The sequence below is a fragment of the Trachypithecus francoisi genome, unplaced genomic scaffold (assembly GCF_009764315.1).
Source record: "Trachypithecus francoisi isolate TF-2019V2 unplaced genomic scaffold, Tfra_2.0 Lachesis_group3, whole genome shotgun sequence".
Lineage (NCBI taxonomy): Eukaryota > Metazoa > Chordata > Mammalia > Primates > Cercopithecidae > Trachypithecus > Trachypithecus francoisi.
In genome coordinates this window covers 25,902,429-25,974,517 of record NW_022681468.1, presented here as the reverse complement: position 1 = coordinate 25,974,517, position 72,089 = coordinate 25,902,429, and the positions used below count along the sequence as shown (strand labels likewise).

The following is a 72,089-nucleotide window of genomic DNA, read 5'->3' as shown; positions in this document are numbered from 1 at the left end:
AATAATAATTAAATAAATAAATAAATAAATAAATAAAAGAAATGATTCTTGCAGCCTATTAACTTACATGTCTCATCAGACTTCCCAGGACAGTCTCTCCCTCAATTTCTCATAAGAATTCCTTAGATGAAGCCAGAACCAATGATTTAGCCTCCCTTTCACACCACCCTTCTTGTCCCCCATCTGTATACTGACCTCCTTTGCCCAACCGTTGTTAAATCCAAAGCAACATTATTCCAGGAGGTGCTGTCACCACCTGTGAGAGCAGGCTGACGTGAAGAGTTGCTCTACATCTGCTTTGCTAGATAGTCTTCTTCATTTATGAAAGCTCAAAGTCAGAGTTCAAAGTTCATAGGTAGAAGAACTTAGTACTGCCAACATCAAAGTGCACTCCCCAGGCCACATGGAGGAGCATAAAGTGTTTGTAAATGGTTCTGTCTCTATTAAAGAATGTTATCTGTTTAAATACAGAGTGGAAGATGATACAAACTTATGGGTGAATTAAATTTAAAAGACAAAATGTTGACAAACTTCTGCAACTAAAATAATGCAACATTTATTCTCTTCTCATCACATAAATAAGAAGCAAGCTACACATTAAAAATACATATATATGAGGCCAGACACAGTGGCTCACAGAGGCCTGTCATCCCAGTGCTTTGGGAGGCCAAGGTGGAAGGGTCACTTGAGGCCAGGAGTTCGAGACCAGCCTGGACAATGTAGGGAGACCCCCATCTCTACAAAACATTAAAAAAAATGAATTGTTCAAGTATATAAATAAATGAGATAATGTTTAGGCCATAGGGCTCATGCTGGTAGCTATCAAGAATTCACAGAAGTAATTAACTTGGAAAAACCATCAATGATCAATTATAAATATGACCATGGCTTATTTTAGCATTCATGTTATCTTTTCATACTTTTCATACTTACAAAACAAAGTCATGATTAGCTCTCTCTCTCTTTTTTTTTTTTTTTTTGAGATGGAGTCTCGCTTTGTCGCCCAGGCTGGAGTTCAGTGGTGCAATCTCAGCTCACTGCAAGCTCCTCCTCCTAGGTTCATGCCATTCTCCTGTCTCAGCCTCCCAAGTAGCTGGGACTACAGGTAGCCACCACCATGTCCAGCTAATTTTTTTGTATTTTTAGTAGAGACAGGGTTTCACCATGTTAGCCAGGATGGTCTCGATCTCCTGACCTCGTAATCCACCCACCTCAGCCTCCTAAAGTGCTGGGATTACAGGCGTGAGCCACCACGCCCAGCCGATTAGCTCTCTGATAGCAAACACCAGCATGTATACTCACCAAACCCATTTTCCCTACATCCTGGGCACATACCTACATATTCATTCCCCAGCTTCCCTTTCAAGGAGTGTCACATCCAGGCCCTTAAGACTTCTCACACAATCCTCTTGTGTTTTCCGTCTTCCATATCTGCCAGACAGATGCAAAGGATCCCAGAGAGAGGGAAAAAGAGTATCTGAAGACCCAGAGAAAAATAAATCACTAGATGGAAGAAACCTGTGTCTCTGAATTACTGCATGGAGAAGAGCCATCCATACCAACCAGCATTGTCCTGTGACATGCAGAAGAAGCAGACATTTGTCGAGTTAAGCCACTGAAATCTTGAAGTTAAATAAATATTACCTAAGTTTACCTTCCTGAACTCATTCACAGTCTTACGTTGTATTCTCTCTCCTTTTACTTCAGAAATTGAGCAACTATGGACAATTTATATTTATTTTTTCCATAGTTAGAGCATACTTTAGCTCTTTGTCAATGTTACTTGACTTTATTCTGTGTCAAAACAACTTGACCACAGATAAATAAGACAACTGTGCAACCATCTTTTACACAGTCCTTTAGGCAATCATGCTATCTCACAGTGCTAAGATGGAATAAAATACATAAAACCCAAATATTAAATCACTGAGAGAAATCTTTAAAATAGTCCTAGATTCCTTCTTTTTAATAATTCCACGATGGCCGGGTGTGGTGGCACACACCTGTAATCCCAGCACTTTGGGAGGCTAAGGCAGGTGGATTACTTGAGACCAGGAGTTAGAGATCAGCGTGGCCAACTTGCCAAAACCCCATCCCTACTAAAGATGCAAAAATTAACCATGTGTGGTCATGCGAGGCTGTAATCCCAGCTATTCGGGAGGCTGAGGTGGGAGAATTGCTTAAACCCAGGAGGCGGAGGTTGCAGTGAGCCAGGATTGTGCCACTGCACTCTAGGCTGGATGACAGAGCAAGTCTTTGTCTCAAAACAACAACAAAAAAATAATAATTATTATAATTCTATGATAGCCATTTCACGAAAAAATGGAATTTATCTTCCTGTAATACACATTAACATTGCCCAATGTCAATAAACATGCCCAAATTACACAAGAAATCACTGTTAATGCCTAATGTACAAGAAAAGACAATAAAGAACCTTCAAAACACTTTTTTCTTAAAAGAAATAATTCTGACATTTTTGACACCTGTATTAATGCTATCTCACTAATAAAATTATGAGAATTACCTGGACTAGGTCGGGCACAGTGGTCCTCACCTATAATCCCAGCACTTTGGAATGCCAAAGCAGGTGGATCACCTGAGGTCAGGTGACCAGCCTGGCCAACAGGGCGAAACCCCATCTCTGCTAAAAATACAAAAATACAAAATTAGCAGGGTGTGGTGGCACATGCCTGTGGTCCCAGCTACTCAGGAGGCTGAGACAGGAGAATCACTTGAACCTGGGAGACAGAGGTTGCAGTGAGCTGAGGTTGCACCACTGCATTCCAGCCTGGGCAAGAGAGAGCGAGACTCCATCTAAAAAAAAAAAAAAAAGGAATTACCTGGACTAAATCAAGCTCAATTACTGGGACTAAATCAACGAATACAAGTCAAAATGCATAAAGAGAAAGGAACACAGTATTTGTCAGCTATAGATTTCTACCAGTGCAAGGTAAAAAAACATAAATGAAATAAGCAAAGTGTGCATTTTCCAAGCAGAATCAACTTGGGTTAGGAGAGTAATAATAGTGGCATCAACAAAGAACATTTTTGGCATTGTTCTTTGAGTTTTTGTTCCATCCGTATATGTAAGGAAGTTTTATTGGGTCATTCCTCTGAAGAGAGACAACTAAACTGAAATAAAAGCTTAACGATATCTTTGTTTATTTAAAGGATACTGTGATGCTGTTATTATTGTGTGTTTGTGGTTTTACATAGGTTTCCATCCATGTTCCTGGCTCATAACTCCAATATCTCTTGGTATAATGTTGGAGCACTTTAGGGCTCAGAAGCAGGCCTGAGAAAACAGAATCTCTCTCTGCTCCCCTCCTGCCCTCCTTGCACCTGCTCCTTTTTCTCCCCAAGTGAGGAATCTTCCTTGTCTTTCTATCTTGGCGCTGACCATAAAGGAATTCTCTGACCTACCTTGTCTGACTTGGGATGTAAGATCTTCATTTCAGAAGACCCTCATTTCAGACCCAATTTCTTGCCCCATATCCTAAAGAAGGAGTCCTACACAGAGGGGCCAAAAGGAATCTGAACAGACAGGCCTTACTGGGTTTCCCTCTCAGTCTATGAGTATCAGACCATACTCTTTTCATCCAGTTACATTTCTACACAGTTGTCAGTCATGCCTGTTCAATGATGTTTCCACGAAAGGCTCAAGCAAGAGGCCAAGGTTCAGAGAGTTTCTGGATAGCTGAACACATGGAGGTTCCTAAAGGGTGGCATATCCAGGGAGGTCACGGAAGCTCCATGCCCCTCTCCCCTACCTTGCTTTTGCCTCTCTTCATCTGTATCATTTCTAACATCTTTTATAACAAATCAGTAATCATAAGTGTTTCCCTGGGTTATTTGATCCACTCCAGGAAATTAATTGAACCCAAAGAGGGAGTTATGAAAACACCAACTTGAAGCTGATTGGTCAGAAATTCTGGAGGCCTGGAGTTGCAACTGACAAGCGAAGTAGAGGCAGTCTTGTGGGAATGAATCCTCAACCTGTGGGATCTGATGCTATCTCCAGGTAAACCCCAACAGAATTGTAGAATTTGTTGCTTGCTTAGTGGCAGGAAGAACACCTCCAGCTCAATTTGGTCACAGACATCTTCTGTGTTTATTGTTGTTGAGAGAGAATAGAAAAAACACTTTGAGTGTGTTTTTTTTCCCACAGAGGTCCTTTTTGTCTACAATTCATGAAGCAATTTAATGTTGTTATATGTTATATTTGTTTCACTTTCTTTTAAAACTTACCACTCTAATTTTTCTCTTACAGTCAATATTTTGACCTGTTCATGCTTACCAATTTCTTTGTTTTCCATTTCTTCTTTCGTCCCCTTTTGAATTTCCATAATCTTTTTTCTAAAGTTTATTGTTTACTAGGTTTTTCTGCCTGGCTAGGACTTGTAAATAATAAACACTTTTAGTTTGTATTTTAAAATATCTTTATTTCATCCTGACTGAAATAATATTTTTAGCTGAGTCTAGGTTCCTAGATTGAATTATTTCCCCTTAGCACTCTGAATTCACTAACAAGGCCTTTATCCTCATTTTTAATGAGGAACCTGCTCTTAGTGGGTAAGTAGTCATCTCTCTCAGGGCCTTTCAGGGAAGGGTGTGGCCTGTCTGCAAGCCTTAGCCTCTGCAGGAGAGAGCCCCACAGTTCCGAACACCCAACAAAGGAAACGTAAGTGCAGCTCCAGTAATTGGAGGGGGCTCCTCTAAGGGCCAGGAGAGGACTTGGCAAAAGCATCATCTCTCTCCCCTGAATATGGAGCATGGCTGCGAATACAAAATACCAAAGCGCCAGCGCTGAATGAGAGCCTGCTGGCCATTACGCTTAAGCGCCCTCTACTGGTACGCAGCCGAAATTACAATGCCAAAAATATTACCCAGAGCAAGAATTTAGCCACAAGTAAAGATCCCATACAGAGCCTTGGCCCTCTGAAAGTATCCAGAAATGAAGCCAATTGACTCTACTCAGTATATACCACAGTTAAACCCTCAAGGTAAATGAATAATATAACAACGAGAAGACAGAGGTACACCAGCCCTCTCAGAAGAGTCAGCACAAGAACTCTGGCAATTCAAAACATCAGAATATCCCCTTACCTCCAAATAAGCACACTAGACCCCCAGCAAGAAACGAAATGTCTGGAATGACAGACATAGAATTCAGAATCTGGATGCCAAAGAAGCTTATCAAGATTCAAGAGAAAGTAGAAACCCAATCCAAGGAATCCAGTAAAAATGACCCAAGAATTGAAAGACAAAATAGCCATTTTAAAAAAGGACCAAAATTGAACTGGAGTTTAAAAATTCACTACAAAATTTTCATAATAGTGTTGGAAGCATTAACAGAGGAATAGATCAAGCTGTGGAATCTCAGAGCTCAAAAACTGATTCTTTAAATCAACTCAATCAGACAAAAATCAACATTTTTTAAAAATATACAAATCTTCAGAGAAGTATGGCATCATGTATGACTCATTGGCATTCTTGAGAGAGAAGGAGAGAGAGTAAGCAGCTTGGAAAACATATTTGAGGACATAGTCCATGGAGTTTCCCAATCTCCCTAGAGAGGTTGAGATGCAAATTCAAGAAATACAGAGAACCCCTGTGAGATACAAGATGAGCGTCCCTAAGGTGTGCTATCATATTCACCAAGGTCAGTATTAAAGAAAAAACCTTAAGGGCAGCTAGAGAAAAGAGTCAGGTCACTTACAAAGGGAATCCCATCAGGCTAGCAGTGGGCCTCTCAGCAGAAACATCGCAAGCCAGATAAAACTGGGGACCTATTTTTATCATCCACAAACAAAAGAAATTCTAACCAGGAATTTCATATCCTGCCAAACTAAGCTTCAGGAGCAAAAGAGAAATAAAATTATTTCCATACAAGCAAATGCTAAAGGAATGCATTAGCACTAGACCAACCTTACAAGAAGTCCTAGGGAGTGGTAAACATGGAAATGAAAGAACAACACCTGCTATCACAAAAACACACTTAAGCATATAACCCAAAGACACTATAAAGCCACTACACAATCAACTGTACAAAACATCCAGCTAACAACACGATGACAGGTGTTGTTAACATATCAGTGCTAACCTTGAATGTAAATGGTCTAAATGCCCCATCCAAAAGGCATAGACTGGCAAGTTGGAAAAAAGACAAGACTCAAATGCCTGTTGTCTTCAAGAGACTCATCTTCCATGTGATGACATCGAGAAGCTCAAAGTAAAGAGATGGAAAAAGATATATCATGCAAATGGGAAACAAAAAAGGGCAGAAGTTGCTATTCTTATATCAGATAAAACAGACTTTAAAACAACAATCAAGAAGAAGAACAACAAAGAGCATTACATAATGATTAAGGGTTCAATTCAACAAGAAGATTTAACTATCCTAAACATATATGCACCCAGCGTTGGAGCACACAGATTCATAAAACAAGATCTTCTTGACCTACAAAAAGACTTAGATAGCCACACAATGATAGTGGGAGGCTTCAATACCTCTCTGACAGCATTAGACAGATTATTAAGGCAGAAAACTAACAAAGAAATTCTGGACTTAAACTCAACACTTCAACAATTTGACCTAAGAGACATCTACAGAATGCTCTACTATACAACTATAGAATATAAATTATTCTCATCTCCACATATAATATATTCTAAGATCAACCATGTGCTCAGCAATTAAGCAAGTCTCAATAAATTTTTTAAAAACTTGAAATCATACCAACCATACTCTCTAACCACAGGGCAAGAAAAATAGAAATCAATACCAAGAAGATCTTTCAAAACTAGATAAATTACATGAACAACTTGTTTCTGAATGACTCTTGGATGAATAATGAAATTAAGGCAGAAATCAAAAAATATATATTTGAAACTAATTAAAACTTACCAAAATCTTTAGGCTATGACTAAAGCAGTGTTAAGAGAAAAGTTTATAGCCCCAAATGCCTACATTAATAAGTTAGAAAGATCTCAAATTAACAATCTAACATTGTACCTGAAGAACCTAGAGCAAAAAAGAGTAAACCAACCCCAAAGCTAGCAGAAGAAAAAAAATAACTAAATCAGAAAACAACTGAACAAAATTGAGGCACAAAAATGCATACGAAAGATCAATACAAGTAAAAGTTGGCTTTTCAAAAGAATTAATAAGACCGATAGACTGCTAACTAGACTAACAACCAAAAAAGAATTCAAAGAAACACAATACAAAATGATTAAAATGGCATTACAGGCCGGGCGCGGTGGCTCAAGCCTGTAATCCCAGCACTTTGGGAGGCCGAGACGGGTGGATCACGAGGTCAGGAGATCGAGACCATCCTGGCTAACACGGTGAAACCCCGTCTCTACTAAAAAAATACAAAAAACTAGCCGGGCGAGGTGGCGGGCGCCTGTAGTCCCAGCTGCTCTGGAGGCTGAGGCAGGAGAACGGCATGAACCCGGGAGGCGGAGCTTGCAGTGAGCTGAGATCCGGCCACTGCACTCCAGCCTGGGCGAGAGAGCGAGACTCCGTCTCAAAAAAAAAAATGGCATTACAACAAATCCCACAGAAATATAAAAGATCCTCAGACTATTATGAACACCTCTATGCACACAAATTAGAAAATCCAGAATTCTAATCCAAATATGGAAATTCCTGGAAACACACAACATCCTAAGATTGAACCAGGAAGAAAGCAAAAAACATGGACAGGTCAATAACAAGTTCCAAAATTGAATCAGCAGTTAAAAAAAGTACCTACTAACAAAAACAAACAAACAAACAAAAAGCCCTGGATTAGATGGATTCACAACTGAATTCTACCAGACGTACAAAGAACTAATACCAATCTTTTGGAAACTATTCCAAAAAATCGAGAAAGGCCTTCTCCTTAACTTATTCTACAAAGCCAGCATCATCCTGATACCAAAATCTACACTGACCCAACAACAACAAAAAATAACCTCAAGCCAATATTTCTGATGAACACAGAAACAAAAATTCTCAACAAAATACTAGTAAACCATATCCACCAGCACATCAAAAGTTAATTCACCACCACAAAGTAGGCTTTATTTCTGAGATGCAAGGCTGTTTCAACATATGCAAATCAATAAATGTGATTCACCACATAAAACCATATGATCACCTAAATAGATGGAAACAAAGCTTCTGATAAAATTCAATATCCCTTCATGATTAAAAAAAAAAAAAACACCTCCTCAACAAACTTAGCATCAAATGAACACAATCTGCAGCCAACATTATACTGAACAGGCAAAAGCTGAAGCCATTCCCCTTGAGAACCAGCATAAGACAAGGATGCCCACTCTTAAACACCTATTCAACATAGTTTTGGAAGTCCTAAGCAGAGCAATCAGGCAAGAGAAAAAAAAATACAAGGCATCCAAACAGGAGAAGAAAAAGCTAAACTATTTCTCTTCACTAATGATATGATTCTATACCTACAAAATCCTAAAGACTCTGCCAAAATGCCCCTGGAACTGATAAACAATTTCAGTAAAGTTTCAGAACACAAAATCAATGCACAAAAATTAGTAGCATTTATATACCAATAACATTCTAGCTGAGAACCAAATCAAGAACACAATCTCATTTACAATAGCCACACACAGAAAAGAAATGCCTAGGAATAAATCTACCCAAGGAGCTGAAAGATCTCCACAAGGAAAACTATAAAATACTGCTGAAAGAAATCAGAGATGACACAAATAAATGGAAAAACATTCCATGTTCATGGGTTGGAACAATCAATATTATTAAAATGGCCATACTGCCCAAAGCAATTTACAGATTCAGTGTTATCTCTATCAAACTACCATATCATTTTTCACAAAATTAAAAAAAACTATCCTAAAATTTATGTGGAACCAAAAAAGAGGCTGAATAGCCAAAGCAATCCTAAGCAAAAAGAATAAAACCAGAGACATCACATTACTTGACTTCAAACTATACTACAAGGATACAGTAACCAAAACAGCATGGCATTAGTACAAAAACAGACACATAGACCAGTGGAACAGAATAGAGAACCCAGAAATAAAGTGACACACAACCACTAGATCTTCAACAAACTGAAAAAATTAAGCAATGAGGAAAAGACTCTCTTTCAATAAATAGTGCTGGGATACTGGCTATCCATATGCAGAAGAATGAAACTGGACTCCTACCTATCACTATACACAAAAATTAAAAAGATTTAAATGTCAGACCTCAAAATCTATTTGGGGAACCTGCCCCCAATAGTTAACATGGGTTCTTTTCTATTTCCCTAAGCGTCAGCTGGTCTGAAAAATAAAGGGAAAGAGTACAAAAGAGATAAATTTCAAAGCTGGGTGTCCGGGGAAGACATCACATGTCGGCAGTTTCTGTGATGCTCCCTGAGCCATAAAACCAGCAAGATTTTATTAGCAATTTTCAAAAGGGGAGGGAGTACACGAATAGGGTGTGGGTCACAGAGATCACATGCTTCACAAGGTAATAAAATATCACAAAGCAAATGGAGGCAGGGCGAGATCGCAGAACCACAGGACGGGGTGAAATTAATATTGCTAATGAAGTTTCGGGCATGCATTGTCATTGATAACATCTTATCAGGAGATAGGGTTTGAGAGCAGACAACCTGTCTGACCAAAGTTTATTAGGTGGGAATTTCCTCGTCCTAATAAGCCTGGGAACGCAACAAGAGACCGGGGCTTATTTCATTCCTTCGGCTTTGAGCATAAAAGACAGCCACCCTTAAACTGGCCATTTCAGAGGCCTACCCTCAGAGGCCATTCTCTTTCTCAGGGATGTTCCTTGCTGAGAAAAAGAATTCAGCAATATTTAGTTCTCCTGTTTGCTTTTGAAAGAAGAGAAATATGGCTCTGTTTCCATCCAGCTCACCAGCAGTCAGAGTTTAAGGTTATCTCTCTTGTTCCCTGAACATTGCTGTTATCCCGTTCCTTTTTCAAGGGGCCCAGATTTCATATTGTTCAAACACACGTGCTCTACAAACAATTTGTGCAGTTAATGCAATCATCACAGGATCCTGAATCAACATACATCCTTCTCAGCTTACGAAGATGAAGGTATAAGAGATTAAAGTAAAGACAAGCATAAGAAATTACAAAGGTATTGATTGGGGAAGTGATAAGTGTCCATGAAATCTTCACAATTTATGTTCAGAGATTGCAGTAAAGACAGTCATAAGAAATTATAAAAGTATCCATGAAATCTTCACAATTTATGTTCTTCTGCCATGGCTTCAGCTGGTCCCTCCATTCAGGGTCCCTGACTTCCCACAACAAAAATCTTATGAAAACATCCTACAAGAAAACCTAGGAAATACCCTTGTTGACATTGGCCTTGGCAAAGAATGTGTGACTTAGTCCCCAAAAGCAATTGCAACAAAAACAAATGTTGGTGAGACTTCATTAAACTAAAGAACTTCTGCACAACAAGAGGAACTACCAAAAATGTAAACAGATAACCTACAAAATGGGAGAAAATATTTGTAAACTATGCATCTGACCAAGGTCAAATATCCAGAATCTATAAGGAATTTAAACAATTGAACAAACAAAAAACAAATAACCTCATTAGAATGTGGGCAAGGATATGAACAGAAACTTCTCAAAAGGAGACTCACAAGCAGCCAAGAAACATATGAAAAAATGGTCATCATTAATCATCAGAGAAATGCAAATCAAAACCACAATGAGATACTATCTCACAACAGTCAGAATGGCTTTATTAAAAAGTCAAAAAATAACAGATGTGGACCAAGCTGTTGGGGCATGGGGGAAGGGATATTTATACACCATTGGAGAGAAAGTAACTTGGCCCAGCTAATGCGGAGAGCAGTTTGGAGATTTCTCAAAGAACTAAAAGTTGAGCTACTAATCAACTTAGCAATCCCATTACTTGGTGTATACTCAAAGAAAAACAAATTGTTCTACCAAAAGGACACCTGTGTGTTCATTGCAACACAACACACAATAGAAAAAACATGGAATCAACCCAGGTGCCCACCAACAGTGGACTGGATAAAGAAAATGTGGTACATACACACCATAGAATACAATGCAGTGATAAAAAAGAATGAAATCCAGCCGGGCGCGGTGGCTCATGCCTGTAATCCCAGCACTTTGAGAGGCCAAGGCAGGTGGATCACAAGGTCAGGAGATTGAGACCATCCTGGCTAACACAGTGAAACCCTGTATCTATTAAAAATACAAAAAAAATTCGCCAAGCATGGTGGCAGGCGCCTGTAATCCAGCTACTCGGGAGGCTGAGGCAGGAGGATGCCGTGAACGCGAGAGGCGGAGCTTGCAGTGAGCCAAGATGGTGCCACTGCACTCCAGCCTGGGTGACAGAGCGAGACTCCGTCTCAAAAAAAAAAAAAAAAAAAAAAAAAAAAGAATGAAATCCTGTGAATTAACGCAGAAGCAGAAAACCAAATACCACGTTTTCTCACTTGTAAGTGGGAGCCAAACATTGGGTACACATGAACATAAAATGGGAACAACGGACACTGAGGATTACTAGAATGGGGAGAGAAGGACAGGGGCATGGGTTGAAAACCTACCTGTTGGATACTCTGCTCATTACCAGGGTGATGGCTTCAGTCATACCACAAACCTCAGCCTCACACAATATAATACCTCTGTAACAACCCTGTACATGAACCTGATGATCCTAAAATAAAAGTTGAAAAAGTAAAAAGAAAAATCATGATTAATATCTCTTCAAATATTGCCTTTCTTTTATCTTTTTCTATGGGAACTCTTAATTAATGTGTGATTGCCTTCCTTACTGTAATCACCATGCAGCAACCTCTCCTCATTTTTATATCTTTACTTATTTGTGCTGTATTTTAGGTAATTTCCTTAGGACTAACTCAGTTCACTAATTCTTTTTTCAGTTATGAGTAATCTGTTGCTTAACACAGGACTTTTTTGTTGTTGCTGATTTTAAAGACGTAGATTTTCAGGTCTTTATTAGGGTTCTCAGAGAAACAAAACTGATAGAATATACATATATGGAACTTAATTGAACAAGCAAAAAAACAAATAACACCATTAAAAGCTGGGCAAAGGACATGGACATTTCTCAAAAGACTAACAAGAGACCAACGAACATATGAAAAGTGCTCATCATCACTAATCAGCAGAGAAATGCAAATCAAAACCACAATGAGATATCTCCTCACAACACTCAGAATGGTTTTTGTTAAGAAGTCAAAAAATAACAGATGTTGGTGAAGTTGCGGAGAAAAGGTACACTTATACACTGTTGGGAGAAATGTAAATTGGTCCAGCCACTGGGTCAATCACATATATAGACAGAAAGAGGGAGAGAAAGATAATCGGTTTATTATGAAAATTGGCTTATGCAATTATGGGGACTGAGAAGTCTCACAATATGTTGTCTGCAAACTGGAGAACCAGGAAAGATAATGGTGGAATTGAGTCTGAGTCCAGAAGCCTGAAAACTGGATAAACCAATGGTATAATTCCCAGAGTCTGAAGGCTCAAGAACTGGGAGCTTTGATGTTCAGGGGCAAACGATGGATATTTTATTTAGCTCAAGATGAGAGACAGAATTTGCCCCTCCTCTGTCTCCTTATTCTGTATGAGACCTCCTCTTCATCCTTTAAGTTTCAGCTTAAACGTTATCTCTTCGGAAAAGACTTTGTCAGCCACATTTTCTGGAGTAGTACTCACTCCCCTGTACACTGTATATTTCACTGTCCTTCTCTGGTCTCAATTGCACTTATCATTTACATATTTATCTACTTATTTAATTTTAAATTTTTACTTACCAATCATTTGTCTTTCCCAACTAGAATGTAAGCTCTGTGAGAGCAGGGGCACGTGGTCTATTATGCTCTCCACCATATCCCTAGCACCTAGAATAGTGTCTGTCACATTGTAGGCTCTTCGTAATTTGGATACACTGAATTAGCAAATGAATGAATGAATGAATGAATGAATAAAAGAAACTGCAACTACTTTTGCTTTACATGTTCTTTCCCTGATGTGGTCCTTGTCAAGTTGACAATAATGGCGTGTACCCTGCCTTCTTTGGGTAGAGGTAGGCATGTGACCCAACTTGGGACAATTCTTGGTATGGTTTGGCTCTGTGTCCCCACCCAAATCTCATATGTAATTGTAATCCCCACGTATCAGGAGAGGGGCCTGGTGGGAGATGATTGGATCATGGGGGCGGATTTCCCCCTTGTTGTTCTCATGATAGTGAGTGAGTTCTCACGAGATCTCATGGTTTAAAAGTATGGCACAATCAACCCAAATGCCCATCAATAATAGCCTGGATAAAAAAAAATGTGAGATATATATATATACACACACACACACACACACACACATATACACACACATATATATATACACACACACTCCAGAATACTATGCAGCCATAAAAAGGATGAGATCATGTCATTTGCAGGGACATGGATGAAGCTGGAAGCCATTATCCTCAGCAAACTAATGTGGGAACAGAAAACCAAACACTGCTTAGTCTCGCTTATAAGGGGGAGCTGAACAATGAGAACACATGGAAACATGGGAAGGGAACAACACATACTGGTGCCTGCCAGGGGAAGGCAGGAGGGTGAGCATTAGGGAAAAGAGCTAACGCATGTTAGGCTTAATACCTAGGCAATGGGTTGACAGGTGCAGCAAACCACCATGGCACACGTTTGCCTATGTAACAAACCTGCACATCCTGCACATGTACCTTGGAACTTAAAAATAAATAATAAAATAAAATAAGTGTGGCACTGCCCACTTCACTCTCTCCTTTTCCACTATAGTAAGATGCACCTTGCTCAATTGTAAGTTTCCTGAGGCCTCCCCAGCCATGCAGAACTGTGGGTCAATTAAATCTCTTTTCTTTATAAATTACTCAGTCTCAGCTAGTTCTTTATAACAGTGTGATAATGAACGAATACAATTATGAGCCTACACTCTTTCGAATACAGTGATTAGTCCAAGGATTGTCCACAGGTCCAAGCCAGGCCAATTGGTGCACTTCAACAAAAGTTTCAAAATAGAAAATTAAAATAAGAAATTCTCTTGGCTCACAAACTTTAAGGATATGTATGCAGGGTCATGGGTAGCCACCATCTTCTTTTGAAGCATTAAGGGTCTGTCAAGGGTAGAAAAATGTGAGATTAAAACTTAAAGTGAAACTGGGCTAAGAGATGTAGCTAGAAAGAGCGTCTTGATAACTTCAGTTAAACCTGTTTTCCAGTCTTGCTTGAAACTGGTATTGCAGTTCAGTGAGTCACTACATTTCTATTTTTGCTCAAGCCAGATTGAGTTGGGTTCCTGTACCATGCAACTAAGAGTCCTGACTATGAGTAGGTGCTTCACACAGGTAACTCCCAAACTTTCTGCTCCTCTCTGCCAAATGAAAGACTAAAGTATAGCAACACCAGTCAACAGCCATGGCATTTGGCTCTGCCATCCTGGAGTGCAGTTCAAAAACTGAGCTTGAGAGAGGACAGCTACAAGTCTACTCCCTGTTTCAGAGCAGCTGCATGCTGTCTGAGAGGTCCTGCCGCAGTTCCCTTTCTTTCACTCCTCATTAAGCAACAAGGAGCAAGGCTGATGGTCAATGGAGGGTAACTTTTCTTTCTTCCACCCCAGACCCACTCTGACAAAGATCCCTTGTTCCAGATCAGATCATTAATAGCACTGGCAATGGCTATGACCCTTCCTCCCTTTCCACCAACCCCACTCCTCCTTCCAATGTCCAGGTCCGGATGAGAGGCAAATTGAAATCTTATGCCAAATCACAGAGCTATGGCTGGCTTCCTTATTCTACTCCTTTATGAAAAGAAATAGCAATGATATCAGTAGCGTTGGTTGTGCCTGGCTGGTTGCAAAACAAAACCTTTTCTGCCAAGGCCAGAGTCAGAACAATTCATAATGAGTGCTTTAAAGCTCAAAAGAAAAACTTAGCAAAAGGCGGCAAAATGTTCAGCAAAATTCATACAAGAGAGGAGAAGTCCTTATCTCTCCACTTAGCACTTGACTGGGCCACCTGGCTTCTCACTCTAATTCATCATTTTCTTGAATATGCTTATAACCTGTCAGGGATCTATTCCTTTCCCTTAAACTTCCTCACTTAGGGACAGCATCTCCCTCCAGAGTTCTCACCTTCTCCCCATGTGTTCCCTTAAGTCCAGAGTTCATCAGAAAAAAAAGACCTCCTCATATGCAGTGAAGCCATTCCCGTTCATAAACTTCATTTCTGTTGCTAAGACCTAGGGGCAAGAAAATACAGAAATTGAGCAGCTTCTGAAGCCTAACCAGTTCTCAGAACCAAGTAGTGAAGAGAAGACAAAAAACCAAAATTTATTCTATTGTTTTAAGCCACCCAGTTTGTGGTCATTTGTTATGGCAACCATAGGAAACTAATGCACTAGCCCATGGCACACCTGCTCTGTGCTTAAACCTGTGCTATGTGCTCTGCACTCCTTATTCATGGCAAAAATATCCTTACAAGGGAGGTACTGTTATCCTTGTTTAACAGACAAAGCACTTAAATGCCTTGTCCAAGGTCTGCCAAGGAGAGAGTGGAGCCTGAATTCATATTCAAGTCTATCCAATTCTATAGCTCATGCTTTCTCCACCATGCCACTATTTCTGTAGTTAATAAAATGTTTGTTTTCAAATAATTAAAGAATAAGATCTGGCCAGGCATGGTGGCTCACACCTGAAATCCCAGCACTTTGGGAGGCCGAGGTCGGTGTATCACTTGAGGTCAGGAGTTCGAGACCAGCCTGGCCAACTTGGTGAAAACTTGTCTCTACTGAAAATACAAAAATTAGCCGGGCGTGGTGGTGGATGCCTATAATCCCAGCTACTCAGGAGGCTGAACCAGGAGAATCACTTGAACTTGGGAGGTGGAGGTTTCATGCAAAGGTTTCAGTAAATCTAGATGGCGCCACTGCACTGCAGCCTGGGTGACAGAGTGAGACTCTGTCTCAAAAAAAAAAAAAGAAAAAAAGAATAGGATCTGATTCTGATTCTCTGATTTCCAGTTTTTAGCATATTTGACATCCAGAACATTTCATTTCTTAATACTTCTTCCTCTCGTATATGACACAATTATTTTCAGTAATAATCACTAAATGAAATGAATGTATTTCATGTACGGACTAAAATTTGCATTTACCAAACAAAATGATTGCACCTCACAGTCCATGCATTTGTTTCATAATTAAGCAGAAATAAAAATTCCCAGTGGTCACATAGAAGGATGTAATGGAAGAACTAAATTTTGTTTCTTTCCTTACAGCTGTTGTGCTCCAACTCTTCCTTTTTATTCTACTGCTTAAACACAGAAATAGACACTACCACAGAAGTTGGAGGTGTGAGCTGAGCCATAAGTGAGTAGAAACAATTCTAAACCTACAAGAATCTACTTTAGAAACAAACTAATGTGGCTGTGCCCTCATGTTGGGGTCTGACTATATAACTGGGAGTTGTCTGAATTAACTTCCACACTGAACACAACATTCACTAAAAAATATGTAGGCCAGGCACAATGGCTCACACCTGTAATCCCAATACTTTTGGAGGCCGAGGTGGAAGGATTGCTTGACCCCAGGAGTTTGAGACTAGCCTGGACAACATAGCAAGACCTAATCTCTACTAAAAAATAAAGAATTAGCCAGTTGTGGTGGTACATACCTGTAGTCCCAGCTCCTGTGGAGGCTGAGGAAGGAGTATCACTTGAGCCCGAAGGCTGAGGCTGCAGTGAGTTATGATCATGCCACTGCACTGCCGCTTGGGTAACAGAGCAAGATGATGTCTCAAAATAATAATAGTAATAAGAAGCTTTTCTTCTTTTACTACTGTAGTAAAAACAAAAAACACACACAACATAAAATGTACCATCTTACCCAATTTTAACTGTACAGTTTAGTAGTGTTAAGATCATTCACACAGTTGTACAACAGATCTCCAGAACTTTTTCATCTTGCAAAACTCAATCTCTATATCCATTGAACAATTTATCATTTCCTGCTTTCTCCAGCCAGGGGTAACCACCATTCTACTTTTTGTTTCTAAGAATTTGATCACTGTAGATAACCTCATTTAAGTGGAATTACGTAGTATTTATCTTTTTGTGATTGACTTATTTCATGTATGTGAAAGGTAAAAAAAAATGAAGCTAACAAATATTTTATTAAAACTAAACATTAATGTGTTTCATGCCACTGAACCATACACTTAAAAATGGCTAAAATGGTAACTTTTACATATATTTCATCACGGTAAAAAAAAAAAGGAAAAACACTCAACACTAACTGTAACAATTAGACCAGTTAGAACAAAAAAAATCATTTCTTATGGAAAGGTGTTCTATCATTGACATAGTTTAGGATTGCTGGCACGTGGTAATAATAAAAAGCACACAAAATTTAATCAATTTAATTATGATTGTGTTTATACTTTTGGCCAGCAGTTCACTTCCTTATTGCCCGTCCCCCAGGACTGACTGCCCCCCTCCCTGGGCACAACACTACGGCAAAATATGCCAAGAGCAGGATTTGACAGCTTTACCATGAGGCTGTCCAGCAATGTGGGCTCCCATGCTCACATATTTAAAGTGGGATTTTTCAGTAACTGTCTTAGTTCAGGTTGCCATAACAAAATACCACGAAATTGGTAGTTTCCAAACAATTGGCATCTATGTCTCACCGTTCTGAAGACTGAGAAGTCCAAGATCAAGGGGCCAGTAGATTTGGTGCCTGGTGCGAGTCTGTTCCTTGTTGCACTCTCACATGGTGGAAGGGGCTAGCTAGCTCTCTGAGTCTCTTCATAAGTGCATTATGCCCTCACTGCCCAAAGATACCCTCTTCTAATACCATCACCTTGGGTTAGAATTGCAGCATATGAATTTGGGGGGGTAGAAACACTCAGACTATAACCACCACCACAGGACATTTGTCTCCAAGTTTCTATATTCTTGCTGCATCCTGCCATGAAACCCGCAGAAGCCATGCTCACTTTAATTGCATTAGGGAGCTCTTAGGAATAAACATTTCACCATCAGATTCACCAGAAGAGAAGTGATATGAGGTGAGGCTAAACAGATTTCCTTCAGGCAAACAAACATACTGATTTGTGTGTGTGTGTGTGAAAACATTCTTTTCCTTTAACTCATTGAACTATTAGGAGAGGGTAAAAACAGAACTGACTATTTTGCCAATCCCCAAGTCTTCACTGAATGACTCTTCAGGACTTTGCTGTCATGGTCCCAGCCAGTGTTTTTATTTGTCTGTCTTTTCAAAGTGGTGAGTATGGACAGAATATCTCCTCTGAATAGAAACAAGAGACCAGGTTGCTGCAAGGCCACAGCCTCTTATTAACAGTATCTAAGATGGAAACCATCCGTTCCTGGAAACTGAGGTGATGAAAAGACCCATCCCATCCTAAGCTAGGGATGGAGTATCTTGACCTCACTCTGCCAATCTGCCCTAGCTTCAAACTATGGTCTTGCTGTGTGGCCTTAGGCAAATTACTTGGCCTCCACACAAAGCTCCATCAACTCATCTGCAAAATGAAGATAAAAATAACTACCCTCAAGGGTACTGTATTTGAAAAAACAGACAATGCATTTGGCACTCAACAAGTATTTATTCCAAGTCCCCATCCCCCTCTTCTTCATACTTGCTGCATACTTCAAAACCAGTATTTCCAAACACTTCTCTCTGTTCCACAAAAGCTGTGTCTAAAATCTTTCAGTGTCCTTCTTCTACCTGTAATGCCCTCCTTGAGAACAGGAACTCTTGGTTGTGGGAGACGAATTCTATGGAAAGGCTCCAGAACACATGGAGCATGTCAAAAAGGAAGCTTTAAGAACATGAAAATAACACTAAGTACATATAGCACATATCCTCTTTATAACGTAGAACTTAAAAACTGAGTGCCAGCTCAAGACAGAGCACAGGGTCCTTATATATTTCACACCAAGGAGGAGAGGAAGTCTTGGAAAGTAGATCAAAGCAGACTTGTGCTAGAACAAGGTTCAGGAAGATGTCAAGGACTTTGGAGTCTCTGTGCTCTTTCAAATCCTACAAATGGACCTCCAGTGGCCTCATCCACTGAGGCTCAGATTGGCCCCCCAGAGAGGCTATGCAAGGGATGAAGAATCTTGAAGGGACTCTGCCAATTCTACCAATCAGTCACTTCATGAAGACTGTACTGGGTTTGAATATGGGTCTAGTTGTCACGGTACACATAGTAGGTACCCAAGTATTTGCAGAATACATGAATGACAATATATAATGGGCTTAAATGTAACAAACTCCTTTATGTTCCAAGGTAATCAGCCAACCACAATTGTGATGCTGATATCACAAGTATTGCTATTTTGGTAATTCGCTGAAGATTTTTGAATAGGGTATTGAATGCCTAATGGGAAGAAAGGGCTAATTGTGAAGGCAAAAGACTCCTACAAGGAAAATGTGATTCTTAAGACATACTTTGCATGAATAATGCTTTTCTTTCTTGGTTGCAAACAATAGAAACAGACTGATTATTTTAAGCAGAAAAGGGATTGGAAGGGTACAGTAGTTTGCAGCAAAAGTCTGCTCAGGAGGTTGCCAACAGCCCTCTTGCCCCAGTCACTATCACACTACCAGACCTGAACATATATAGGACCTCTATTCCTGCAACTTTGTTTCATGCTTTTAAGACTCAAAGTCCTGAGTGGAAGCATCAGTTTGACCACCTCTCAAGATTTTGGTCCATTTCTGGATCCAGTGACGGGTGACTTCTTACTTGCTATTCTACTTCCATAAAGAGGTATATATTACCCTCCATTCTTCTTGGTATGAAGCAAGACAGGAAGGGTATTCTGACACTGAGAAGCCAAAACAACAAATGTCCCTTGTGCATCTCTGCTGTAAGGTAAACAGCTCTAAAGAGCTTTACTCTCAGGCGGGCATGGTGGCTCACGCCTGTAATCCTAGCACTTTGGAAGGCCAAGGCGGGTGGATCACGAGGTCAGGAGATCGAGACCATCCTGGCTAACACGGTGAAACCCTGTCTCTACTAAAAATACAAAAACAAAATTAGGCAAGCATGGTGGCGGGCGCCTGTAGTTTCAGTTACTTGGGAGGCTGAGGCAGGAGAATGGCGTGAACCTGGGAGGCGGAGCTTGCAGTGAGCCGAGACAGTGCCACTGCACTCCAGCCTGGGTGACAGAGCAAGACTGAGTCTCAAAAACAAAAAAACAAAAAAACAAAAAAACCTTTACTCTCTTCATCTCTTGCAACTAACCTGGGTGAACTTTAGTTTTCCTGGTCCTACTTGCCCCATTCAGCAATGCCACCCTAACCTATGACTCATCATGGAGGGTCTGTCAACACAGAGAAGTCAATATGCCCTTTTTCAAAGTGGAGGAGACATTGTGAGAATCACAGTGATGTATCCGTATCTTCAATGTTCGACAACTCTGTTTTCTTCCCTAAATGAACTGGACAGACTCCATTAATATTTGGAAAAGTCAATTTTTAAAATGATAGTTCCATCATAGTTTTAGCTTTCAGAAAATTCGACTTATTTAGACATATAATCTAGGATTTTTTTGGCAGGGGGAGAGAGGGAGCTTAAAAGCCCTCCCATTGTTTCATTACCCCTCTCCCATACCCAGCACTCAATTTTCTTCCTTCTGACACTTCCCGCTGTAACCAGATGCATTGTTTCACCAACTTACCCTCCCAGGCTTGTTTGGTTGTAATGAACTCTTTCACTGACTCTCAATTTGTTTTTGCTACTTTTGATCGTTAATTTTTTTTCCCGGTTCACAAGTAATTTTAAATTATGCAAATAATTATGAAATTAAGCAAATAGTTGTGACATCTGAGTGCTGACCGTGTACTAGGCACCAGCCTAAGAGCTTTACATGCATCACACCTCATTTCATCCTTAAAATCTTGTCATTTTACAGATGGAAAAACAAAAGCCAAAAGCTTAAGCTTAATCAAAGTAGGAGCTTGAATTAAACTGCAAAATACAAGATTTGCTGGCAATAAATAAGATAACTTTATTATGATTACGTTAATAGTTAAAATTTGCATGTTTTCTAGATAGTCTGTTAACAGGATAAAAAAATACAAAAAGGTGAGGTTCTTAATGATTCAGCTGAATTAACTATAAAATTAAAATACCTGTTAATTATTTAGTATCTTCTAAAATAACACAAAATAAATTCAATACGCAATACAAACCTCAGTAACCCAATTCTCCTAATATGCAATTATTTATAACCTCTGAACTAAGAGGAAGTGGTTTGGCTAAACAGAGAAATAACAATGTTTTTATCCTAAGTAATCTACACGTTGGAGTAGAAATACTCATTTAATACAATATGTTAATTATTAATATTTCACAAGGAGTAATCTTTATTTTTAAAAACAATGTTAATTATACCAATTTTTAGTTATAATTTGTTAATGTGAATTTGCCCAACCTAAATTCCTGTGTGCCTGGAAAATACAACTTTTTAAAAGCTACTATTAATAATTTGCAACACAGTTTACTAATTCAAATTGACATCTCAACCTACTTATCTTTAAGGTACAGAATTTAGCATCTTTTTGTTGTTAAATGGAATTCTCATTAACAATGTAAAGCATTTTCCTTTCTAAATTGTATTTTATTCAATTATCTATAACAATGCCATATACTAGTAAGCAAAGCAAGCAACATTACTTTTTTTAAATAACATCTTTAATTAAAGTTTTTGCAAAGGTAGAATATTAAACTTAAAATAGGTCTTAGTACATCAAAATACTAAGTTCTCTAATTGTATTCCAAGATGGTCTTTAAAACATAATATCCCATATATCACAGAAGAGCAACCTTGATCTGCAATGAATTTTACAAACATAATAAATATATTTACGCCATTACACATAACAGTATGTACAACAGCAGTTGACAATAGTAGCGCAGAACAGCAAAAAGGATTAGCCCTGCCCCCCAAATCATAGTCCTGATGCAGACTGGACTTATTAAGGAACCTTGACTGAAAGAGTAGTTACTAACTCAATGTGTAGGTAACTTCCCTTAAAAGAGAAGAGAAAAAGTTTTTTTGTTCCTCAAAATAAACAAAAATGTTAGTTTGGTGTGTTCTTCATTAAACCATAGACAATGACAAAAGACAGAGTAAGGCAGGCTTAAAAAGGGAAGAATATAAACTTCATAGTAATTTCCATAGCATAATAGAGGACTAAAATGCAAAGCTATTTAACAAACTCATGAGGAAACAAATAAAGCAACTATTTTTTACTAAAGAATTCAAAATCTGCTATAGCTGATTCTGACAGGTAGGTGGAAGAAAGACATGAAATAAAATGAAAACGTACAAAGATGGATCAATAAACTATTACATTGCACAAAAGCTCAAAAAAAAGTTCAATATGAAATAATTGGAAAAACAGGAATTTTCTCAAGTGGAAGAAAATGCTAAGTCATAAAGAGAACTCCCAAGAGGAAATTACATCTGTTTTCCTATACAAGGGGTATTCACCCTCTGGTAAGAATGGTGACATTATTGCTATGAGAATCAAAAATTACTCTTAGAGGGAGACAACTCTTTTCATTCCTCCATAAAAGCCAGGAAAAAAAAAATCTTTGATTTTCACTATAGCAAAAGAAAATATTCATATAAAAGCTATATGTTATTTCCTAAAACCAGAATCTATTATGCTCATCAAGCATACATTTTAATTACTACAAACTGCTCAAGTCTTGATGTAATCTTAGAACAACAGAGTGGCTTTGCTTTTAAAAGAGGCAACAGTGTAAATGTGACATTATGATGGCATTTTAATTAAGAGAAAGAAATGTGAACATTTAAAAAATAGAAAAGCCCAATATAAAGATCCCCCTCATATAACAGACATTTTACTCTAAAAATTAATTGCACATTAAAGAGTTGTTTTAGCCATTATGTGGCACTCCACAGAAATTAAACATGCTCTCAGGCATTCAAATGGTCTCATTATACAAATGACCACCAAGCAAGAGTTTGTATACTGAAAGGCACACATTTCCATGTTTTATCTTGTAATTTTGGGTAAATTTTCTTTAGCACTGTTGATTAATGTTAATTTTTTAAAGTAAAAGGTGCCATCACCATCTGTGCAAATCTAAACAAATCCTCTCCAGAAACCATTACTTATTTTCATAGTACCAAGTCTGAACTATTTTCTGCCTTTAGATAAACATGCTACTTTCATTTTAAAATTCTGAAAGTGGAAATCCCTTGCCTTTTCAAAGGAATGACATTTCAATGGAACCTAATACGAAATGATTTGTTAAATACAATGTTAAAAGCATGATTAAGAATTCAAGTACAATAAAAGATAAGCAAGTGACATTCTTACAGCAAAAGCCACTATAATAAAACGAAAACATGCTATTTGATTAAAAAGGACACAATGTAAATAATATATAAGAGCACAATTTGGTATGCAATGTAGCTTCTTGGACCAGCCTTCAGAATTTTCACAGGTAAAAGAAAAGCATTTGCCAAGTATACCATAATTAATATGCAATACACAGGTGCAAATACAAATGGTTATTTCCTGCTTCAAAAATAACAAAATAACTACTCTGAAAGCAGCGGTTGTTAATATCTGAAAAATAAAGTTATAAAAACAGGCCAGTAAACAACACTACTATGAATATGAATGTCTACATAGAGGGCCCAAGACAAGCTGAATATCATACAGTAATCCAAGTTTCAGTAGCATAAAAACTACCAGATAGCCAAAGGGTTTCACTTAAGCAATACTGCAGCACTGCTGAATTTTTATAGGTAGTTCAGGTCACTGACTTCTTTATTGAGTAAATACAAACCTACTAGCAACTATATTGAAGAACCGTTGAACAACAGGACTTCTGTGATGTTACTCCCTCCCATTTCCTCTTCTCTGTCTCATTAATAATAATATATATTCTAAAACCTCTGTGTGCTTTGAGAGTCGCAGAATAAACAAACTTCCCCTCAAAAAACTAATTAATATAGTCAAAATAAAAACTGTATTACCAAGTTATGGCAGCTAAATAAAATCTAACTACGAGCATGCTAGACACCACCATTTACACCAAAGTTTAGAACATAATTTAAAGAGATCAAGGTGGAAAGCTGGGTGGGAAGTTGAAAAAAAAATTTTTGCCTTTTTTTAAAGTTAAAAGATTTGTGTTAAAAAAGAAACACTATATAATAGCTCACAGTCTTCTTCTCTGTAATGTACTTTAAAAAGTGTTTATGTGTTACTTCTGAAAACACAAAGGCAAAAGGAAGACAAAAACTGAAGATTAAAAAAATATATCAATATACAAGTAACCTAAACACATGTAAATTTTGTCAAGATAAACCATGGAAAGTTGAATTCGTTGTAAGAACACAATGGTGAAGACAAGCATTCCTGCAGTTCTCCCAGGCAGCGAATTCACACTGAACACAGCAGTGCCATATTGTTCTTCAGAGCCCCTTACAGAATACAGACCTATGCATTCTTAATATACATATTACATTTCTATTATTTTTAATATACAAGTCAAATTTCTATGCTTTCTTCCCGATGTGCAAACTGGAGCCAACGTCTTTATTTTCAATGGCCTGGAAAGGCCACCAAATGAAAGAGAGGTAACTTAGTGGCCCACCCACCTCTTCCCCCCAAATTTTCCCCTCAAATTACAAAGTTGATTTTAAAAACTTGTTGAATTAGAATAGATTTTTAAAATTCTTTACTAGTAAACACAAGAAACTTTTATAATTACTAAATTGTTTAATAAAAATCCAGGTCCTCACCACCTGCCCTATGCTAATCAATGCACAGACTGTTTACTGGATGTTTAGCTTAAAAACTAAACACATTTATAAGCACACACTTCAGCCCAACAGGAAAAGTCTACATATATTCATGTGTATACAGTTTCAGCTAGATGGTATGCTTGCAAAATAAAACTATATTCCTGAGGAGCTAGTTTGGGGTTTCTTTTTAAGGTGTGGCACTAAAAGAAACAAATTAAGTTTTTCTGTAAGGAAATTAAAGTTGTCGTTTCAATTCCACCAAACTCAGACAAGACCCAAGTCTTTAATTACATTTACTAAGTATGAAAACCTAATTAAAATAAATATTCATTCCTGGGTCAAATTTTATCTCCAAACTATGATCACTGATAACTTTAAATCTTAAATAGATGTTTCATAAAGCTGGAAAGGAAGAGGTATATATCACTGAGGGAGAATAGCAAGTAAAAATATTTAAGACCTATTATGAGAGTTTTAAATTGTTTTCTTATACAAGTGAATTAAAATTCAACACAATTCTTACCCTTTTGTAAAAAGCTCACACGCAACTTTTACCAAATATCACCACATACAATAAGCAGTTTCAGTTCAATCTATCAAAACCGAAGTTTCTTCAGTTCATTCCAACAAGTAATCTTCTGATTGAACCCAAGTTGGAGGAAGGAATATAGACAAAGCTTTACATGCTAATTACCGGTGGCAGGTACCTGTATTTAAAATCAACAATTATGGTTTTCCTACACAAAATCCCAACCCTCCCACCCAACAACCCCAGGTGCTACAGTTCCATGGCTTGCCAGTAAGTAGTGTCTATGTTGTCAAGGTCTATCTTTGTTCCAGTAGCTTTGCTTCTACTGCACTTTTCTGACATGCAGAAATGAAGTTTTGGTTGGCATATGCCCCAAGTTTCAAACTGTCCACTTTAAACTTTTTTTAAGTTTCTTTTATTTATAAAAGAAAAAAAGCAACTCTTCACCATTCCGCATCTCCAATGGCTTTGGAAAATATATAATCTCTTCCATTAAGATTCATAATGCCATCCTTGAGATGAAATTTCCATTTGTTTTTACTTCTGTGTATCTAAACGAAAACAAAATTTAAAAAATTAAGATACTATCAGAAAACAGAGAAAACAAGTAACAAAAGATCCATACACACACACACACACCCACACCCCCCCACCTCAACAAAACAATATTTACAGTATTGTATTTACAAATTGGTTTATTTTGTTTCTGCAGAGGCAGGGTCTCCCTATGTTGTGCTGGCCGGGCTCGAGCTCCTGGCCTCATGTGATCCTTCTGCCTCAGCCTCCAAAAGTGTTGGGATTACAAGCGTGAGCCACAGCACCTGGCCTAAAAATTGGTTTCTTAATAAAGTTTCATTTCACCAAAAAACAAAAACAAAAAACACACACACACCAAAAACAAACAAACAAAAAAAAAAACTCACTAGGTGGGTTTAAAAACAAATTTATCTGTAATTAGTACTATTTTATAGCTTTTAGTACTTGTGTTCATTAAAACAGTTAAAAAATATTTCTTTACAAAATGTCTTCTCTCTCTACCAGGTTTGCATATATATTTTCAAGGTCTACCTCAAAAAGACTATCCTCCACAAAGTTTTCCCAAATCTTAATCAGCTAAAACTATTCTTTTCCACTGTTAAATTCCCAATGGTATTTTCACTGACATTTCTTACATTATTTGTAAGTAATACAATTATGGACTCACTTCTTCTACCAAAATAAAACTCCTTATAGCGCTCTCAAGACCTAATGTGGAACCTTATACATAGCAGTATTTTAAAAATACATCTAAAGGATGCTAATCATCCAGTCACTTACAGCAGACTTCAAAAACTATGTACATCCACAGTTAAACAAAAAGAGCTGAAGGGCAGGCTCTGGGCACTCCCATCTTTGCCTTCACTTATAGTCCTTAGTTGTTTGTAATTCCATGGATTTGGTGGGGGAGAGGAGTTGTAAAACTTAATGAACTGAAGTGACCTTTCTTCCTTTTCCCAGTAAGTCACACTAATTATTTAATGCTCAATTCAAGTTCCACATCTTCTGCAAAGAAGGCCCCATGGTTCTCCCTATTCTATGATCTAAAGGTACCTAAAAAAAAAAAAAAAAAAAAAATCAACTAGTTCAGGCTTTCATTTTCAGAAGAAGAAATGACAGCTTGGATAGGGTTCAATGGCTTGACCAAAGGTATAGTGCTACTAAGTGACAACCATGATTTTCAAGTCTTGGTCCAGTACTTTTTACTAAATCAGCCTGTTTCATATAATAATGCAGAAATGCTCAACAGGTACAGATATTTTCTTTTTCTTCTTTTTCTTTGAGACAGAGTCTCACTCTGTCGCCCAAGCTGGAGTGCAATGGTGCGATCTCAGCTCACTGCAACCTCCCACTCCCAGGTTCAAGTGATTCTCCTGCCTCAGCCTCCTGAGTAGCTGGGATTACAGGCACTCACCATCACGCCCGGCTAATTTTTGTATTTTTGTAGAAATGGGTTTCACCAGGTTGGCCAGGCTGGTCCTGAACTCCTGACCTCAGGTGATCCGCCCACCTCAGCCTCCCAAAGTGATAGGATTGTGGGTGTGAGCCACTACGCCCGGCCAGGTACAGATATTTTCCAAGATCTCATTCCTAAAATTCCATGGCCTAACCTCCCAGTGCAAACATTCTTTTTTCTTTTTTTTTTTGAGGCGGAGTCTCGCTCTGCCACCCAGGCTGGAGTGCAGTGGCCGGATCTCAGCTCACTGCAAGCTCCGCCTCCCGGGTTTACACCATTCTCCTACCTCAGCCTCCCGAGTAGCTGGGACTACAGGCGCCCGCCACCTCGCCCGGCTAGTTTTTTGTATTTTTTTAGTAGAGACGGGGTTTCACCGTGTTAGCCAGGATGGTCTCGATCTCCTGACCTCGTGATCCGCCCGTCTCGGCCTCCCAAAGTGCTGGGATTACAGGCTTGAGCCACCGCGCCCCGCCGCAAACATTCTTTATGACATATTCCTGGCAAATGGTTGTGCAGTGTCTGCTTAAATATGATTAGAAACAGTAAGCAAAGAATTTCAAATTAAGTTATTCCTTTTTGGAACAGCTCTCTTGTAAAATCTTTCAGAGTTTAACCTTACTGAAATCTGCTTCTCCAACTTCCATTTATTGATCCCAGCTCTGCTTTTTGAGACTTAAAAAAAAAAAAATCAATCAAACAACCTTCATCTTATTTGGAAACCACTCTCATGTTCTTCTGGATTCAAACTTTTCTTACTTATTAAAGCAAAACAAAGCACAATAAAGGTAAAACAGCAGGTAGGGCAGAGACTGCTGGACTAAGAGCTAATTATACCTCTGGTCTAAATACATTACGTAAATGCTAAATGTAGCATCTTAAGATTGATGACTTGAATGTCTAACAGACATACCAGACTTGGCATGTCCAACCAGCTCCACATGCAGCTTTTCCTCATCTGAATTGATGGTATCACCATCCTTCTTTCAGAATCCTCATCAAAAAATCTTGAGAGGGCCGGGCGCAGTGGCTCAAGCCTGTAATCCCAGCACTTTGGGAGGCCGAGACGGGCGGATCACGAGGTCAGGAGATCGAGACCATCCTGGCTAATACGGTGAAACCCTGCCTCTACTTAAAAAAAAATACAAAAAACTAGCCGGGCGACGAGGCGGGCGCCTGTAGTCCCAGCTACTCGGGAGGGTGAGGCAGGAGAATGGCGTAAACCCGGGAGGCGGAGCTTGCAGTGAGCTGAGATCCGGCCACTGCACTCCAGCCTGGGTGGCAGAGCAAGACTCCGTCTCAAAAAAAAAAAAAAAAAAAAATCTTGAGAGTCATTCTTGATTCCTTTCTTTTCTACCACACATCTCAGAGTCAGGAAATCCTGTTAACACTCTTCCTTCAAAACAAATCCAAGATCCACCTAGTTCTCACCAACTTTAATACCATCACCACAGGCTGAGTCACCATTATCTCCCATTTGAATTATTATAATATCCCCCTAAACAGTTTCCTTGTTTCAGCAACCTCTGCTTCCTCCTCATATTCTGCTCTCTATAAAGAAAGCAAAGTAATCCTTTCGAAATTTAAATCAGTTCATATCATTTGTCTCACTGAAACCTTCCAATAACATTCTAATTCACTTAAGAGTAACAGCCATGCCCTTACAAAATCCTTACCATCCGCCTTCCCTTACCTCTACCTCTCCACCTACTACTGTACTCTCCCCTTCCCTCACTCCAGTCCAGCCACACAGGCCTCCTCACCGTTCCTCACATACAACAGATTCTGCCACCAGACAACAGGGCTAACTCTTTCCAAGTCTTTGCTAAAATGTCATTTTCTCCAAAGACCTATTGTGACTATCCTATTTAAAACTGAAACCAAACCTGTCCTCTTTCCCTGATCTTTATTTTTCCATACCAATTATCAGCTTCTAACATAATATATTAATCTTTTATTATGTTTTAAATAAATAAATAAATCCTAATTTATTATGTTTTAGCATCTATCTCCCCTGACTGGAGTAAGCTTCCCAACAGCAGGGACTGTTCTGTTTTGATCACTAGTGTATCTCAAGCTCCAAGAATAGTGCCCAGGGACACCATAAACAGTAAGTATTTGTTGCATGAAAAGACCTCTGTCTCCCCCTTTTTCTTTGATTTCCTATAAAGTAGTATTTATCCTACAAACGTGTATATAAATGTATTTCCAACCAGAAAGACAGTGGGCTTAACTAGCCAAAAACAAGAAAGTGATGAGTAGCTAGGAAATAGAGATTCTACAGACAAGTAAAGAAATTGACTGCATTTTGTCATAGGACAGGACAATTTGCAAAAAATAAATGTAGGAAAGTTTCATGGGCCAAATAATCCACACAGTCAACACTGAAGTCATATTGGGTAATAAATGACAAATATTTTTATATTAATAGAAGTACAAAGTCACAACTAAAAAAGCAATCCATTTACTGGCCCTAAGCCCTTCATGAGGGAATGTTCTTAAAGCCAGGAGAAAGCCCTCTTAAATTTCCTAATTAAAAGTGTGTTAAAGCAAGTTTACCTACATCTGATGCTATTTTCGCCAAATGCTGTATCAGCCCTTATCCACCCACGTGTAAGCAAGAACTCTGCCATATTATTAGCATTTAACTAAGATTCTGATTTGATTGGCAATACAAGCTTTATTAATCCTTCTATGATCTCTTCTAAAATTGACTCATTGTTGACCTTCTAAAGTTTAGGCTTCAAAACTACATTCCTGAAATTCAAGCTGGCTCAAACAATATCCAACCTCACTTTATGCAGTCACAGAACACTGCTATTCTTTACTATTGGCTCAAGACATCAAGTCACCACTCCCCTCCAATCTTCAGAGCAACTCATTTGATTCTCAAAATTAGACCTCTGCAAATTTTAAAATTATTTATCATTCAGCACACTATTTAGAGCTATTTTCCACTTATTAATTTAAAACACTAAAGTAATGTCTCTGGGAGCAAAACAAACCAATTTTAACATTTAAACTATTATAAGTACAGTTTGTGCCAAAGCAGAATACAACCATTGTCTTAAAGTAGGAAGACACTTGGAAGTATATTCTTCAGTCAGGCTAAATCAAAGGTCCTCTCTTGCCTGATAAATCTGACATCATGAAATTGTGTTCTGGATAATTTGGTTGCAAGGAGATCCTCTGAGACTTCCTAACAATAAAGATTTAATGGTATCTTTTGTTTTAACCTCATAGTCTTGCTCTATGTGTATCTAACAGAAATTACACTTGTTATAATGCGCATGGTATATGGTTTTAAAAACAGTCTCTCAGAAGTCATTATGCACAAAAATGAACGCTGTAAAACTCTCAATGACCTTACTGTCTTTATTCTGTAACTTCACTGGTAAAAAACTAGTCTAACTCCACCTTTTTATTAGCAAATAAGATCCATAGTACTGGCATTCTCCCTATAGATCTGTTTGAAGTAAGCATGGCTACTTATCACATTCATTTCCATAAAAGCAACAGAATTAAGATTTTCTTCATGTATAAAGGAAACTTCATGCAGGGCACGAATTTTACATGTTCATAACTACATCTCCAGGGCCTAGAATAGTGTCTGGTACATTTCTGCACTCTATAAATGTTAAATAAATAAGCTTCTGTTAGAATTTTCATCATTTGGTAAAGATCTCTACTAAAATTATAAATGCAACGTAATATTTGCTGTATTATAAATTTAATGATTGCAGTTAAAAAAATGTATTCCAATTTAAATGTCTTAAAAACAAAAATCTCAAAAGTAATACAAATAGATGTAACAAAAATACTTAGAAAGCAGCACCCTGTTTAGGAATTAAGAACATAAGGAGTCAATGGCTAGTTTTCACGGTATCTGGTTTAAAAATTCCTTGATGTGAGCAAACTACAGCAAAGTTAAATAATATTTTAAATGATTTTCAGTAAAAATGTATCTGTTTTTAGTACTGTTCATTGCCTTAGTGTTCTCCTTAAATAATAACAGTTATGGAGATTCAATTGAACCCTTCTAGTTTTGAGATAGTTGAGGCTAAACAGAAAACGGAACTATCTCATTGAGTGAGCTATTACCATAAAGGACAACCTCAAAGTGGCTGTTTACTCTGCTTACAAGTTGAAAGACTATCTAAATAGAAAAAGATCGTAGCTCTTTTCATTTCATTCATAATTTATTTTTCAAATGTAAAGCTAAGAAATTAATCTTTCATTCTAATAAAATAATCCACAAAACTCTAACAGTGTTTTCATACTATTCATAATGAATTTAAAGAGGTATGAATCAGCTGTGCAAATGTTTCAATAAGGCAGAAAGAATAACATAGGGAAGAAATTACAACACAAATAACGTCAGTAATCTGAAGATGACATCCTTACCTTATCATATTGGCATACAACAACATTTTCTGTGTCAAAGAGTTCCTGTCCTTCCTCATCACTCACATCATCTTCACTATTGAGGGGTTCCTACAAATAAAAGGAGAGTTTATTTATGTATTACTATAAGAAGGCCTACTATTCACTGAAAAAAAATATAGTGACCTTGATGTTCTTTGAGAACCAAATGCCAAATGCATAATATGTACGTCATGAATTTAATACTGTCAAATCAGCTGTTAACAGTTTGCCAATATTACTGAAATCTTGTAAGAAATTAAATATAATTAAATTACTTAAGCTACGTAATTTGTAAGTCTGAAAAGATGTTTATGTTTATTTTCTTTTTTCTTTTTTTGAGACAGAGTCTTGCTCTGTAGTCAGGCTGGAGTGCAGTGGCGCAATCTCGGCTCACTGCAACCTCTGCCTCCTGGGTTCAAGTGATTCTCCCGCCTCAGCCTCCCAGCAGCTGAGACTACTGGCATGCGCCACCACAACCAGCTAATTTTTGTATTTTTAGTAGAGATGGGTTTCACCATGTTGGCCAAGATGGTCTCGATCTCTTGACCTTGTGATCCACCCGCCTTGGCCTCCCAAAGTGCTGGGATTACAGGAGTGAGCCACCACACCTGGCCTATTTTTATTTTCTTTATTCTTTTTTTTTTTTTTTTTTTGAGACGGAATCTCGCTCTGTCGCCCAGGCTGGAGTGCAGTGGCCGGATCTCAGCTCACTGCAAGCTCCGCCTCCCAGGTTCACGCCATTCTCCTGCCTCAGCCTCCCGAGTAGCTGGGACTACAGGCGCCCGCCACCTCGCCCGGCTAGTTTTTTGTATTTTTTAGTAGAGACGGGGTTTCACCGTGTTAGCCAGGATGGTCTCGATCTCCTGACCTCGTGATCCGCCCGTCTCGGCCTCCCAAAGTGCTGGGATTACAGGCTTGAGCCACCGCGCCCGGCCAATTTTCTTTATTCTTTAAAAACAGTTCAAGAAGATAATTCTCCACAATAACTGTTTAAGATGACTAGAAGAGGACCTAATATGAAGGTTCAAAGGAGCTAATGGCACTATGTACTACAAACCATATAAAACAGGTAACAGTGGAGAAATTAGAGGAGAAAAGAAGGGCAATGCAATAGGCTAACAGTCTAACTTGTTGTCTTTACATTAAAGAACCTGGGGTCTAAATACAAATCAGCATGTTTAGCATGATGATGGTTATGGTAGAGGTATGAAGCAGAATTAAGACTCAGATTTTTTTTTTTCTTACAGGCAGAAAGTAGGAAATCTCAGCATTAAAGAGAGTAAGGGGCCAAGATAAAACCTAACTAGAGCATAAAATAACCAACCATGTTAAATTTTGCTTCAATTGAGAAAGAAGATAAAAGATGTAACTGAGATTTCTAATAGATGCAGAAAGAGAAGACAAAACGAAAGCAGAGAGAACAATAATCAAGACGATATTATGGACAGGCACAGGGGCTCATGCCTGTTAATTCTAGCACTTTGGAAGGCCTAGGCGGGACAATCACTTCAGGCCAGAGGTTTGAGACCAGCCAGGGAAATACAGTGAGATGCCATCTCTACAAAAAAAAAAAAAAAAAAAAAAAATTAGCAAGGTATGGTGGCATACACCTATAGGCCCACCTACTCAGGAGGATGAGGTGGGAGGATTTCTTGAGCCCAGGTGGTTAAAGCTATAGTAAGCCTTAATCACACCATTGCACTCCAGCCTGGACAACAATCTGAGACTCTATATCAACAACAAGAACAAAAAAAAAAAAAAAAAAAAGAATTACGTCTAGATATTCTTTAACTTAAAATAGGTATCATCAATGCAAAACGAAAAAAAATGTCTAGGCTGTGTGCGGTGGCTCACGCCTGTAATTCCAGCACTTTGGGAGGCTGAGGCGGGCGGATCACAAGGTCAGGAGATCGAGACCATCCTGGCTAACACGGTGAAACGCTGTCTCTCCTAAAAATACAAAAAAACTAGCCGCGCGTGGTGGCAGGTGCCTGTAGTCCCAGCTACTCAGGAGGCTGAGGCAGGAGAATGATGGGAACCCAGGAGGCAGAGCTTGCAGTGAGCCAAGCTCGCGCCACTGTACTTCAGCCTGGGCGGCAGAGTGAGACTCCGTCTCAAAAAAAAATTTTTTTTGAGGTAAAATTCTTGTTAACAAAATTCACCATTTTAGCATTTCTACATGTACAATTCAGGTGCAATGAACATTTATAGTGTATGTAACATTCACCACTACCTAGTTCCAGAATATTTCATCACTCTTATCCATTAAGCTGTCACTCCCCATTCTCCCTGTCCCCTGGCAATCTATAATCTGCTGTCTGTATGGATTTGCATTTTTCATATAAATGGAATCATATGATACATGGTGTAGTGTGGCTGATGTCTTTCACATAGCATGTTTTCAAGGTTAATCCATGTTGCAGCATATATGAATACTTCATTCCTTTTTATGGCTAAATAATATCCCACTGTTATCAGTGCATTTATCAGCTGATGAACATTTGGGTTTAGATCATTTAGGTATCATAAATAGGGCTGCTATGGAACAGTCATATACAAGTTTTTGTTGAAAAACATATTTTCAGTTCTCTTGTGTATATAGTTAAGAGTGGAACTGCTGGGTCATATGGATAATTCTATACTTAATTTTTGAGGACTATTAAACTGTTTTCCACAGCAGCTGTACCATTTTACATTTCCACCAACAATGCACAAGGGTCACAATTTCTCCAAATCCTCACCAGCATTTATTTTCTCTTTCTTTTTTGAGTATAGCTATTCTAGTAGGTGTGAAGTGGTTATCTCACTGTGGTTTTCATTTGCATTTCTCTAATGACTAATGATGCTGAGCATCTTTTCATATGCTTGTTGCCTATTTGTGTATCTTCTTTGGAGAAACGCCTATTCAAGTCCTTTGCCAGTTTTTAACTGCGTTACCTTTTTGTTGTTACACTGTTTAAGGGTTCTTTATATATTCTGGATAGCAGATCCTTATCAAATACATGATTTGCAAATATTTTCTCCCAGCTACTCAGCAGGCTGAGGCAGGAGCAACACTCCAGTCCTGGAAGTCAAGATGCTGAGGCTGCAGTGAGCCACAATCATGCCACTGCACTCCAGCCTGGGCAATAGAGTGAGATTCTGTCTCAAAAAAAAAAAACTAAAAAACACCTTTTTAATCTACAAAGTCCACTTTTTCTTTGATTGCTTGTACTCTGGGTGTCATGTCTAAGAAACTGTTGCCAGCAGCTGGGCACGGTGGCTCATGCCTGTAAATCCCAGTACTTTGGGAGGCCAAGGTGGGTGGATTACAAGGTCAGGAGATAGAGACCACCCTGGCTAACATGGTGAAACTCCGTCTCTACTAAAAAAAAAAATACAAAAAATTAGCCGGGCATGGTGGCAGGCACCTGTAGTCCCAGCTACTCAGGAGGCTGAGGGAGGAGAATGGCGTGAATCCGGGAGGCGGAGCTTGCAGTGAGCCGAGATCGCATCACTTGTACTCCAGCCTGAGTGACAGAGTGAGACTCTGTCTCACAAAAAAAAAAAAAGAAGAAACTGTTGCCAAAGCTATGGAGATTTACCGCTATGTTTTCTTCTAAGAGTTTTACAATTTCAGCTCTTAGATGTGGGTCCCTAATCCACTTTGAGTTAATTTTTGTATATGGTATGCTGTAGGGGTCCAACTTAACTCTTTTGCATGTGGATATCTAATTGTCCAAGCATAATTTGTTGAAGACTATTCTGTCCCTACTGAACAGTCTTGGCTGACATAAAAGTTTTGCAACAAATAGCATAAATAGCAATATTCTACCCTAAAAAGATAAACCTAAAGTTTACAGATCCAAAATATTTGAAAAGTGAAAGAATGAAAAAAGCTGTACCTGGCAAATTCTAACCACAACAAAGCTGGTATAGCTCTATTAGTATTACACAAACAGACTTTATGGTTAACAAAAAAATTACTAGCAATAAATTAAGACATATGATCATAAATGGTTCAATTCACTGAGAAAAAAACAATGAATGTGAAACTTACATGCACCTGCTTTGAGGCTCAAAATATAAAAAGGAAAAATGGCAGAAAAACAAGAAGAAACTTATCAACTACCATAGTAGGAGACATGAACATATCTCACTCAGTAGTAAAAAATGGATCAAGTGGCCGGGCCCGGTGGCTCACGCCTGTAATCTCAGCACTTTGAGAGGCCGAGGTGGGTGGATCACAAGGTCAGGAAATCGAGACCATCCTGGCTAACATGGTGAAACCCCGTCTCTACTAAAAATACAAAAAATTAGTGGGATGAGGTGGCAGGAGCCTATAGTCCCAGCAACTCGGGAGGCTGAGGCAGGAGAATAGCGTGAATCCGGGGGGCAGAGCCTGCAGTGAGCCGAGATCATGCCACTGCGCTCCAGGCTGGGCGACAGAGCAAGACTCCATCTCAAAAAAAAAAAAAAGAAAAGAAAGGATCAAGCACACAAAAAATATCAAGGACACACAAAGAGCATCTGAGCAAACCTACTGCCAGTGTAAAAATGTAAGTCTAACAGACACATACAAGTACCAAACAGGTGCAGAAAACACATTCTTTTCAAAGCATATACAAAAACCAAAACCCAAAAACTGACCAAATCAAGCAAGTCTCAAGCAATTTCAAAGGATTCACACATCACACAGATCATATTCTTTACAAACAAAACAGTTAAGTCAGAATAGAACAGAAAAGAATAGAATGGGAAAAACACACTAGAGAGAATAAAGCTAAAAGTTTAGTCTTTGAAAACACTGATGAAATCTATACACCCCTGACAAGACTGAACAGGAAAAAAAGAGATGGCACAATAATTATATTAGGAATGAAGATGACAAAGGATTCTGGCATCAAAAAGACAGTATCATGATTCACTTTATGTTAATCAACTTGAAAATTTAGATAAATATACAGAGTCCTAGAAAAACATAATTTATCAAAAAGGTCTCAAACGGAAACAAAATACTTGAAGGGCATGAGATTACTAGACCCAGGTATCTGTAGTGGCATGTTTTAACAAATTATCAACAGAAGAATAAAATACAATCTTTGAAAAAAAAAAAGAGTTCAAAATAGAGGAAACATGTCCCCAAATTCATTTTATAAAGCTAATGTAACCTGAAAACCTCATAAGAGAATGAGAACAGAAAATCACAGACAGTATCTATCACTCATAAGTATCTACAAAAAAGTCCCCAACAAAATGAATTCAGTAATTGATAAAAAGAGAAATATAAAATGATCAAGTTACGCTACCCCAGGAATACAAGATTGGTTTACAAATAGAAAATCAATTAATGAAATTCATATAAACAACATTACAGTGAGAAATTGTACAATCAATCATCGCAGAAAAACTGTTTAATCAAACGCAACATCCGCTTATAGTTTAAAAAACAAAGCAATGCAAAGAAGGAAATATACTTAACCTGATGAAGATATCCATTAAAAAAAAAAAAAAAACCCACAATGAACATTAAACTTAACAGTGAAGCATGGAAAAGATTAATTTTCATTTTCAGAAGAAGAGAACAGTGCCTGCTATCACCATTTCTAATCAATATTGTTCTGGAAGGCGTAGCCAACAAGCCACAAAAAACTGCCATTCTTCATATAAGATGTGAATGTCTACACAGAAGATATAAAAGAATCTACAGATACATTATGAGGACTAACAAAAGACATTAGGAAGGTGGCTGGTTCAAGGATGAATATTAAACGCTCTACATATTTCCATACTACCAATAAACAACTGGAAAAGGTAATAAAACATGTTACTTAGAGTAGCATTCAAATATAAAGAATTTAGGGGGGAATATGGGCAAGAGACTTCAACAAGCACTTCCACACAAAACACAATATCAAATAAATATACAAAAAGAGGCTAAAACTCCTAAGTGAGGAAATGCTAACTAAAACCAAAATGAAATACTATTTTCTACCTACCAGATCAGCAAAAATTAGGAAGCCTGACACTATCAGGTATTGATAAGGCGGTATGGACATCTGCACAATTATGTACTGAATGGCAGAAGTGATTTGGCATTTTATTGTAAAGTTGCAGAAGTGCATGCCTTAGGAGCCAGAAGTTCAATGTTTAGGTATAAAATTTAGAGAACCTCTTGCATTTGTGTCCCCAGAAGACATACACTACAATATTTTATAACTGTTTGTAACAGTAAACAATTAGAAACAATCCTGATGTCCACTGGATTAGAAAAATTGATAAATAAAATTATGGTATATTCAGCAATGAAAATAATTATAGCTATATGCAACAACTTGGATAAACCTCAGGAATATTATTTTGAGGGAAAAAAACCAACTTGCAGAAGAATACGTAATTACTTCACTTATGTTATAAACATGCAAAACTAAACAATAAGCTATTTAGGAATATAAATATATATGGTAAAATATAAAAGCAATTAATAATCAACACAAATGTATGAGCAAAGGTACTCTGATGGCCTAGGAAAGAATATGGGATTAGGGAGAGGCACCCAAGGTGCTTTAAATAATGGAATTTTATTTTAACCAGATGGGGGGCACCAGGATGATTTTTATCTTGAAACATTTCTATTCATTTGTGTCTATTCAATATTCAATAATAAACTATGTTTTCTTTAGGGAAAAAAATTACTTAATTTAGAAGAACTTTGTACTAAGAAACAAGAAGACTACATTTTAGGCTAACGAAGGCAATTAAAATGAAAACTGTGGTGGGACAAATAGTTTTTGGAACCTAATAACTAAGCTGGAATAGTGAGGAAAACAAAGGCATACTTATATGCTTCTAGAAGAACACAGACATTAAGGGTACATAGGTTTTTAAGGAAGTGGTACAGAACATGGACCAAAAGGTTTTAAATATTTAATAAATTTGTGACATTTGGTTCTTGAGTTTGCTCTCTCCCCAAATATTGCCATGCTTTTTAAATTACTGAAGCAAAAGATTAACCACATCTATTTATCTACCAATGTCTTATGTTTAAGCCACATTATAAATGCGTAAGCCAGTTAGAATTACCTGTACTCTTTACCACACTTTAATACAATTTAATTTGTTATAATTTATTACCAGCTATATGAAATAGTTACATTTTATGAAGATAAATATAGCCAGAATATAAAAACCTTACTAAAGTTAAATCAATCTAACTTTACCTTTAAAATCTTACGTTGTACAGCACCTAACAGTCTCTGAAAAAATAGGATATAATTTATCAGTTTTGCACCAACTAAAAATGGAAAAATCAAGTAGATTATCATTGTAAGTATTTTACTAGAAACTTACTTCTTCCACCTGCCCATCTTCAGCTCCATCTTTCTCTTTGTCTTCCTCCTCATCATCATCATAGTCTTCTTCTTCATCTTCATCTTCTTCAGACGATGTATCCCCAGTTCCATCAACTTGTAAGACCAATGGAGCTTGTGTTTGAGCAGGCTGGGCCTGTGGTTGCTGCTGGCCAGTTGCAGTTATCTGTGCTTGGGCTGGTGTAGGTGCTGCCACTGTCGTAGGTATAACTTGAGTCTTATTTCCTGTAAATAAGATTTGCTGAGGCTGGATGATGACACCTGTCTGTGGTGAAATCCCTCCAGGAAGAGGAGCCAGTACCTAAAGCCAAAGAAAACCACATAACAGTAACTAGTTAAGAGGATCAAGTACAGTACACAGAAATAGGAACAAATGCTGAAGAATCACCAGAATGGCCATATTTCACACACAGTTAAAACTACCAAAGTACAAAAGCAATGTTTAACTAGTGTAGTGACCCACTAAATTTCTACTTTATCAAATTTCTGGAAAATAAGGATTTTCTAAAGATAACTGCTTCATTCACTGAGCACATACTATGTATACGCCAGATACCAGGCCAAGAGTTTTATACACTGCCTTCACACGAAGAACACTGGACTGAGAATCTGAAAACCTGGGTCTACCTTTTTTTTTTTTTTTAGATGGAGTCTAGTTTTGTCACCCAAGCTGGACTGCAATGGTGCAATCTCAGCTCACTGCAACCCCTGCCTCCTGGGTTCAAGCAATTCTCCTGTCTCAGCCTCCTGAGTAGCTGGGACTACAGGTGCGTGCCACCATGCCCAGCTAATTACGTATTTTTAGTAGAGAAGGGGTTTTACCATATTGGTCAGGCTGGTCTCAAACCATGACCTCGTGATCCGCCCGCCTCCCAAAGTACTGGGATTACAGGCATGAGCCACTGTGCCTGGCCAACCTGGCTCTACTTTTGTCTAAAGTCAGACATAAATACAGCAGAAGCAAGTCATTTAACTCCTCTTGGCCTCTGCCATTTCACTGTCAGACTAGGATTAATGGTTTTCAACCCTGGCTGCAAATAAGAACCACCTGGCAGCTTAAAACGTACTGACCAAGTACCTTGGTCATACCACTAATATTCTGATTCAGTGTGAGATAAAAGCTAATTATTTTTCTAAAAACCACTAGATCAGATTTCTGAAGTTCCTTTCCAGGTTCTGCATCTAACATTCTAAAGTAAGCCACAGCTTAAAAAAATATACACTAACAAATATTAACTATACATACTATACGTATTACAATAAAGGAGGAAGACTGGATGCTTATTACTTGCCATTAGGTTGAAGGAATGCAAAAATAAGACAGAATTTCCTTTAAAACGCTTACACATGGTGTAACAGTACAAAAGACGAAAAAAATGGTAAAATAGACAAAGCACTAACAACTCAAAAAGAGACAAGACATAGTACAAATATGACACAGTATTATGGGAACACAAGAGAGTGTACCAAATCCAACTTGGGGGACAAAGCATGATCAAATATTACTTATATTATTAGTAAATAATAGTTGAGTTTCTGTTTGTGCTTAAAAGCAGCGGTCCCCAACCCCTGTTAGAAACCAGGCTGCACAGCAGGAGGTGAGTGGTGGATGAGCCAGCATTACCACCTGAACTCTGCCTCCTGTCAGATCAGCGGCAGCATGAGATTCTCATAGGAGCAGGAACCCTACTGTGAACTGCACATGCAAGGATGGAGGTTGTGCACTCCTTACGCCTGATGGTCTGAATTAAAAGTTTCACCCTGAACCCATCCCTGCTGCCCAATACGTGGAAAAACTGTCTTCCGCAAAACTAGTCCCTGGTGTCAAAAAGCTGGGGGACCGCTGCTTTAAGGAGATTAGCCAGGTTTTTCTATTTGTTTAGCGGACGGGCAGGGAGTTGCCAGACGGCATTCTTAAGAGACGTGTAACATCAAGTGAAACCCAGAAGTGAAAGCAGTACCTAATTTTGGAAAGATGTAAATAAACTGGATTAATATTACTGATCTGATCTTGTCTCTATCGTCATACTATTTTAGTGACATTTAAAAAAGAGACAGACACATAAACAAATAAAGTACATAAGTTCCTCAAGAAAATAACCATTCCTCTTTCATTTTAGTGCTCACAGCACAAGAATATAACACAAGTAGATCCAAGTGTTTATTTTGATGTAAATGCAGCTAAGAAAATACCTGGGAGCATGGCAAGAAATAAACCTGCAGAGTTCAAAGAAACAAGATCCACAAAAAGATCTTATAAACCATGTTGAGTTGTTTAGGCTTTTCTCAGTAGGCAATAAAAAGCTGTTAAAAGGTTTTAAGATTTTTAGAAAGATAGGCCAGGCGCAGTGGCTCATGCCCATAATCCCAGCACTTTGGGAGGCCAAAGCGGGCGGATCACCTGAAGTCAGGAGTTCAAGGCCAGCCTAGCCAACATGGCGAAACTCCGTCTCTATTAAAAATACAAAATTTAGCTGGGTGCAGTAGTGCGTGCCTGTAATCCCAGTTACTCAGAAGGCTAAGCAGAAGAATCACTTGAACCCAGGAGACAGAAGTTGCAGTGAGCTGAGATTGTACCATTGCACTCCAGCTTAGGCGACAGGCAACACTCTGTCTCAAAAAAAAAAAAAAAAAAGAAAGATGACTATAAAACAGCCAGGTTAGGAGGGCACAAGATGAGAGGCAGAGAAACCATTAAGGAGACAACACAGTATTTACTGACAAATTATGGACACTATGAACTAAGGAAATGAAAAAAGAGGCTGAGAAAAAAAACAGTGTCAAACATATTAAGGGACTGCAACCATGGCAAAACTGCAGTTAAAGAAAAAAAAAAGGCCGGGTGCAGTGGCTCATGCCTGTAATCCCAGCACTTTGGGAGGCCAAGGCAGGTAGATCACAAGGTCAGGAAATTGAGACCATCCTGGCTAACATGGTGAAACCCTGTCTCTACAAAAAATACAAAAAATTAGCCGGGCGTGGTGGTGGGCACCTGTAGTCCTAGCTACTTGGGAGGCTGAGGCAGGAGAATCACTTGAACCCAGGAGGCAGATGTTGCAGTGAGCCGAGATTGCGCCACTGCGCTCCAGCCTAGGTGAAAGAGCAAGACTCCGTCTCAAAAAAAAAAAAAAGAAAGAAAAGAAAAGAAAAGAAAAACTATTAACAAAAATTGGTAGGGCTTGATACCTTGGATATTAGAGGTAAGGAAAAGGGAGGATTCTACACACCCAGACCCAGAAAACAAAGCATCATAAAACTAGAGTCATGTCTGTCTCATTCACTCCTAAATCTCATGACTCTTATAAATAGCCCGAGACTCAGTAACTGCTTATTGAATAAAGGCCGAATGAACAGCTTAGAAGGCTGGAAGGAGAGTGCTGCCACCTTTGAGGGGATGATGAAGGATGGGCAGAGACAACAGCAATTTTTTAATACATGTTTAATACATGTTGAATCTAAGTTAAGCTGTATACAGGAGAAATTAGAAACAACTGGGTGTATAGCACTGAAGAAGTCTTTTGTGCATATAAGGAGAGGGAAAGTACCCAGGGAATACAAAGAGAAGAAAACAGAACCCCATACTGATCATAATAGAAGATTATTTTACCTGCTGTATAACAGGAGCTTGTACTCCACCAGGCTGCATCTGTGGTATCACCTGTTGTTGTAGAACCACTGACTGCTGAGGCTGAAAGATATACTGGGCACCATTGGCTGCTCTGACCACCTGAAGAAGCTGGCCTAAAGCAAAAAACATGCATTCCAACTTATCATTTTAGCAGTGACCATCTCAAAAGAAATGAATTCATATTTAATTTCATACCACCAAAGGCACAAGAAATTATCAAGAAAACTAACAATTTTATTAAAGACTATCATTCCTACACAGTATGCATAATCCTCCCCTTCTCTGACTTCTCGCCATGTTCAAATACATTCCTTAAAATGTTTTATTTTTTATATTTACATCCTCATTCAGCTATTTCCAACAAGGTTTTAACAACAGATTATGAGACTTGACTAAAGCTTACATTATCTTTGCTAACCTTAGGAGTCAAGAAAGAGCAGTAAGATCAGACACTTTGGGAGCTGTTCATTTTTAAAGCTTTAAAGGAACAAAAGCTTAACAGTTCATTTAATATCTTGAACCAAACAAAGTACCACAGAACTTTGCTTCAAAATTGGTAAAAGCAATAAAAGTTCGCTAACCAGTTATCATCGTCATACAAGTCACACAGAATCAAATTCCAATATGTTCCTTTAGATAACCCAGAATCTTGAATTGATTAAAAAGCAAATTACATCTTATTAAATATGTAGCAAGATAACCCCTAATTTCACAAATTTACAATAACAAAAATAACATATACACAGAATACAAAATAAATAATAACTATATAATCAAGATTACAGGGGACACTTAAAATCCATGTTAATAAATTTTTCAAGTACTAATATGCCAAAACACATGAGCTAGACACTGGTCTTTTGTCAATGAAGAGATACTATGTATAATAATAGCATACAATAAATTTGCTCTTAATATGCTCTAGGAATTACTTTGATATCACAAGTTCAAATAAGTTTAATACTCACTTGGCATGGTAAATGTGTTTAATAAAAAACTAAGTAAGCATTTTTATATAATCATACTTCAATAAAAGGGTTATCATGCACAGATCAAAGGTTCAAGTACAATTTTCATCTTCTTTACTGTATCCTCAACAACGATTACAGTTGTATGTATTACAGCCCTCAAAGTTAGACGACAAAACCTAAGGGCTAGATAGTACAATTTTCTGAATTACATTTTAAAATGGTTCCATCATTCCTAATTACCTGAATTTGTTAGTATCTGCTGAACAGGAGTCACACCTGCAGGAAGTGCTAAGGTAGCAGCCGTTGCAGCAGCACTCTGAAAAACACAAAGAAAAAATATCAAAACCACATACATATATAATACTATCTGTTTATTTCTAGCATTTTTTTTTTTTTTTTTTTTTTGAGACGGAGTCTCGCTCTGTCGCCCGGGCTGGAGTGCAGTGGCCGGATCTCAGCTCACTGAAAGCTCTGCCTCCCGGGTTTACGCCATTCTCCTGCCTCAGCCTCCCAAGTAGCTGGGACTACAGGCGCCAGCCACCTCGCCCGGCTAGCTTTTTTTGTATTTTTTAGTAGAGACAGGGTTTCACCGTGTTAGCCAGGATGGTCTCGAACTCCTGACCTCGTGATCCGCCCGTCTCGGCCTCCCAAAGTGCTGGGATTACAGGCTTGAGCCACCGCGCCCGGCCACATATTTTAATAGTATATGAAACTTTTTGTTTAGAATATATCAAAATTTTAAAAATCTAGTAAGGCTAAATCCCATTTTATAAAATGGTACAAGAAAGACCAACCTAGCCTAAACAACCTACTAAATTATTTTAAGCTGTTAAATACGACAATATAATTGGTTTTTTCCCCTAGAGAAGGTGCTCTAAGTAAATCTCACAGGTACTGTAGCTTTTTTTTTTCCTTCTTGTCCCATCAATCTTCTTTAAGGTACCAAGCCTTCCTATACTTAATCTAACCTATACACTTTTAGACAACACCCACATTAACAATGCTGTACAATATATGGAATACCTATTTCATTACTGCTTCCTTTCCCACTGTTTCCTTATCCCCATTTCCTTGAGGTAGAAGTATAATTGTCTACTTTTTAGAATTCTTAACTTAAAATTTCTACTAAAATCAACAGATATCTATAAAGAACACTATATCAGAAGACTTCACAGGGAGGATAGCTGAAAATTCTTCTAAGATGTCATATTAGCAAAGAAAAAAAGGGACGTATTGGCATTATATTCTAGGTGAAACATGTATTAAGAACCGATTAATACAAAAATTCTGTAATTCTTAAGAAAAGCCACACCAGGCACAGTGGCTCACACTTGTAATCCCAGGACTTTAGGATGCCCAGGCAGGCAGATCGCTTGAGCTCAGGAGTTTGAGACCAGCCGGGGCGATGTGGTGAAACCCTTCTCTACAAAAAATACAAAAATTAGCTGAGCGTGGTGGTGCACACCTGTAGTCCCAGCTACTTGGGAGGCTGAGGTGGAAGGATGGCTTGAACTTGGAAGGTGAGGTTGCAGTAAGCTGAGATTGCACCATTGCACTCCAGCCTGGGCGACAGTCACAAACTTTAATTTCAACATTTTGAAACGAAGTTAGTATGTGACACTTAAGTTATAAAGATATACACGGGACTATATTATGAATTTCTTTAAATCCAAGACAAATTCTTGACTTCCTGGAGAGTTCTGGAGAGTTTTCTCCTCCTGTCCTCCCACAAAGAATTATGCCATTCTCTTGTTTTTTATTCTGTACTTTAAGTATTTTCCTGTATCCCACTAGAGCTATACATTTTGGTAGTTTTTTCCCTCTCTTTTCAATCTTTTTTGGGTACCAACCATCCATACATTCAATCTAATCTACACATTTTTAGAACTACCCATATCTAGAAAAGCTTAAAAAAATAAATATAACTGCTTTGGAAATGCTAGTGTCAGAGATGTCAACAAACTTGGAAAATTATTAAACTGAGTTAATAATTCAACTACTGTCTAGTCTGGGGTCTAGGTATATAGCTTTCCAAGAAAATAAACTTGTTGCCACTTGACAAACCTAAGTAATTTCTACAGCTTGGGCCTGAAATACCCACTGTGTCTCCAGAATTTAACTATAGCCCACCAGGTTGATCCGTGTTTAAGCTGAATACTCAATTACCCAATTAAGATAAATCTTGTCTATATAAGCAAATTAAAGGTTATCTAAGTTTAAGGAAAATATTAACCACCACATACTATTAAGAAATATTTAAAAACAAAAAAACAACAAAAATATTATTTAGAAATATCAAGGGCCTATAATTCGTATTTTGAAAGATAACAATTCTTCCTCTACCAGCAAACCGACATAATAGTTTCTATATAGAATACATGACCCAGTAACTACCTGCAGACCCCCAACAAATTCAAGCTGCATAACAGATATTTGCCGAGTCATGTACCATACACAAACCACCTTATACTTAGTAACTATTAAAATTTCTTCTTGTATTCCACAAAACAGCCCAAACACAAATAATGCATTAGAACAATCATTTCATAAAAACGAACTGAAAACAATGGTTTAACAGAAGTTCCCTGAAATAGCCTTCCACTATTATTATCTCACATTTTTATGATTAGTTCATTTCTAAAGCAAACAGAGCCATTAAAAAGAACAAATTATTTTTGCTGAATATTTTTGAATCAGAAGTAATAATGCAAACCCACAAAAACCTAAAACACTTTCATTGATACAAAGCCTATACTGATTATGTTCAGAAATACATGAAGGAAACACTGACTAAAAGCAAGAGTAAAATGTAAAATATACAGAAATGTTAAATCAATTTTCCTGAATAACTGACCTATAATTTGTTTAAATACATATGCTCTTTAGAATAAAGGAGACTTAACCAGTAGTAGAGATGGACCACTAATTTTTATCCCAGAAATAATTTATTAATTCAAAATTCTCTTCCACAACATTTAAAATTCTTTTATATGTTAACGAAGATTCTGCCAAAATTTGTTTTAAAATAATGCGAGTTATTCCCTAGGATATAGTCTTAATAACATCAACTGCAATATGCAACAGATAGTGAGACTTTTTTTTTTTTTTTTGAGACAGAGTCTGGCTCTGTCACCCAGGCTGGAGTGCAGTGGCCGGATCTCAGCTCACTGCAAGCTCTGCCTCCCGGGTTTATGCCATTCTTCTGCCTCAGCCTCGGGAGTAGCTGGGATTACAGGCGCCCGCCACCTCGCCCGGCTAGTTTTTTGTATTTTTTAGTAGAGACGGGGTTTCACCGTGTCAGCCAGGATGGTCTCGATCTCCTGACCTCGTGATCCGCCCGTCTTGGCCGTCCAAAGTGCTGGGACTACAGGCTTGAGCCACCGCGCCTGGCCGAGACTTTTTTTTTTTTTAAGGGTGGAGGTTAAAAAAACTTGGGGCCTGAGACTTAAAGCGGAGTTTTTTCCAATAAAAAATCTGTGAGAAGTAACGGGCATGAAATTTATTCTCATGTAAACGAAATGATTCTAGTAACTGTAACTACAAGTACAAATAGAAATCCTTGATATTTGTGAATTTAAAAACTGCAATTTCTACTATCATGTAGAAACTTTCAATTCTGCCACAGTATGAATATGTGAGGCTGGTAATGTGTAGGAGGAAGTCATTTGCCTAGTGGGTAAGCCCTTCTCATCTGGCTTATAAACCACAAATGAGCTTTGTGATTCACTATCACTCACAAAGTAGAACTGATCTTTTCATACACTGCTTTTTTAAAAAAAACTTGAGGCTGGGTGTGATGGCTCAGACCTGTAATCCTAACACTTTGGGAGGCCGAAGTGGGCGGATCACTTGAGGTCAGGAGTTGGAGACCAGCCTGGCCAACATGGTGAAACCCCGTCTCTACTAAAAGTACAAAAAAATTAGCCGGGTTGGTGGCATACACCCGTACTCTCAGCCACTCAGGAGGCTGAGGTAGGAGGATCACTTGAACCTAGGAGGCAGAGGTTGCAGTTAGCCAAGATCACGCCACTGCACTCCAGCCTGGGTGACAGAGCGAGACTCCATCTCAAAAAAAAAAAAAAATTGAATGGAAAAAAAAAAATATTATATGTCATACATATAATATTTCTCAACAAATGTAGTATAGTTTAACTGTGAACTTGAAAGAACCTCTTCAGATCCTTAGAAAATCTTTACCTATATGCTTGAAGTTGTTTTCTTTTTTTTTTGGATAAAACATTAAAATACAGTCAGAGTAGTTCAAGAAATATTATATGTCTGAAATGTAATCTGAAAATATGAGGCCGGGCGCGGTGGCTCAAGCCTGTAATCCCAGCACTTTGGGAGGCCGAGACGGGCGGATCACGAGGTCAGGAGATCGAGACCATCCTGGCTAACAAGGTGAAACCCCGTCTCTACTAAAAAATACAAAAAAACTAGCCGGGCGAGGTGGCGGGCGCCTGTAGTCCCAGCTACTCGGGAGGCTGAGGCAGGAGAATGGCATAAACCCGGGAGGCAGAGCTTGCAGTGAGCTGAGATCCGGCCACTGCACTCCAGCCTGCCTGGGCGACAGAGTGAGACTCCGTCTCAAAAAAAAAAAAAAAAAAAAAAAAAAGAAAATATGAGTGAGGACTTGTAAAGTTTAGTGGATAGTCCTCAGAAATATAAAACTTCTAATGTAACTCAACTGGTTAAAATGTATTCTATGGTTATTTACACACTATAATGACTTATTAAACTACATTATGGTTAAGTCAAAGCAATATTTTTAAATGCTTGATTTTAAAAATAGTTATACTGAACTATCCAAACAGTTCATCTTCATTTTTTTAAAGTTCACAATTCTTAGCCTTCCCACCCTTCTTGCAATTACTAAGTCTCCTGAAACAGAACCATACTTGGCATTGTAAGTTTGGTAGGTACCCTAAAACTTTTTCGGAAATAGTAGGGAATGGAGTAACTCTCACAAAGCACCATTATTTTGGTATTCTTAAACAATTCCATAATTTTATGAACCTTAATGTCTAGGTACCAAGCTAAACTTCAGATCCAATATTCAGGAAACTAAAATAGCTGTTCTGCCTGAGTCTTCAATAAACTTCAAATTGTTAATACATGACATATATAGGCATAATCACAATTTGAGTTAGAATTAAGTATAGCCAATCAAACTGCTACATTCTGAGTCTTACCATGTTTGATGCATTCATATGCTGTATCAACTTAGAATCTGGAACAATAACTTGTGGTGCTGTGGCTACAAAAAAACAAGTACACATGTAAACAAGGAACCATGAGGCTATTTTCTGATCACAAGAACACTTTACATACAATGATGAAAACTTTTTTCATGTTTTCCATGTTTTCTGCACTCAAATGCTTTCAATCATTTGATCTCAGGACATTTATATGGCAAATAACAGCTGTGATATACCCACCCTATACTAGAAAACACAAATATTTAAGCCCAGACGTGTTGGCTCACACTTGTTATCACAGCACTTTAGGAGGCCAAAGCAGGCGGATCACTTGAGGTCAGGAGTTTGAGACCAGACTGACCAACATCATGGTGAAACCCCATCTCTACTAAAAATACAAAAAAATTAGCTGAGTGTCAGGCTGAGGCATGAAAATCACTTGAACTCGGGAACTGGAGGTTGCAGTGAGCCGAGATCATGCCGCTGCACTCCAGCATGGGTGACAAGGCTCCATCTCAAAAAAAAAAAAAAAAAAAAATTTAAGTGACAATTCCTAAGGATGCAAGGGAATTTAGGAACATGAAGTAGTGAGTTACTTAACACCTAAACATACACACATACACAGTTTTATGCATTCTTAAGTAAACTGGATATTTTCAAACATAATTTTGTCTTAACTCAAGGGTAACTGTTTTACTGATACAATGACACCACTGTTGCAATGAGTTACTAATCCAATAAAAGTAAGCTCAAAAAGTTGTGACTAGTTTTTGAAATCTACATAGTCCTTTTCTTCCAATATGACAGTTGACAGACTCATGCTACTTTCATCAACTGTTTAAAAAATACAAATCAGCCGGATGCGGGGATGCATGACTGTAGTCCCAGCAACTCAGAAGGCTGAGGTGGGAGGATCGCTTGAGCCCAGGAGTTCTGGGCTATAGTGCGCTATGCTGATTGGGTGTCCAACTAAGTTCGGCATCAATATGGTGGCCTCCTGAAAGCAAGAGACCACTAGGTTGCCTGAAGTGTGGTGAACCGGCCCAAGTTGGAAAAAATACAAATCAGAAATAATGGCAATGTTATTTAAGCATAAAAGGAATTATGTTTGATTCCGCAAATTTCAGAGAACAGACGGATAACTCCATTATCCTAATATTCTCTGAGTGAAGAAAATCATATTTTAATTTATGATGACCTAAAATCCTAATGCCAGCTCTGAAGGCAACAGGAAGAACAGTCATCAAAAAATAATAAAAGGATGAAATTATTTGATACAAAGTATACACTAAAATTAGGTATGAAAATTACCACTAGCTATCAACAGTAAAATAACCCAAATAGGCTCTTCTACTATGTACCATTACCAATTTTAAGACATATATACTGTCAAATGAGGCAAATAAGTAACAAAATGATCACATTAAAATGAACTTTTCATCTACTTCTAGTGTCCTCTCCCATAAAAGTAGATGCACTGAATTAGGATGCTCAGAAAGTTTTATAACTGAATAGATGTGTGCCATGAGAGAAAATACAGATCAAGTTTCTTAGCCTTTTCTGGGCTCAGATCTTCCTCAGCTGTGAAACTGAGCCAAGGGCTATTTTACAAAGCCCTTATAAGGTGCCAATGAAACAGTATCTATAAAATGACTTGCAGAGTACAAAGCACTATGGACACAGTCTACGAATATTTGCTTTTTCTTAGCTTTAATCCAAGAAATATAAATTAAGATATGTTATATAGCCACGCTTATAATAAATCTAATTCAGTCCATTTAGGCTTACATAAATTACTACGGAACTGAATTTTCAGATTGCCAAAGTATACAAAAAACTCTAGAATTTAAGATATATTTTAAAAACTAATCTGAAACATGTCTCTGAAAGAACATGTTTCACAGAGAAAGCAAATAACTATTTTACCATATAAAATAATAGAGCCCTTAGTAAATAAACCTTTTAGGTTTAACTTATTTTAGGAAATCCATCACTACATAGCCTTTTCAAAACTAAACAGTAATACAACTTAGGCTTTCTATTAGTAAATTACCTGTCTACCATTACTCTACATATACAATCTACATTTTATACAAATTTATATACATTTACATACACCCACACCCCTCAGCCAAGAGAAAGGGGAAAAAAAGCCCGAAATCAACATAGGAGTTTTTGTTTGTTTACTTTTAGGTTCTCCATGCGCCCCTTAAAAGACAAGATCCAAGACATGTAGAATATTTCTCTTCTTTCATAATGACAAACTTAATTTCCAAGTCATAAGTAGGAAAACAAATCCAGTCTCACCTTGCTGTGATGCAGGAATAAGGACCTGCTGAGTCTGCGCTTGCTGAGGTACCGTCTGCTGAGGCTGAGCTTGCTGATGATGGTGATGGTGGTGATGCTGCTGCTGCTGGGGTTGATGCTGCTGTTGAACTTGCAGTAGAAGCTGCTGCTCTTCTGAATGAAATCCATCTACTGCCCTGGACTGCATTAGTTTGTTTTCCCATAACTAAGGCAAAGAACATTAAAGATTTCTAAGTGAAAAATAACTCTGGACAGACGAACACAACAGTTTTATTAATCTCTTTATAAAGTTATTCCATTTTAAAAACTGATACAGACACAGAAATACAACAAATCTATAATTCTAACCCAAGTGTAAAGAATAACAAAAACAAAATTTTAAAGTATCAAACCTCATTTTTGCCACATCGGAGTACTGGAGATTTTGTTTCTTTTTCTATCTTCAGTAAACTTTCTATAGTAATTCCTTAATCAGCAGCTATTATTTAGCAATGAGTTTCATATAAGCTACTTCGTTAGTAATCAAAGATTATCCTTTATAATATCAAAATCATTACTAAACTATTTTTATATGGAACTTTTTCCTTATAAAAATACAAAATATAAAATTTTCTGCTTCAACATAAAAAACATAAATTCTCAAATAACATACAAAATATAAATTCATTTAGAACAGTGAGAAACATAGAGATAATCCCCCGAAGAAGAAAAGCCTAACTTTCCATCTGCCCAATCCTACAGAAAGAAAAAGAACCGGCGATGCCTGAAGGTCTTAGTAGTTATCCCAACACTTCTTGAAATGTCCTTCCTTCTTCCATTATGCCAATTGGCAATCCTTTTCTGTTCAGCCATTTCTATTTTCTCATTTCACCTTAGGTTCTATGATGGGAAAAATCAGAATGGACAAAAAGAAAGAAAAGAAAACATGTGCAACGATTTCATTCTTCTACCTAACACATTTCCTCTCTACCAGGTTTAGTGTTCATTCTGGAGCCTTAACCTTATAAGAAACTAGCCAAAAAGTCACAAACTATTCCCTGAAAATGCAAATAAAACTTCATTCAGTCATTCTGCACACAAGGCTCTATACATACTTTATCTTCTCTTCCAAGATTTGCTCTTGGGATACTGCCTAATTGACCTTAAGATTCTATCAGATCCTTTGCCTAATTGACCTTAAGCTTCTATCAGATTCTTCAAGAACGTCCCTTTGCCATACTCACAGAGAGTTTTTTATTTTTTATTATTATTTTTTAATTTAAGAAATAGAGACAAGATCTCACTATGCTGCCCGAGCTGGTCTCGAACTCCTGGGCTCAAGCAATCTGCCCGGCTTGGCCTCCCAAAGAGCTGAGATTACAGGCATGAGCCAACATGCCTGGTCATATGCCGTAGATTTTTTATAATCTCCTGACCCTTCCAATCATTCCAGACATTCTAGATTTGTTGTCTTGATGCTAGTAACAATTCCACTAAATCTCTAATGGCTTACTGAAAAAGCAAATATTAAGGTCAATTTCCTAGGGAATCCTACTGGCAGGCACGGTATTTAGATTTACCTGAAGTCTATTCTTAGAGAGATGGTAACAAGATCTATCTCACTGGTTGTTGAGAGGATTAAATGGCATATCTATGTAAAACAATTATCAGTGTTACATAAAATTGGTGATCAAAATATATTATTATTGGTGGCAATGGTGGTGGCATTAACTGTTTAATAAAGCCTTATACCATAAGTCAAGAACCCAGTTAGTCCTGGTTTGGCCACTTATGTAACCTAATCATTTATCTTTCTTAGGCTTCTTTTTTTTTTTTTTTGAGACAGAGTCTCGCTCTATCTCCGGGGCTGGAGTGCAGTGGCCGGATCTCAGCTCACCGCAAGCTCCGCCTCCCAGGTTTACGCCATTCTCCTGCCTCAGCCTCCCGAGTAGCTGGGACTACAGGCGCCCGCCACCTCGCCCGGCTAGTTTTTTGTATTTTTTTAGTAGAGATGGGGTTTCACCGTGTTAGCCAGGATGGTCTCGATCTCCTGACCTCGTGATCCGCCCGTCTCGGCCTCCCAAAGTGCTGAGATTACAGGCTTGTCTTAGGCATCTTCTTTACCCAAAAGGGGAACCAATCGGATTAGATTACTTCTAAACTCACTTCCAGTGAATAAATGTAAGTCTCTGCTAATCCCAGGCGAAAGACAGCTAGCTTCTTCCCGTAGTAACAAGCACTACTTTTTGAGAACCCATGTTGTGTCTGATTCATCTCTGTAAAGTGGGCATCTAGCATAGCGCACCATCAAAATAGATACTCACATGCTAAATAAAACACATTATGACTAATGTATTATATATAGTAAGGCTTCCAAACAGTCTGTTATCACCCAAACCTTCTACATCTTCTCCTCTCTTCCAAAACAAAACAAAGTCTGTTTCTTGTGAGCCAAAAATCAAGGTGAAAACAAGTCTTATTAATGCTTTGTTTAAAAAGTGTTTTAAATTGTAATTTTCTAAATTTTATGCTTCACTTTTATCACCTCCAATTGGTTTACCCACAGCAATCTAGACCCATCACTTCAACGAAGCTCCTATGATAATGGCAAATATTAAGGAATACACATTATGTGTGGCTAAGTACTGGGCACCATGACTCACCTAGACTCCCGTGTAAATGACCTAGTAGTCACAATCCACCCCAACAGCCCACCATTACCGTCTATTCTGATTCACTGTTCCAATGTATCTCTATGACACGGCCCTGGTCCTTTCTGCCCAGCAGTACTGCAAACAGTAGTAACGTAGTGACTGAGCGCTTGAGTTTCCTGCATCAAGTCATACAGTCCACAAATAATTATGTCCTATATGTCAAACACTGTTACAGGCATTGAGAAGACACTGTGAACAAACCTGAGAAATATGCTTGACCTTACAGAGCAGACATTCCAGTGTACGCTTGCCCTTCCAATCTATCCTCTATAAAACAGTGATCCTCAAGATGCGGTTCTAGACCCAACATCAGCATCACCTGGATACTTGTTAAAAATACTGAATCAGCAGCTCTGGGGGTAAAACCAGAAATCTAATTTAACAAACTGTTCATTCAGGTTATTCTGATGGATGCTAAAGTGAGAACTGTTTTAAAATCTAAACTGATGTTTTTCAAACTGAGGACTGCAACCCACTAGTGATTCAAAGTCAATTTAGAATTTTCTTTGTAGCCCTCTCTCCTTCTCTCCGTTTCCTCTTTCTCTCCCCTTCCCTCCCCTTCTCTGTCCCTCTCTCCCTTTCCTTTCTCCTTCTCCCTCCCTCTCTCCCCTAAGAATGTTTTTTGTAAACAAAATAGAACTGAAAGAAAAAATCACTGTACTGTACTGAGAAAAAACTTTTGCAGATTTGTCATACACTCATATACTTGTGCATATATTTATTCAAAATGTTAAATACTATTACTTCTTAAGGAGAGTCCTAGTCAAGAAGTTTGAGAAACACTGCTCTACACCGTTATCAAGGTGAATTTTTTTTAAATTTATAAATATGCTATCCTCTGTTTAAAAACTGGAACCACAGAGCAAAGTAATTTATTTACCTTCCTACCTACCTAACTGATATGGTTTGGCTGTGTTCCCACCAAAATCTCAACTTGAATTGTATCTCCCAGAATTCCCATGTGCTTTGGGAGGGACGGGTAACTGAACCATGGGGGCTGGTCTTTCCCATGCTATTCTCAGGAGACCTGATGGGTTTATCAGGTGTTTTCGCTCTTCCTTGTTCCTCATTTTCTTTTGCTGCCAACACATAAGAAGAGCCTTCTACCTACTGCCATGATTTTGAGGCCTCCCCAGCCATGTGGAACTGTAAGTCCAATTAAACCTTTCTTTGTTCCCAGTTTTGTGTATGTCTTTATTAGCAGCATGAAAACAAACTAATATAGTAAACTGGTACTAATAGAGTGGGGCACTGCTGAAAAGATACCTGAAAATGTGGAAGCGACTTTGGAACTGTGTAACAGGCAGAGGTTGGAATGGTTTGGGCAGCTCAGAAGAAGACAGGGAAATGTGGGAAAGCCTGAAACTTCCTAGAGACTTGCTGAATGGCTTTGACGGAAATGCTGATAGTGATATGAACATGGTCCAGGCTGAGGTGATCTCAGATGGAGATGAGGAATTTGTTAGCAAATGGAGCAAAGGTGACCCTTGTTCTGTTTTAGCAAAGAGAGTGGTAGCATTTTGCCCCTGCCCTAGAGATGTGCAGAACTTTGAACTTGAGAGATGATTTAGGTTATGTGACAGAAGAAATTTCCAAGCAGAAAAGCATTCAAAAGGTGACTTGGGTGCTGTTAAAAGCATTCCGTTTTAGAACGGAAACACAGCATAAAAGTTCAGAAAATTTGCAGCCTGACAATGCAGTGGAAAAGAAAAAGCCATTTTCTGAGGAGAAATTCAAGCTGGCTAGAGAAATTTGCATAAGTAACAAGGAGCCTAATGTTAATCTCCAAGACCATGGGGAAAATGTCTTTAGGCCACATCAGAGACCTTCACTGCAGCCCCTCCCATGACCCGCCCAGAGACCCAGAAGGAAAAAGTGGTTTCACTGGCCAGGTCCAGGGTTCCCATGCTGTGTGCAGCCTAGGGACTTGGTGCCCTGTGTCCCAGCCACTCCAGCTGAAAGGGGCCAACATAAAGCTCAGGCTGTGGCTTCAGAGCATGGAAGTCCCAAACCTTGGCAGCATCCATGTGGTGTTGAGCCTGCGGGTGCACAGAAGTCAAGAATTGAGGTTTGGGAACTTTCACCTAGATTTCAGAAGATGTATGGAAACGCCTGGATGGCCAAGCAAAAGTCTGCTGCTGCAGAGGCAGAGCCCTCATGGAGAACCTCTGCTAGGGCAGTGCAGAAGAGAAATGGGGGGTCGGAGGCCCTACACAGTCCCTACACAGAGTCCCTACTAGGGCACTGCCTAGTGGAGCTGCGAGAAGAGGGCCACAGTCCTCTAGATCCCAGAATGGCAGACCCACCAACAGTTTGCACCGTGCTCCTGGAAAAGTCGCACTCAATGTCAGCCCATGAAAGCAACTGGAAGCAAGACTACCCTGCAAAGCCACAAGGGTGGAGCTGCCCAAAACCATGGGAACCCACCTCTTGCATCAGCATGACCTGGATGTGAGACCTGGAGTCAAAGGAGATCATTTTGGAGTTTTAACGTAAGACTGCCCCGCTGGATTTCTGGACTTGCATGGGCCCTGTAACCCCTTTGTTTTGGCCAATTTCTTTCTCCCATTTGGAACAGCTTTATTTACCCAATAACTGTACCCCCATTGTATCTAGGAAGTAACTAGCTTGCTTTTGATCTTACAGGCTCATAGGCAGAAGGGACTTGCCTTGTCTCAGATGAGACTCCAAACTGTGGACATTTGTGTTAATGCTAAAATGAGTTAAGACTTTGAGGGACTGCTGGGAAGGTATGATTGGTTCCGAAATATGAGGACATGAGATTTGGAGGGCCAGGGACAGAATATGGTTTGGCTATGTCGCCACCAAAATCTCAACTTGAATTTTATCTCCCAGAATTCCCACATGTTGTGGGAGGGACTCAGCAGTGAGGTAACTGAATCAAAGGGCCCGGTCTTTCCCATACTATTCTTGTGATAGTAAGTCTCACGAGATCTGATGAGTTTATCAGGGGTTCCCGCTTTTGCTTCTTCCTCATTTTCTCTTGTTGCTGCCAAGTAAGAAGAGCCTTTCACTTCCCACTATGATTCTGAGGCCTACCCAGCCATGTGGAACTGTAAGTTCAATTAAACCTTTTTTTGTTCCCAGTTTCTGGTATGTCTTTATCAGCAGTGTGTATATGTCCTTATTAGCAGTGTGAAAACTAACTAATACACCATCTAACAACCTGGAATATTTATTTGCAAAAGATTCCTAGGTCTCATTTTACTACCCCTATCAAGCCAGACTCTCTGGAAAATCCAAAAATCTGCATTTTAACTAGTACCCCAGATAATCCTCACTCTAAAGACCAAGTTCCTTAGTACAGCATGTTACCATACACCAATTGCTACTACAACTTGAACTCTATTTTCTCACAGTACCAAATTACTTGGAGGTCCCTGAATATATCATATGTAACCTTAATGGACTATTCCTTATGATCAGCAGTTTTCTCCCACAATTCCCTATACAAGACAAATGCCAAAGTCTCAACAGCCTCAAAGAAAAGCCATCACTCACTGTCTCTATGCATAAGAGATACTTCTATTTTGTACTTACCACACAAAGTCTACCACTTCTATCAAACTATGAATATCTTCTAGGCAGCAACTGTCTTATTCAGGATCTAACTTCAAAGAGGGAAAACAAAACTATTGTCTTCTAGAATACTGTTCCTATGTAAGGATGCTACTGACATTTTGAGCAGGACAATTCTTTATCACACAGAATGGTCCCACAAGAAATATGCAGGAATTGCAACATTCCTGGCTGCTGTCTACTATAGTAAACGCCAAAAATCCTCATGAAATGTTGAACATGGCCCCACACATTTCCAACAGCTTTGGGAGAGGCGGGTAATCTACTGAAAATCATTATTTACCAAGTACTATAATACTGGTTCTAGGTAATGTAAGACATGCAAAAAGAGTATCATACAAGTACTTTGTATTAAGCTTATAATGCCAATTACCATAAAGTTCAAATTAATTTAATGTTTATAGTTTCTCTACAATTCCATTTTCACACAATCTTTATTTATCAAAATATTAGGTATCAACTTTAAACCATAAGGCTGGGCGTGGAGGCTCATGCCTGTAAACCCAGCACTTGGGGAGGCTGAAGTGAAAGATCATGAGGCCAGGAGTTGAAGACCAGCCTGACCAACATAATGAAAATAAAATAAATAAAATAAACAATGAAACACTATTTTAGCAATAGTAATCATACCAGCATATTTCTTTCTTTTTTTTTTTTTTTTGATGTGGAGTGTCACTTTGTTGTCCAGGCTGGAGTGCAAAGGCGCGATCTCGGCTCACTGCAACCTCTCTGCCTCCTGGGTCAAGCAATTCTCCTGCCTCAGCCTCCCCAGTGGCTGGGATTACAAGCACGTGTCACCACGCCCGGCTAATTTTTGTATTTTTAGTAGAGACGGGGTTTCACCATGTTGGCCAGGCTAGTCTCAAACTCCTGACCCCAAGTGATTTGCCCACCTCGGCCTCCCAAAATGCTGGAATTACAGGCATGAGCCACCGCACGCAGCCACTAATACAGTATTGAAAACAATCAGGAATACTAATCTTTGCAAGGTATCTGAAATTAGATGGAGAAAATTCATCTGTACCCAAAATGATTCAGGTGTACATTTGTATATCGTGTTAACCAGACTAGTAACTAAAACTTACTAAATTCTGTGTACTTTATTATAAACACATGTACAGACTAGTTTTTTCACAAAAATCCTGTAAGATAGATATTATTATTATCATCTCCTTTTTACAGAAAAAAGAATCTGATGAGAAAGAAGTTAGGTAGCTTATCCAAGCTCACTCTAACTAATGGCAGACAGAATAGGGATATAAACCAGGTGGTCTGACTCCAATGTCCCAGTCAGGGCTAGAGAGTGAATGTCTCTTTGTATTCTGCATCCCAGGACCCTCACTTGCCTCCCTTTAATCCCAGTACTAGTTCAAATTCCTAGTCTCTAAACTGGACTGCTGCTATCAGAGCAGGTCACCAACCCTCAAAACCATCTCAGGTGCCACCCACCAACAACCCAAGATCTAGTCAAAACTCTCTTACCTTCCTTCCTACTGCTAAGTACTGTATATGTCACATGGATGCAAAAGGGCTAGGTTTGTGGCTCTATCGTTTATTAGCTAAATGACTTTGTCAAAGCACATTCCAAGTCTACTTGGAATATAAAATCATGAGATTTTACGGATGAGGGGACTTACTGCTCCCCAAGTTAATCCCCTTACTGCTTCCCTACTGTTAATCCCCAAGACCATGGAGAAAATGTCTCCAGGCCATATCAGAGACCTGCATTGCAGCCCCTCACACCACAAGCCCAGAGGTTAGGTGGCTAAACCTGGCAACATGGTGAGCTAGAAATTCTGAAGGATTCTCCTACTTTCACAAAACATCTAGCTCCTGGATAAAATATATTACATTTCTGGGTTCCCAAGAAACAATGCTGGAGAAACAGAGCTTTCCCTAAGAGTAAATGAAATGAAATAGTAGATTATTACTCAACTTATGGTCCAAATATTTATATATAATTAGAGTATATCAAGTACTTTTTATGTATACAGCTAGAGTATATTTAAAATAGTGGTTCTCAGCCAGAGGTGATTTTGCCCCCCAGCGACATCTGGCAATGTCTAGAGACATTTTTGGTTACAACTGAAGGGTGCTACTGGCATCTAGTGGGCAGAGGCCAATTGTGCTGCTAACATCCTACACTTAATAGGACAGCCCCTGCAAAGAATTAACTGGTGCAAAATGTCAATAATGCCAATGTTGAGAAATCTGAACCAGAGGCAGATAAACTGAATTTCAGATCTACTTCCAATTGAGGCAACTCTTCTCATTTTATTTGTTTTATTAAAAAGAGAAAAAATGTTTTATATTTCCCACAATACTTGATGTCTGGACATAGGCAGGTTGGAAAATCTAGAAATCCGGCTGATTTTATCATTCACTTTGAAGAGAATTTCTACAGTGTCATTCCCACCCATAGACACTCATCAATCCAAAACACATTTATATTCAAATATAGATTTACTGAAAACCAGGGCTGTATTTTATTGTGTTTTTTCTACCTCTCATAGTTTACACATTAAAGTAGGCCCGCAGTGGTTCAAAAGATAACCTCAACGACTGGGTTAAAATATTCTTATCATCTCCCTTTCTGCATTACCTCATTAACTCTCAAATTACATGCATTCTCATCATTCATCTTTGTCCTCAATGTAATTCACCGCTGCCTCCTTTATAGCCTTATACAAGCTTTTGATAAGTTTGTAAAATGGCCCCAAAAAATGGAGAGGGGGCTAGAGCTAATAATGCCAGTGTTTCTAAACCATAAAATATGAAATTAAACTTCGTTTTATTAAGCAAGAATGTCTAAACCTGAGCAGTCCAATATGGCAGCAACAAGCCATATGTAGTGATTTAGGTTTAGATTAATAAAAATTCAGTTGCTCAGCTCCACCAACCACATTTTGAGCGCTTAATAAGCACATGTGGATAGTGGCTACCCTACTGAAGAGCACAGATATAGAACACTTTCATCACTGCAGAAAGTTCTATTGGACAATGCTGGCTGTCCAGCTGTTAAATCTAGGGCATATTCTAGAAATTCTAATGAGATCCTGAAGAAATTCAGTGCAGAGAATTAAAATAAACTCATTTTAGTATAACAGTTTTATTTTTAACTTCAATACAACCCAGATAGAAGAGTATGGCCCATTTAAAAACAACAAGAATATTACACTATTTTGTTCAGTTAGATTCAGGTGCCATATCTGTTATCAAACAGTTCAATCAAATGCTTACTGAATGCCAACCACATATGCCCAGACATTGCGGTAGAAGCTGGGGATTCCAAGTTGAGTAGGTCACATTTTTTGTCATTAAGAACTAAGTATTAAACTAAAAATCAGTGTTACCTATAAAATATGTACCAAAAAAGTCATATATAATAAAAATGGAGGTTGAAACATTTAGTTTCAAAGATAGCTCATTCTCTTCAAGAGGACGTCTCGATTCTACTGTTAAAGATAGGAAAAATAAATTCTCCGGATTTTCACTGTGAAAAGCAAGAGTAGGTAACAACCCAGACTGACCACTAGAATTTGACCTAGAGAAAATTACCTAACATCTTTAGAACTGATTTTCTACACCTAAAAATGCTGCATTTTCTATACAAGGTCACAAAACTACAAGGACAACCATTATAAAAGTATAACACAAATTGCAAAAAACTCATTCCACGTTACACTAAGGAATCAAAATAAGCTTGTTTTATTATTCACATCCCTCAGTTACTTCATGCTACTTGAACAACTTATATTGTTCTTCTTCCAATTCATGTCTCAGAATTAGCACTCTTACACTTGCATTTTTAGATACCTACTCTTCACTATTAGTAACCCTTACATTTTTTTCAAGGTAAATACATATTTGCTCATCTGTTTCAACCTATATATTTTTCTTACCTCACACAGGTATATTCTTGTTTTTGTTTTTTTTCCGAGACAGAGTCTTGCTCTGTCACCCAGGCTGGAGTGTAGTGGCACGATCTCGGCTCACTGCAACCTCCAGCTCCTGGGTTCAAGCCATTCTCCTGCCTCAGCCTCCCCAGTAGCTGGGATTACAGGCACGTACCACCATGCCCAGCTAATTTTTGTATTTTTAGTAGAGATGGGGTTTCACCATGTTGGCCAGGCTGGTCTTAAACTCCTCATACAGGAATATTCTTATTGAAAATTCTAGAGAAGTTTCCTGCAGATATCTATTAATAAATACATCAAGACCCACTTCATCACCACAATCAAGGTGAGATTTGCTTTACATAAAATAAACTGGTTGCCAAGCTGCAGCCTCCACACCTATGTTGGATAAATGAGACCACAACAAATGTTCCTTAACATTTATTAATTGTGATTATTTATTTGTACATAGACTTAAAGGAGCTTAATACTCAACTTCTAAACCAGCAGTTCTAAAACTCTTTTCATCTCAGGATGCTTTATCACTTTAAAAATTACTGAGACCCTCAAAGAGCTTTTCTATATGTGAATTATACCCACCTATATTTATAGTAACAGAAATTATAACACATTTTTAATGTTTACTAATTTGTTTAGAAATAATGGATCCATTATATGTTAACATAAATAACAGTTTTCTGAAAATAGTCATATTTTAGTAAATAAAATTGAGTGAGAATGACAAACAACTTAAAGGAAAATAGCTAGATTCTCATATCTGCCCGTGTTTTCACTTTGTTTTGGTTGAGGTATACAAAGAAAATCTGCCTTCCTACAGTTAAGTAGTTAGGAAAAGAAAAGGTACTTTTAAGTGATAGTTTCTTACAAGTTAGTTACAATGCAGAATATGAAATCATATAACTATGAACTTTTCATACTGTTAAATTTCATTAATTTATCTTGCATTTTGAACGAATTTTCCAACATTATGCATTGGACATTCAGAAAATACAAGTTCAATGAATTATACGGATCTTTCGAGTGTAAACACACTTCATTACAGAATATCAAACAATCAAATTTCTTAGTATCAACACTGAGTCCACATCTTTTTAATATTCAGAAATGAGAAGTATGCATACAGCATTTCTGCTGCTTATTTACAGTTATCTCAAGGAAAAGCATCTGTGCACTGGAGTTGTGAATTTAACGGGTCACTTTTCTCACAGAATACAACTTTTACTTGAAAGAATGAAGGCAAACTATGATTTTCCAGACTTGAGCATTTAGTCAACCTTGTGGACCCCTGGAAAGAACCCCTGGGGAGAACCCAGGACTCCATGAACTATATACCTTGAGAACCACTATTCTAACCAACAGGGCAAAAATATTCCACAATTTCATGAGTCATTACACTGCAAGGAAAACACAACAGCCAATAAAAAAAACGAAATATTTCTGCTAAATCCAAGATACAGAAAACCAGCTCTTAATGAAAAATATATTTAAAACATTTGGCCTACATAAAGGGTCTACTTCAAGAACCTAAAATTCTTTTATCAACCACTTAATCCCTACAACTTAAAACACACTTAGAATACAGGTACATTAAGACCATTAAAAAAAGGCAAAATTAAGGCTGGGCACTGTGTCTCACGCCCATAATGCTAGCACTTTGGGAGGCCGAGGCGGGAGGATCACTTGCAGCCAGGAGTTCGAAAGCAGCCTTGACAACATGGTGAAAACCATCCCTACCAAAAATACAAAAATTAGCCAGGCATGCTGGCATGTGCCTGCAGTCCCAGAGGTGGGAGGATGGTCTGAGCCTGGGAGGCGGAGGTTGCAGTAAGTCCAGATTGTGCCACTGCACTCCAGCTGGGCGACAGAGCCCGACCCTGTCTCAAAAAAAAGAAAAGAAAAAAGAAAGCAAGAAAACTCTTCCAGGCATGTCAAGTAATTAGACCATAAAATGTAGAATGTTAACTATCCAATAATAACTGCTAATGCTACTATCAGGCATTGTGCTAAGATTTTATATGGTTATTCCATTTAATCCTCAAAACAAACCTATAAGGTAAATACTACCAATTTCTATCTTACATATAAAGAAACTGAAATATAAATGTAGCTTGCCTAAGGTCAGAGGAAGAATGCATGGTACAGTTGGGATTTAAAACCAGCACACTTCACTAAACTATATGTTCACCCTACAGAAAAATTACAGATTCATCTCTGACTAAAGAAAATGATTTGGGGTGAAAAAGTAGGAATATTTTAAAAAAGACAAACTCACAGTTTTTAGTTCCATCAGTACTTGTTCATCTACTCCATCATCCAGAAAGATGTCTCTCACATCATTAATGACATCTTCAATCACAGATCTGTATAATTTAGGCTTTAAAGGAAAAATAAAAGACTTGATAAAGACAGTTTTTCACAGGTTACAATGTATAATTCAAAACAAATATTCAAAACAAATATAATAGTCATTTTGCCAACTAATTACATACGAATTTAAAGATAATGACCACCATCATTTGCCATAAACTGGATTTGATGACTGCATACTTTAATAAAAATTTTAAGATTAATGCAATTCATAAACAGATGGTCCCTATGCCTACAAGGTCCATACAATTTTCAATTATAATTTCCTATGTTATAGTCAAAATACCTAATGTAATATTCAATAACAGCTTCAGGGGTTGCTTATGTCTGGCTTCTACTATTCCATGCTTGGTTTGAACTCTGTTGTATGTTTTACTACCTCACCACTAAATCTTAGACTTTGGAGAACCTTATGTCCGGGAGTCATCTGCCTGGTAATAATCTGCAACCTATTGGGAGGCCGAGACGGGCGGATCACGAGGTCAGGAGATCGAGACCATCCTGGCTAACATGGTCAAACTCCATCTCTACTAAAAATACAAAAAAAACTAGCCAGGCGAGGTGGCGGGCGCCTGTAGTCCCAGCTACTCGGGAGGCTGAGGCAGGAGAATGGCGTAAACCCGGGAGGCGGAGCTTGCAGTGAGCTGAGACCCGGCCACTGCACTCCAGCCTGGGCGACAGAGCGAGACTCCGTCTCAACAACAACAAAAAAAAATAATCTGCAACCTAATGAACATTTAGGTTTAAAAATCACCTAACTTCTGTTGTGTGACCCAGTCTGTACTTTCAAGCTATACCATTAAACTACTCATACACCCACAATGACAGGTCTCAAGGTCCCAAAGAAACAAGGTACACTGATTTCCTTCCCAGAATTTCTCCTCTACTACTGCCCAGATAATGCTATGAAACATTATAATGAACATAAACCCTCTAAATGTTTATTATTATTATTACAATTAGCACTGTTGGTATTACTTGAAGGAGGAGTGGGAAGTAAAGGAGCTGGCTTCTAGAAGGTTGAATGGTAAAATGGGCAAAATGAGAATAGATGTGAAAGAACTTTCAAAAAATAAAATTTTTTTTAAAAACTACAAGGTGGGAGATAGAACAATTAGCCCAATCCACATCCTATTTTTAACCTGTAAGACAAAAAGAAGTCATGTCAGATGACAAAACTAGAGCTGCCTTGACAAAACCAGAGTTGCCAGGTTATAAATCCTACCCATTATCAGAGAGTTATGGTTAACAAGCTTTTTAGATGTTTTCTCATTACTTGTGTTTCATACCTTGCTTAAGGTTAAATGGCTACCAAAAAAAACCAAGTGTTTGTTCTCATGAGCAAACTTCAAACAGAAATATGTGTTTCACTACCATCTCTATCAGCAACACTGTGACACAGGGGAACTGCCAAGAAAATGTGTCCTTGCCTTGTGAAAACCACAAATAATGACGCCGGTTGCAAAGACCTGTAATCCCAGCATTTTGGGAGGATTGCTTGAGCTCAGGAGTTCAAGACCAGTCTGGGTTACATAGTGAAACTCAGTCTACAAAAAATTAGCCAGGAATAGTGGCACGTGCCCGTAGTCCCAGCTACTTGGGAGGCTGAGGTGGGAGGATGGCTTGAGCCCAGGAGGGAGAGGATGCAGTGAGCCAAGATTGCAGCACTGCCCTCCAGCCTGGGTGACAGGCCCACACCCTGTCTCAGAAAACAAAATACAAATGAATTTGTCAGTACAATTTACCTCAACCATTAAAAACTATTTAATCCTTCTCATTACAAGAAAACCAATTCAAATATCTGGGTTCTTGCTTTACTGTTTCACTCACTAACCTGCTTTATTTTGCCAAATCCTCCTCTTGAAGTTTGTTCATCTGTCAAATGCACATTTCTGTAGTCCCTACTTTAACATTCTAATTCTATATATAAGGAAAGTATATCTGACTATGGACATCATCTTGCCTAAAGTGACTTAACTGAATTACAAAAGTATCTCTGTAAAGTTTGTGTGTGTTTTAACCAATAATGACTCATCAAGGCATTAGGAGGGCAATATATTTTAAATTGGGAGTATCCATCTCAAATTGACAATATGTATGCTTTTCAGTAAACTAGACGGTGTTTTGGTGTTTCTGAAGTCAGTTACCTCTAAAAACCTTTTGCATGGAGATCCAGACATGTATAGGTATAAATCTGCTTTCTTCTAGTACTCTCTACTTAATGAATCATTCTTTAAGATTTTATTTTTGTGTCTTAATGAACTCACAACTTGACCACTTAACAGCTTCATAAGCTCTATAGTTGAAAGAAGGCAAATGTGTACTCTTCACAAAATACATGCCTAATGAGTAATTTAGCAGAATTGTTCACAATTTGAAAAGCCCTCAAGATAATTTTTGAAAAGTATGTGGGCACATAGGTGGTATTTGAAACAAGCAATTTCTAAATTATTACTTAAAATTCTACACTATATTTGAGGCAAAGTTTCTACCTTTCACGAAATACAATTTAGGTTTGTCCTGATTTTTAAAAAACAGGTTATTTCAAACTTAAGAACTGGTAAATAAGAGGGCCACTAGTGGCATTATTAAGTGATTTGTTAGAAGGTTTCCTTCAAAAATGTTAATTCCCTGATGCAATGCTGGAAGATAAATTGGAATAATTTTTACACCGGATACCCATGTTAATATCCAAGGCAATAAAGTTCTACTTAGAATTTTTTTTAATCCAGTCTGCAGCATGTCTCTTCCCTCTAATTACTCATGATTCTCCTACACATAAATGGTCCTATACTGAAGCTTTAGGTACTTATCTATTTCTCTGAAAAGCCTCGTGTCTTTTATATTTACTATAGGAAAACATAATGAAATATTGGGAGCTATATTTCTAACATATTTCCTGAATACTTGAACAAAACACTACCAAAACCGAGTCCTCTGCAGCTAACACTTTCAATGTAGAAAACAGTTTTTTAAATTCCCGAAAATAATGCACACAAGAAAAATGGCTAGACCATCTGATCTAAAACTATTTGTTTTAAATTATAAATTTTGAAAACTGTAAACAAAATAAAAAGGGACAGCGATTCGGATATATTTCCCCTAGCAAACAAAGAAGGCAAATCCTGGCTGCTGCTAGGAACAAAACCAAAACTTGGGGCTCTGAAAGCAGCCCCCAACGGGTGAGAAATTACAGCGTGAAAAAAGGACCTAGAAATAAATTGAGCTCTGCACGCGCCTGGCTCTCGCCTCGGGAGCACGCACCTCCCAGCCCCGCTCTCAGCAGCTCTCACTATTTAAAGCCGGATCTGGTGTTTAAATGGAGAGGCGGTGACGTAGGACTGAAAAGCACCTTCCCATCCTGGCAGAGTCTATATTAGAGAGCGGCAATGGCTCTATATAAACAGGGCAGCCAAAGGGAGGAGGACCACAAGGCTCAGGGACTGAAAAGCAGGGTAAGCGGCCGCAGCCATGATGGATCGACCCGAGTCGCCAACGGTACGGTGTCGGGCGGCCGCGGGCTGGTCTGCGGCATTTGGGACAGGGCAAAAACGTGTTTTATTGTCATCATAAAAATAAGAGTTGGGTGGACTAGTGATCACATTGCGTTGGTGACTGAAAAGGTTATTTATGTGACTGCTTTTTGCAAACCTACGTGATCGCAAGTAACCAAAAAGGGACCAACGGGAAGAAGTAGGTAAATTTCAAGGCGAAAGCGGGGACACTTGGACCACTGCAGGCTTTTTTTGTTTGTTTTGGTGCTTCTGCTAGTCGAAGATACGATGGGGGTCTTCCCCTTCGCCATTTTACCCATTCGGAAGGAACTGAGATAAGTGCTTTTCAACCAACCTTCGTCCTTTTTTTAAACATAAAATGGCCCCAGTGAAGGTTCCCAAAGCACAACAGCCAGAAAAAACCTAAGTAACCCCCAAAGTAATCATTATTCTTCCACTGCATTAAAGTGGATCACTGTGGGTCTCGGGGATTCGCCCGATTCCCCAGACACGGTTTTTGTTCTGCAGCCGCTCGGGAAGCCCTCGTCAAGCCAGCACGGACCGGCCCCTCGGGGGGAAGAGGCGGCTCCCCTCCCGCCCTCCCTCCCGGCGGCCGGGTTCTGGGGCCGGGGCTGCACGCCCGCCCGGGCCCAACCGCCTCCGCGGCCCGGCCCGGCCCGCGGCGGCCCCAGGCCCCGCCGGCGCCCCCGCCCTCCCCGCGCCGCGAGCCCTCGGCGCCCCCCCGCGCCCGCCGCCCGGCGCTCCGGCCCGATCCGCCCGAGGCGGGAAGCGGCGGCGGCCGCGCGGACGGCTAAAGAGTCGAGGCCGGGAGTCGCCGCCGTCCCCGCCCCCGCCCCGTCCGGCCGTTGCTGCCGCCTGAACGAAGCCCCCGCCGGCCACCGAACCACGTCCTTACCACGGTGTTTGTATTTGCCGAGTTCGCCATTTCCACACACAACACAAACAAGAGGGGGCAACCCCAAGAAAACAAGATAAAAACAAAACCAAAAAAAAAAAAACTAAAACACCCAGAGGGTGACCCAAATCACCGCAAGATTGGGGAAAAAATTTTAAACAAAATCAATCCTGAAGGAGTAAGGGAGAGCGGAGAGAGGAGGAGGGGGGCACTCCTCCCGCAGCTAAAAACCTCGAGAATCGCCTTTAAAAAAAAAAAAGCCACGACCCTTTAGGGGTCCGGGGGGCGTTGCCCGCTCCCCACCCCGCGCCAAGGAGGGAAACCACCACCGGTCGCCGCTCCCTGCGCCGCCGCTGCCGCCACCGGCTGCAGCTCCAGCCGTCCGGTCCGCCCGCTTCTCTCCTTTATATAGCGAGCCAACAAGCTGCGCGAGCCGCCGCCGCCGCTGCCGCCGAGAAACAGGGTGAAGGGGGAGGGAGGGGCGGAAAGGGCGGGGGCAGATGTGGGCGGGGCTGAGCGCGAGACACCGCGAGAGCCGCGTGCGCAGGCGCGCCGGGGCGGAGGCCGCTGCGAGCCGCGTTGTCACGCGCCGTGGCGGGTGCTGGGCTGGCTGAGCCCGGGGAGTGAAGAAGTGTAGTCAGACCTACGCCTCTCCAACGCTCGCGTGATCACGTGGTTGGCACCCAGGCGGAAGTCTGCGGCAGTTCTTTGCGGTGAAGTACTTGCAAAGCATTGCTGGAAAAGACGCGAGTTCTAGTGCCACTCCGAAGCTAGGTGGGACCGCCTCTTGTCGCACGTTTCCGCCCGGTCCCGCGCTGTAGGAGCTAGGAAATGTGACAGAGGCGGTGCCTACTGCCTCACTAGGAATGGCCGCGGAGTAGGATTGGTCACGTGGCGTAGCTTCCGGCCTCTGGCGGGTTCCTATTCGGGAAGGTTTCAAATGCGGAGTCATCTCTTGATTTGTCAGCGAGGGTTTGACTCTAAGCTTCTCGGCTTTCGCGCCTCACTGTGGGTGCGTCTTTCGCGCGCAGAATTGTGTAGGATTTCCCAAAGGGAGTAAAAGCCGATCTGGGCCCACTTTTAACATTCCAGAATTAGTAACCTCTGATTCGTTTGTTTCCACACTGGGTACGCTACGAAGACTAGGCTTAAGTTACCCAGAGGTTAGTTCTCTACTAGCCCACGTACTTTAAATAATTCATCACGCTAGTGGAGATGCGAGGGGGAAGAAAACCCCACCAGCCTTTGGATTATAACAGCACAGTAACTTTCCCTAGTTTTTAAAAATATTGCCAAAATACTGCGACTCCGCATGGCCAACGTATGGTGACTGATCACATTGAAATGCATGCCCTTGACCCATCAACTCTCATGGCCTCTCGCTCTAAGAGAGCAAGCAGGCTGTGTTCCGTGTGCAATTCACTAAGCTTTTGACCTGTTCTGCCCAAGCAAATCCTGCCTTTATGTCGACATTGCAAGCGGAACAGAGAATGCTGTTTGGAAGGCAGAATTCATAGTACCTAATTTTCTTGTCCCTGGAAATTTTGAGGGACTTGAAATGTCGCTTGGATGAGTGAGGGAGTTTGTCTTCCAGAGACAAAGCAAAACGAAATGTCAAAGTTCTGTGCTGGTGAAACCGGATTTGAAAAATATCAAAAGCGTCTTACCAGAGAGGGAAAAAAATGCATCCTGCCAAGACTTGAAGAAAGGGATTAGAGAAACCAGAGGCCTTGAATACCCAGAAAATGGGGGACTGTGAATGGGTGTAGAGAATATCTATGAACCCTGAGATTTCTTTTCACGCCAAGTCCGTTCGCCTCTTAACCCTTAGTTGCTTCCCAGTTTCCTGTACAGCTTCATGGTCTGGGACACTTAAAGAAAAATATCACAGGAAATCAGTATTCTTGGTATATTATATAAAATTATGATTCTATCAACATTTGTAATTCATTTAATATTCAGGTGACAAACCGAAAAGGTACACTAAACAGTACCATTCCTGGTAAGTTTTACTACGTATTGAGAGGACTGCTTGTTGCTTCCCTGTATACATACTCCCAAACGCTTTGCACCTGGAATCATTCACTTTCCACCTAGTTTTCTTCCTACTACTTGGTATTCTTGACTAAATGGTTGAGTAGTTTTGCCATTAATTAAAGTTAAAACCACTGCAGACAGGACATGGAAGAGAAGCTATGAGGTTTGCTCTTCACAGATTTAATCTGATGTAATGGAATGTAGTTACTGGATTAAAATGGCGGAAAACCCAGTCTTGGCCTCCTTAAGACCATCAGACTCCCTGGAGGCTCTGAGTTGGCTTCTCTCTTTACACCTAGATTGCAAAAAGACCTAAGCACTTGGTTAATATTTACCCAGGAACTTAGATTGCTTGTGTGTCTGGCATCTAGCCATCATGGATTCCATTCCAATATATTGGCTTCCCAGTCCCTCAACAGCTGTTATATGCCTTCATTGCAACATATGTGTGCCATCCAGTTTAGTTTCAGAAAGAAATATTTTCTGTTCTTTCACGAAAATTGTAAGACTGAATACTTAGAAGCTGCAGCCTTTTAATTCACAAAACTGAAAATTTGTGAGAGAAAACTTCTCCCAAGTAAGATTACATTTAGCATCATATGTAAATTGTTTCTATCTGAACTTTTTATTGTTGGTCTCCTACAGCTTGAATGACGTTTCTAACTTTAACAGCTCTTTCTACTCTATAAAACATTTATACAGGATTTGCTGTTTGATCTCATACTTTGTAGCAGCCATGTACTTAGATAGATACATAATAGTCCTCTGTGATGAATGTTTGTGTGTGTTTTTTTAACTTCAAAATGATTTATATTGGGAGATAAAATGTTGCGTCTTTCTTTTAATATGCAGCCTAAACAGTAGATAACTGTAAAACAAGAGAAGAAAAGGGAAAAAAATCAATGTATAAATTTTGCTATACCATCCACAAAATGACACCAAACCTTCTATGTCCAAACATTTAAGTATTTTACTGTCCAAATGACTATTTTAGCAACAATGCCAAGAAAGACCAGAGTCTAAAAAGATTGTGGAAATTGGTTTAAACTAAAATCTCGTGACTTCCCATCAAACTCCATTTTCTTAAATAGTGAAGAAAGAAAAAAACAAAACTAGTTTTGAAGCCTATTTAGGTCCTCATGCTCAGTAGTATTGGGCACTTAGGGAGGATACAAAATTGAAGAAGAAAGATGCCTCGAGCTTACTAATCATTTCTTTTTGTTTGCCTTTCTTTCTTTCCTTTCTTTCCTTTCTTTCCTTCTTTCTCTTTCTTTCCTTCTTTCTTTCTTTCTCTTTCTTTCTTTCTTTCTTTCTCTCTCTCTCTCTCTCTTTCTCTCTTTCTCTCTTTCTTTCTTTCTTTCCTCTTTCTTTCTTTCTTTCTTTCTCTCTCTCTCTCTCTCTCTCTCTTTCTCTCTCTTTCTTTCTTTCTCTTTCTTTCTTTCTTTGACAGAGTCTCACTCTGTCATCCAGACTGGAGTGCAGTGGTGTGATCTCGGCTTACTGCAGCCTCTGCCTCATGGGTTCAAGTTATTCTCCTGCCTCAGCTTTCCGAGTAACTGGAATTACAGACTCACGCCACCACGCCAGCTTATTTTTGTAGTTTTAGTAGAGACGAGGTTTCACCATTGTTGGCCAGGCTGGTTTTGAACTCCTGAACTTGGGTGATCCACCTGCCTTGGCCTCCCAAAGTGCTGGGATTACAGCTGTAAGCCACCATGCCCAGCAAGTTTACTAATCTTAATGAAAGTTCTTGTTTTAAAGGGTAGTGCATAGTCATAGCATTCATTTAAG

At 38.9% G+C, this 72,089-nt stretch overlaps 1 protein-coding gene and 1 non-coding gene across 3 annotated transcripts; both read right to left on the bottom strand.

The window, feature by feature from the left end:
* Positions 1–21,685: 21,685 nt before the first annotated feature.
* On the bottom strand, positions 21,686–70,700 carry GTF2A1 (general transcription factor IIA subunit 1). 2 transcript variants are annotated; one of them, XM_033187241.1, is made up of 9 exons: positions 68,905–70,700; positions 63,757–63,858; positions 51,275–51,479; positions 48,962–49,026; positions 44,010–44,085; positions 42,778–42,911; positions 39,151–39,471; positions 31,801–31,890; positions 21,686–25,957 (listed from the first exon to the last, which is right to left on the bottom strand). In XM_033187241.1, exons 2-9 carry the CDS (start codon positions 63,769–63,771, stop codon positions 25,850–25,852), a joined length of 1,014 nt encoding a protein of 337 aa, XP_033043132.1. In that variant the 5' UTR covers positions 63,772–63,858; positions 68,905–70,700; the 3' UTR covers positions 21,686–25,849. The 2 variants fall into 2 exon arrangements, with proteins under 2 accessions (XP_033043132.1, XP_033043131.1); XM_033187240.1 differs by lacking the exon at positions 68,905–70,700 and adding an exon at positions 68,262–68,865.
* Positions 50,070–50,213, bottom strand: LOC117071904. The gene has a single exon (XR_004432629.1). It is a non-coding gene; the product is annotated as a small nucleolar RNA SNORA79 (small nucleolar RNA).
* Positions 70,701–72,089: the final 1,389 nt, after the last annotated feature.

Bases quoted from the DNA above. Each gene is read 5' to 3' on its own strand.
- GTF2A1 (XM_033187240.1), bottom strand. From the start codon at position 68,291: ATGGCGAACTCGGCAAATACAAACACCGTG. The intron at 49,027-51,274 runs GTGAGACTGGAT...GTTTTTTTGTAG, and splicing joins TATTCCTGCATCACAGCAAG to CCACAGCACCACAAGTTATT. The intron at 42,912-44,009 runs GTAATTAGGAAT...TTTTTGCTTTAG, and splicing joins GCAGATACTAACAAATTCAG to GCCAGCTTCTTCAGGTGGTC.